This window comes from Acanthopagrus latus, chromosome 7 (assembly GCF_904848185.1).
Source record: "Acanthopagrus latus isolate v.2019 chromosome 7, fAcaLat1.1, whole genome shotgun sequence".
NCBI lineage: Eukaryota > Metazoa > Chordata > Actinopteri > Spariformes > Sparidae > Acanthopagrus > Acanthopagrus latus.
The window spans coordinates 27,079,865-27,151,953 of NC_051045.1; the positions used below are offsets into that span (position 1 = coordinate 27,079,865).

The 72,089-nt window shown below is 40.6% G+C and overlaps 1 protein-coding gene across 3 annotated transcripts; it reads left to right on the forward strand.

The window, feature by feature from the left end:
* Positions 1-3,219: 3,219 nt before the first annotated feature.
* ntsr1 (neurotensin receptor 1 (high affinity)) lies at positions 3,220-46,338 on the forward strand. 3 transcript variants are annotated; one of them, XM_037105470.1, is made up of 5 exons: positions 3,220-4,480; positions 29,885-30,086; positions 40,179-40,263; positions 44,283-44,368; positions 45,593-45,610. In XM_037105470.1, the coding sequence occupies exons 1-4, from the start codon at positions 3,827-3,829 to the stop codon at positions 44,320-44,322; spliced, it is 981 nt and encodes a 326-aa protein (XP_036961365.1). In that variant the 5' UTR covers positions 3,220-3,826; the 3' UTR covers positions 44,323-44,368; positions 45,593-45,610. The 3 variants fall into 3 exon arrangements, with proteins under 3 accessions (XP_036961365.1, XP_036961364.1, XP_036961363.1); XM_037105469.1 differs by lacking the exon at positions 45,593-45,610 and adding an exon at positions 45,838-45,973 and having other exon boundaries at positions 3,221-4,480; XM_037105468.1 differs by lacking the exons at positions 44,283-44,368; positions 45,593-45,610 and adding an exon at positions 45,838-46,338 and having other exon boundaries at positions 3,283-4,480.
* Positions 46,339-72,089: the final 25,751 nt, after the last annotated feature.

The window sequence follows — 72,089 nt, forward strand, 5'->3', positions numbered from 1 at the left end:
TATTGGCCTATGACAGATACATCATATATGTGTTGTATGTTGTCTGATATGCATAGATAGGAAACCTTACTACATTCCCAGTTAAGTTTGCTGTTTCAGTGCACTGATTTTTAGACAAAGTTTATTTCTAAAAATATGCAGTCCTCTTTGCTTCCAAGTTAAAAACCTTTGCTTGCAAATCAGTCCTCTTCGCTTGCAAGTTACAAAGTTTTGCTTGCGAATTCAACTGCACTTGATGGGCGGGGCCTACGCTGGTGGATGAGAGAAGAGTTTCTATTGGTTGGTTTGACCTGGCTCCAGCGCCAGCTACGTCTTCCGCATTACACCCACTTCTCCCTTGTGCTGTGCTGCTTGGAGGCAAGCCTGTTGCTCTTGAAATGTTTCCCATAAGTAATGAATTGCGCTATATATCGTTGGCTACAACCTGCCGTACATTCACAACAACAACAACACAAGTAATGAATTATAATGCCCTGCTGCTGCAAGCACATGAAGCAGCATAACAGACACATAACTCTGGTTTTGGTAATGTCGGTGAATTTGTTAAATTATTCGCCACGTGTGTTTGTAGACATTAGAACAGCTGTAGTGAGAATGGGAGCCGGGATGAGTAGCGGCAGCCCGCTAGACAGTGGAAACTGGCACCGCGTTCAGCGGTAGTTTAGTAATCCACGGTCAGAGTTCTCCCCAGACGGTGGAACAACGGCGATGCACCGCTATACTCATTTTCAATGTTAGCTGCTTCATAGCGGGTGTTTGTGGGCTGCCGCTGTCTTCTCTGTCCGTCCGTCCCCTGGCTGACAGTAATGTTGTGTAGGAACAGTGAAGTTTTGGCACCACGAGTACCATGCAACATGTAAGCAATAATGCCCTACGAGGTATCCATAAACAGAAGTTAATGGATTACGCGGAGGCCTAAGAACCGTCCGACGCGCAGCCTTTAGTCAGCCGTGACTAGCAGAGACAACCATGTTGCTGCTAATCAGTGTGCTTGCAGCAGCAGGGCATTGTAATTCATTACCTGTGTTGTTGTTGTTGTGAATGTACAGCAGGCTGTAGCAAACGATATATAGCACAATTCATTACTTATGGGAAACATTTCAAGAGTAACAGGCTTGCCTCCAAGCAGCACAGCACAAGGGAGAAGTGGGTGTAATGCGGAAGACGTAGCTGGCGCTGGAGCCAGGTCAAACCAACCAATAGAAACTCTTCTCTCATCCACCAGCGTAGGCCCCGCCCATCAAGTGCAGTTGAATTCGCAAGCAAAACTTTAGAACTTGCAAGCAAAGAGGACTGATTTGCAAACAAAACTTTGTAACTCACAAGCAAAGACGACTGATTTGCAAGCAAAATGGTCATATTACTTACAAACATTAGTTTTGATTAAAGTAGAAGAAATATGTTCTCTCATATTTTTTTTCAATTGCAACCTATTCTGTTTCAAACTAAAAAAATATAAATATGATTGCCACTTACTCTTTTTTGCTCTCAAATTTCTTTTTTGGTTTCAAATCTATTTTATTTGACTGAATAATAAAGGAACAAAATTCTCTCCATAGTTTTCTTGTTAATGTACGGATCATGTAACGTGCACTGTATGCTATTACTGACCCTGATATGACTCCATAACACGCAATCAAAAGAGAACCTTCAAACACTGAACAAAACTTGACAGTGAAAAAGAAAAAAGACTCCCAACACTCTGGATGCACACTTTACACTGTTTTGACAAACTGTTACGCATGAACTGACTTGAACATGAGTCCAGTGTGTGAGTTTGTCTTTGTCCTCTCACATCTAGGCAACCGTCCGCCAACCCACTGACCCCATAGGGAAGTGGACGAGATAAGGAAAATCCATTAGTAAAAAAAGATATCCTGTCCCACAGTAAACATCATATTTAAGGTACTGCAGAGATACAATATGTACTATACATCCAGTTTCATTACTGTATCAGGCTCAACTGTGACCAGCTGGCAGTTATTATAAGTAATGATAGGCTATATGTTTAATTTCCCATGACGGTCTGTCAGCAAAATACAATGAACTCTGGGCAGTCAGAGGCACTGCCCCCAGAGCCGGAAACACAAAGAGATTTCCTATTTAAGACAACGGACATTTCCTCATAGTCTGAAGGACATCACCCTAAGCTCCCTCATTATTAATGCAGCACATTAAAGCACACATGTTTTAATGTGTTACAATGTGTGCGTGTCTTTGCATTCAGGGCACATGATTAATATGAGCTCTGTGACTGAGACATGCCCACTAAAATAAGTGAAATCATAAAAAATAATTTGTTGTTTAGGTAAGTATAAAGGAACATCATCTTGTTTAGCTGCCGTACATGGCTATTAAAGGATAAGTTCACCCCAAAAATTAACATGGTGTTGTTATCTACTCACTCTCATTCTGATGGAAAGTTGGGTGAAGTTTCCACAAAGCATTTATGGAGCTTCACAGCAAAACAGCATTGCAGCTTGCTACTTAACAGCTAAAGTACGTGGGAACTTGTTTAAAGCATTGGCTCGTCTGATGTAGGGAAGCCCAGGGATCCCAGACTATTTTTAAAAGATGGCACTGACAAGCTCAAAATGCAGTTGAGCTCATACACACACAACTCTAGAGAAAGCAAATGTGCAGCAGTTACAGTGAGCTTTAAAAACAAATCTTTTCAGCTTTAGAAAAAGAAAAAAAAGTAAAAGAAACATCTTTAAAAGTCAATTTAGGATCTCGGGGCTTTTGGACAATTGGATTACGTTGAATAGAGCAATTTCTTTATTTCTTTTTATTATTTATAGTCCACATTTACTTCAGTTGTTTAGGAGAATGCTGCAATAATGTTCCAGAAACGTTCCGAGGTGTAAGAAACATATCCTGACATAAGGTTGAAGAGGCAATTACTGAATAACATGCTTGGGTGAACCGTTCATTTAACAGCAATGTCCTTCAGCTAAAATGAAGTGTTTGTCTTCACTTTTTCTTAAAAGTGACACTGCTTCATTTTAGAGAAGAAATTCAAATGTTAATATCTACAATATTAATGAGGTAATGATAAAAATAAAAACTGAATGTAACCGTTTGAAGCTAGAAAGGTGGGTGGGTCCACCAACTATAAACAAATTAAAATAGTATAAATTGTGTTGTTCTTTAAGGTTAGTTTGTTTATTCAGTCATGGACACAAATAGTTTATTTATTTAGTTAAATAACAATGAAGATCTTCGGATTAAAATGTCTTACCCACGCCCTGTATGTCTGTGTGTGTGTGTGTGTGTGTGTGTGTGTGTGTGTTCTCTATATTAGTCCCAGCAGTGTTAGCTCCTGTAGAGTTACCATTAGAGTAATATTTCCTCTCTGCCTGCCCAGTAATAATACTGATCCACACTGTCACAAGATCGTTAGAACTGAAGACACGGTCTAAACTGCAGCCTCCAACACGATCTGATATGTTGCGTAGGTGGTCTCCGCGACGCGAAAGAGAGATGTGGGGTTTGAGGCGATCATACATACAAAACCAAAGAAGAACATATAAGAAAGTGTTTCTAAAATGAAATTATGTTCTGTGCGATGGTCCTTGTCGTTATTTTTGGTTTCCAGGGTGAAAATGGCAAAAGGCTCAACTGACCGAATGGCTCTGCGTCATCGGAGCGCATCCAATAGCGAACACGCCTCTTGTCGTGCCAAATATAAACGCTGCTGTCCTCCGACATGCATACGGACGCTCAACCCGTTTTAATCCGGTGGATGAACAAGTTACAGTCAGCAGATGTCCACTGAGTTCGAACAATCTGACTTTGGGTCCATGTCTTCACACTCAGAGGCATAATGGATTTAAACTCCACGCACTCTGCAGTGCGCGACTTGGCGCAGAGGTTGTTTGGGAATAACTCTCTGTTGTCATTTGATAACGACACCGTTGCTTCCAAAACAGAGGAGGAAGATTTGGAAGTGAACACGGACGTTTACTCCAGGGTGATAGTCACTGTCATCTACGTGGCTCTGTTCGCTGCGGGCTCGCTGGGGAACGCCATCACCCTGTACACCCTGCTGACCAAAAAGACCCTCCAGAACCTGCAGAGCACCGTGCACTACCACCTGGCCAGCCTCGCCGTCTCCGACCTGCTCATTCTCGTGCTCTCCATGCCCATCGAGCTCTACAACTTCATCTGGTTCCACCACCCGTGGGTGTTTGGGGATGCGTTGTGCAGGGGTTACTACTTCCTCCGGGACAGCTGCTCCTACGCCACCGCGCTCAACATCGCCAGCCTGAGCGTGGAGCGCTACATGGCCATCTGCCACCCGTTCAAAGCCAAGAGCATCATGTCCCGCAGCCGCACCAAGAAACTCATCAGCGCCATGTGGATCGCGTCCTTCGCTCTCGCCACGCCGATGCTCTTCGTCATGGGCCAGAAGATGCGTAATGGCGAGAAGATATGCACCTCTATCGTCGCCCCTGTCACCATTAAGGCTGTGCTCCAGGTAGGTGTCGGAAAAATGTCCAAAATTCCTTTATTGCCGTACAGATGTTTGTTTATGTTCACTGGAAAACAGCAAACTAAAAGAAATCATTGCCCACGCACAGAAGACGCTGATTCTATTAAAGGGGCAATATGTAGTTTTGGAGAAGAAACTCAACCTCAAAATTGTAATATTTACAATATTAATGAGGTAATACTGCAACCTCAGTCTGCCAAATATACGCAAAGTAAAACAGACTGAAATTGTCTCGTCCTTTAAGGTCAGTTTGTTTAGACAGTCATGAAAACAAAGATAGTTTGTTTATTTAGCTTGTTTAGGCAGAGGACAACAAAATCAGTCCATGAAGATCTTCTTCCTCTCATTAGAATGTCTTCCCCAACACACATAGTGCACCTTCAAACTAATTAAGTTTTGATTAAGTATATTAAAATACAATTAGCCATGGGGTTGTTTGTGACACCACTTCACTTCACTGTCTCTTGTCAGGAAATGAACGAGGCAGACTCTCACCAACATCAACAATATGAAGCTTGTTTCCGCGATACTAATCCAACATGATGCTGAAGGCAGGAAATGATCAGATCTTCGGTTCTTAATAGCTGAACAAACAAGACTTGTTTCTGAGATTATCACTGAAATCTAAAGGGAACAGCCATTCAACAACCAAGCTTCTTTGCCGATGTGCAAACGTGTAGCAGCAGGCAGGGTGCTACAGGTGTGAAATGTGCTGAAGCTGAAGAAAGCTCTCTCGCATAGTGTTACGTTTTGTGCATATGCTTTAGAGCTATAATAATTGGTCCATTAATCCATTTGTCGATTGCAAATGACTCAATATTTACTATAACTGTTTTGACTCTTGGTCCATCATTGAAGATGTTTTTCAAGCCAAAATATTTGATGGTTCGAGCTTTTCAAGAATTGCTGATTTTTGTTTCTCACATAATAGCTGGATATTTTTGGTTCTTGGACCATTGATCTGGCTATATAAATGTTGATATGAAAGTTGTTGTTATGAATGTTTGAGTCTCTCACGTATTAGCATTAAATATGCAATATGTAAGAATTGGTTACTTTCACGAAATTCATACTCCAAAAAAATAGAGGGCAAAATAGTACCAGAGTAACGGCTAGCATTCCTATCAGCTGACTCAAGTCTTGAAGCTCCGGGTACTGAGGGAGTGTTGGTGTTTATACCACAAGCACAGGAGCTTTGGAGCACCAGGAGGAGGTTTTCAGACCGGGAGATGAATCTTTTGGTAATTTAAGTTCAAGTTTTTTAACTAAAATTCCTTTGTTTGATTTGTATGGCGCTTTTTAAGACATTCAAAGAGCACTGACGAGGTTCCAGGTTCCATTCATTCACACACAGTCATGCTGGTGGTGGTAAACTGGGGCAGACTGACAGAAGGGTGGCTGCCATTCAGCGCCTACAGCCACTTCAACCACCACCTCAAACATACAGCAGTCAGACACATTCACACAAGGCAAGGTGGGTAAAGTGTCTTGCCCAAGGACACAACAACCATGACAAAAGTGGCAAGGGCAGGGATCAAACCACCAACCCTCCAAACACTGGCCAACCCGCTCTACCACCTGAGCCACAGTCACTCCAGTTGGTGTCTTTATTGCTTAAAAAAACATTATTTACAGTGAAGCCTTAGCCATGTGTCTCAGGTTCACAGATGAGCTAATGTTTTACAGACAGGTAACATGTGAGTGTGTTTCATTTCATTTAGTTCCTCTGTGTAAACACACAGAGGAACTAAATAAAATGAAACACACTTTGGGTAAATTACAAATTTCTCTGGTTGGAACATTGTTAGAAACGTTTGCAATAATAAGTGCACAACTCAGCAAAATACATAAAAAATGTATCATCATTTTCATACATTTTAATGCATCAGTCTTACATGCTACACATTTAAGCTAGTGGTTGTTATAGTGGGGGGTGGGCCACTCTTGGGGAGTGAAACTAAGTTAAATTAGAATGATTTATGTTAGGAAATTAAACACAGAGCTTGTTGATGCTGTTGAACTGACTTTTATTTCACAAAAATTCAGCTTGGATCCTACAATAAGTTGCTTCCCCTATCATTGTCAATGACTTACACCAGAAAAAGTTAAACATTACTTTAATTACGGTTAGGCTGTGGCTGAGGAGGTAGAGCGGCTGTCCATTAATCAGTAGTGATGGCGAAATGAAGCCTCATGAACCAGTGAAGCCTTCAATCCAACTGTATCAAAAAATGATTCAATGCTCGAAGTTTCAGGCCAAAGGAGGCACTGTGTCATGAATTCACACCCATGTTGATTAGCTACCATATTCTATCTTTGGGTGTTCGGTATGAATTAAATAAATTACTGAATAAATTAGCGTACGTTGGACACTGCATTAATTGAAACAAGAAAATAATTTACTTCTTCACAAAATCCTAAAAATAATAATAAAGTTGGTGTTCTGCATGTGAACATTACTTGTGTTTGTTCGTTGGGGAGGTAGATGAATCTGAGATGAATTAAGGGATGGTATGAACATTTGCACACAATTTTATGATAATTGTGAATATCTTCTCACAGATTATGTGAAATAGGCAGCGCCGTATATTTCAACAATCTGCCACTGCCAGTGCAGAAATTATAGAAATGATAGTGACTTAAATGTAGTGGGAAGTGCTTTGACAGTTCATGTAGGACAAAGCCTATTCTGGGAGAGTGATTGTGGACAGGTACTTTGAAGTGTTAACAGGGAGGGGTGGTGCTTTTGGACAGGTACTTTGGAGTGTTGACAAGGAGGGGTGGTGCTTGTGGACAGGTCAGAAAGGGGGCATTATTGTGATTGGTGACTGTGTTCGATTTTTTACATTACAATTGATATTTATTCAGGAACAGAATTTGTTCCACTGTGCCCGGGCTGAGCCGGTTCCTCTTCTTGCAGTCCACTTCGCTGGCCATAGAAAAAACTCTCTCTCGCATGGCACAGAGGAAGCAGGTGTACATAGAGTGCCATGGGCCAATACATATAAATTGAAGTACACATGTTTGTTTTGTGCCCAAAAATGTATTGGATCTTCAGAGTGTGGGATATTGGGCTCGGTGAGGTAGCGCTGAACCTCTGCTTTGGCATTTGCTGTTGCAATCCTGCAACAGCCACAGATACTGTTGTTTCTTTTTATTTGTCAGAGTTTTCGAGTTGTTACACAAAATGCAACTCACCAGCTTTACCAACACTAGCTTCAGGTGACTGCAGGTGCACTGCAATGGTCCCGATGTTTTTGCGAAAACTGATATATGTTGCTTTGGGGGTCCCTGGCAGTCGACCTATTCAAACTGTTTAGGTATGAGGATGTGTTCAAAAAACATGTTACATAAGTATATGAAAGAAACAACCACAGTATGAAAAATAGGTTAAAAAAAAAGAGCCATTTAACTGCATAGCATTTTTACCTCCATATGTTTAAGGGGGTTGAGGTGAGGTGGCAGTTAGGGAATTGGATATGAACTGAATATAATGATAAGACACACAAACTTGGATTTTAGGAAATTGTGATGGACATTTTTTACAATTTCCTGATGTTTCACTGTTATTCTCTTACTTACTATCTTGATTAATGACGAGAATAATCCATTAAGAAAATAATCATTATTTGCAGCCCCATTTTACATGTTAATGGGGCATGTAGCTTAATGTAAACAGCTTGTGAGTCAGCAGCGAGTGTGTGGGTGCATGAGAAACAAAGAGAGAGACACACACACGCACACACACTTTTTGTCCATTCTCTGAGCACAGCAGGCTCCTCAGAAACAAAATGGCCATTCCTCAAGTGTGTCCCCTTTGCTTCTCAAGATAAATGGTGTTGCTCTGCGGGTCGTAGGTTGTATAAATGATTAGGCCAATCTCCCCTGCTCTGTTTACAATGCACATACTTGGCATTGACTCAGAAGCCTATGTTATGATCCGGGTAGTGAGAGAATTGGGAAAGAGGTAGGTGATGTGATTCACGTAGCTCTGCAGACACTTGGCTCGAGACAAAAGCAAAAGGAAATGTGTCATCAGCTGGTATTTGTCTTTCTTTAGCTTTTGTCTAATCATTTTTATAACCATCATTTGTCATCTGCTTTCCTCCACCACACTGTTTTTCCCATCTGTTGTCTCATCTTGAGTGTGTTCTTCTCTGTGTCTCATCTCTTTTTGATGTTTTCCGCCTCCTCTATTCATCACTCCCACATGACAATAATCATCTCAAGCAGTGCCAAGACTGATAATTCTCATCTTCCACTGCTGTCATTTAGAGTATTGGCATTTGTGAGCCAGGCTCATGCAATTTTTTTGTTTCAGTGAAGAAACATTTTCCCACACAAGAGGTCATAGCCTATAGAAATACCATAAGACCCACTTTTTTCCACTTGATGTAGAGAGCAGAAAAATAAATACATTGGGTCCTGCGAGTCTGGGGACATTATATAAAGTACGCGATGAGAGAAGAAAATCAAATTGCTCCCTTAACATTTTTCAAGTGTGTGTGTGTGTGTGTGTGTGTGTGTGTGTGTGTGTGTGTGTGTGTGTCTGTGTGAGTACACCGCATAGTGTATGTGCTTATGAACGATGCAGTATGGGCTCCTCCAGCAGGCGCCCTGCTGATATAGAGGGTCTCCGAACACTCTACCCATTTCGAAAACAGAGAGTGACACTGGGTGGGAAGAGGATGTATGTGTGTGTTTGTGTATGTGTGTGTTTGTGTGTGTGTGTGCTTGTGCTTCTGCTTGTGCTTGTGCTTGTGCTTGTACTTGTGTGAGAAAACTGAAGTGAAAGGGAAAGACGAAGAGGTCAGAGCACATGGTGCTAACATTGCCTGGGTCAGGAGTTCAGTTCGCCCTGCTGTAATTCAGCTGCAGGGCTGTGAGGAAAAATTTTGAATTTTAAATAACATATCTCAAAACCATTTTAACTGTTTAAAACCTTCAAAGGCTGTATTTGTTGGATTGCAAAAAACTTCCTCTTACCAAGTCATTGCTGTCTTCAGTCAACCTTGAAGAAAAGAAAAATGAATTAGCTGCGGTTCCTGTAATAAATGACTATGCAAAGCAAAGTTTGGTCAGAAGCATATGCACTGTTCAATTATTTGCCTTTAACCACTTACACCCACTATCAGAGTGATGATTATTTAACAAAACACCAATGGTCATCCTCACAATATAACCTCATGAGTAGTCAAATAAACAGGTAGTCAAATAAAATCTGGGTCTCCAATAAACTCCTAGTCCCTGTCTAATTTGCATGCTAACACAGCACAATGTATTAAATTTTGCAATTATATGTTCCTCATCATATAATTCCATCCATTCATCGTTATTAATTAGTATGTTCATTTTTATTGCTCAATCCGCCCAACCTGCAGATTAGCCGTAGATTATGCTGATATAACCGCCATCTCTAGTGTTATGTCTCAGAAACGAACATGCACCACAAGATAGCAGTAGCTACATCTAAAGTGCTATTTTGGAACCTCAGAAGTAAATGAGTTGCCCACAACAAGTTCCTATAAATGTTTAACCTTGTTAATAAATGAAGGGTTGGTGTCCAATGAAATACTGGAGGGCTTTTAATTTCAAATGAACACAGGAAATGTTGAGTTTGTATTAACAGCTTAATACTGTAACTTTCAAAGGGCAAATGGGAATAAATTAAAACGAGGTTACATACTAAAATATCAATTACAATTTATCTGATATTTTTTGATTTCTTGATGAATGAAAGAACACTCTCGAACACCAATTTTTGGCTACTACATTAAGGCCTGTTGTGAGGTATAACCACTTTTCCTAATATTCAAAGACAGTTTTGTGTCAAGTTGAAAGAATGCAGACAACAGGCTATATCATCATGTCTATTGTAAACAAAAATTGCTTTTTACAAACACCATTTTCAATTCACTGTATTTTACATTATATCCATATGCAAAGCTGTTGGTTCACTGGTCTGCATCGTCGAATGATAGTTTCATACTCAACTGATCAATGCACAAAAGAACAAGCACTGATTCTAGTGAGTGCCATGGGGCTTGTTAACATAAGTCCTTTTTACACAGACTGTTTAAGATGGGAATATTGTGTTTTGCCATTCTGTGTACACACACTACATATTGGGATTGTGTATCATAGAAAACCAGTTTGTGTGGAATTACTCCCCGACTGAATAAGAAACAGCCATAAGAAGAACCACCAACCCCAGGAAAAAGCTGAGGGGAACTTGGTTGCTTTTAACTGAGCCAAGCTCACCATCCTAACGTGAAAAAAGAAAACTCATGCAATACAACCAACATACCATCTTTAATCTTAAATGGTGACTTCTGTCACAGATTTTTATTGCAAAATCTACTGACATTTTTTACAGTGTGGGCTACATTATACATGGCTATAAGAGTAGAAGAGGTCGTGAACTTTCCCAACCACCAGTTGAACCATGAAGAAGTTACAAAGAAGGAAGATGAGGACAGCATGACCCACTTCTTCTTTTTCTTCATCTTCTTCTCTGGTCATCTGGTCAGTTCAATCAGAACACCAGTGATGAAGTAAAGAAGATGTTGATAATTGAGTCTCATCAGAAAGTCAGTGGTGCTTAGACTCTATAGGGAGATTTGTGATTGATGGGTGATTGCCCTGTGCAGCAATACAAAAAAAATCTGCCATGGAGTCTAGACACTGGTGGTGGTAGTGGCTGATGGCTCTTCTGAGACTGGAAGGTTGATGAAATGTCTACCTGTGATACCACCTTACACCTCAAGAGGCAAATATCTGATACACCCTGTAGTTTCAGGTTGGAGCTGTAAAAGCAACAAGTTCCCCATTTAGTCAAACAAGTAAATAAAATAAACTCACACAAGGTCAAGAAAGGTGTTATTTTCACACGTGTTTTTCCTAATAAAAAGTAAAAAATACAATCATAAAACCTCTGAATGTTTTTCTCTCTTTTTTAACTTAAATGTTTTATTTAAAACGCGACATTAATGAAATAAAACTGACCAAAACCATCTTGGATTGTCCTTTTACAGTCACCTCTGATATGGTCAAACAAATGCCTCTCTCGCACCTCTGCTGCTTCATTTTTCTCCTGTCCAAGTACACCTTGCCTTTTAAAGTTAACGCAAAGTTAACTCACTGCAGTCAACAGCCAGCTCAGATATTTCTAGTACATTACCATCTTACATGCTGTGTGTTTAGCTGTGACCACTCACCCTGGTCTGTATACCCATGAGCGTGTTTGCTGTCATTGCATTGAGTGGTCTCCTGCTGGGCAGGTCTTTCTGCTTGAGTTGTACAGGGTCGTGTGGTTTGTGCAGCAGCATGAGTAAAATAACCTATTCCTCCAGAGGAGAATCCTTTTTTTTGATAGGTTGGAATATTGCTTCCATCGTTGCAAATTTATGTTCCCGTCCCCTGTATGATCACTTAACATCTGTGTGATGGAAACATCTATTTTACAAACTGCATACTGGATCATTTTCTTTGCATGGTTCAACTAATCTCTGAAAAATAAAATAAAGCCAACATCTCTGATGCTGGGCTGCACAGTGGCCCCACACAGCTAGAAGATTGCCGGTTCGCGTCCCGGTTGGGACGCCTGGGATCTTTCTGTGTGGAGTTTGTATGTTCTCCCTGTGCAAGCGTGGGTTTTCACCGGGTACTCCGGCTTCCTCCCACAGTCCAAAAACATACTGAGGTTAATTGATCATCCTAAATTGTCCGTAGGTGTGATTGAGAGTGTGGTTGTTCGTCTCTATGTGTAGCCCTGCGATAGACTGGCGACCTGTCCAGGGTGTCCCCTGCCTTCGCCCTAAGTCAGCTGGGATAGGCTCCAGCCCCCCCGCGACCCTGCAGAGGATTAAGCGGTGTACATATAATGTGTACAGATGATGGATGGATGGATCTCTGATGCTGTTGGAGTTACTTTCAGTACTAGTACCTCCAATGTCGTCTTTGTATGTATTTTGGACACAGCCATGATTAGGGCTTACCATCTACTATCCCTATCCAAAGATTGTAAAGCAATGTCACTGAAAGAAAGTGATATCATTAATACAACAGAAGAAATTTGTCAGCTTCTAATGTCACTATAGCTGATGAAATCAACAGTCGCTGACTCTTTTACTTGCTCTTACAAGGTGTGATTAAAAGTGTGGCTCTTGAAATCGGTCTACATTCTGACTGTCCACCATGGCGCATACTGACTCCACTGTGCTGCATAACAAACATTAACACACAAGATATGTGCACTTTATACCAACAAGAAAATGTGTTGAAGTTGAATTGAATTGGATTTCAAAATAATTCTGCTTGGCCCAGCAGAACCATTCAAAACTTTACACAACCAAGATTGTGCTTATTTTGCCTTGAGATTCCTTCTTGGTTCACTATTAGATGCATTGTCCCCGTAGATGAAGGGAGTTGACCTGTAAGCTTCTCGGGGTTACTAGATTTGCATTTAGAAGTGGCAATTGTGTACCCAGATGGTTGACCCATAATAATGAAAATGATCAGCTACATGTCGAAGTGCCCTTGAGCAAGATACTGAACCCCACATTGCTCATCAGTGAGGGCCCTGCGATGAGCTGGCGACTTGTCCAGGGAGTACCCTGCCCTCGCCCTGAGACAAGGCTGGGATTGGCTCCAGCAGCAACACCCCATGGAAAGGGATAAGCGGTTACGGACAATGACATGACATGACATGACATCTGGACAAGCTCTTCATTAAACTACATTCTTGTAACCCCAAGGTTCAGGGTTTTGCATGTGATTAACACATTTATAAATGGAATTCTCTTAACTAATTCAGTTGTTGTACAAGCCACGTTCTATACCATTAACATGTGGCCATGGCCATTATTAACCTTTAACTCTATCTCAGGGAGGTTGAACTGTATTCCTCTTGTTGTGATTGCAAATTCTTGAGAACATGTCGGAAGGGATTTTCCATCAACCTAACAGTCATTTTAAAACCTGTGATTGTCAAAACAAATCTCAAAACTATTTCTCAAATTGAACTGGGAGAGAGGCACATTCTTCCTCTTTTGTGCCAAAACCAATCCCTCTTTTTTGCCGTGAGAATGTATAATTGCTACGTCGGTCCACAGGGCAGAATGTCTCTTAATTGTTTTGCTTAATTGTTTTTTTATTGCCTGCATTCACGTCAAGTGACCATCGACTTTCTGCCTGCGAAAACAAAAAAGAAGGCTGCGCTTCTTTTTATTTCCAGTGAAAATGCAAAATTTTAAGCTAAGTATTACATTTAAATGTTTTTTTTTATTTGTGTGCTTTTATGAAGCTGTGTGATGGTGCTCTCGCAATAAACACAGAGATTTTACAGCACCCCATAGATTTCTTTTTTTTTTTTTATTCTTCTGTGGATTTCCGACAGCTAGTGTAACAAGGGCATTAATCAATATTGTTCCGCAGAATTTAGATATATACATTTCAAACATCACCCACTACCATGTGACAGAGAAATGGGCACTTGGTAGATGTATAGATATATTTATAGTTTAATCAGTACAGTAAATGTTTCAGTCAGTCCTGTGGGTGGACCAGAGGACCCGCATTCCGGAAGTATACTCCTTACTGACTTATTAAATAATATTTAAACATTTCTCAAGAGAAAAACACAGTGTTCTTTTTTAAAAAAGAAATATTTTGGCCTTCATATGGCGTTATTGACAGGACAGATTAAGATATGACAGGAAACAGGATGAGAGAGAGGGGGAGTAACTTGCAGCCCCTGGACGTGACATCCCCTGAGGTGACTGACAGCTGCCAGTCCTCTGGAGTGTTGTTGCTGTTGAGGTCCCTTTCCAGTCTCTGCGGATGTCTTCTTATTGCCTACTTGATATCACCTTTCAGTCTGGCTTTGGCAGTGTTAAGTGCGTCCTTGTCACCTTACCAAAAGGCAGCTTCTTTGGCTCCTCAGGCCTCTTGTTTGGGGAGTGATCTCTCTCTCTCTTTGTGATTACCATATCAACATTTTTTGATAATATTTTGCTGATATATGATGTCAATGAAGACATTTAATCCTCAAGACTGATGTTGGTATCCTAAGTGGAAGCATCAGCCCTGTAGAGTTGTAGCTTCATATGTCCACACTTTAACAGTTTTGTACTGATGGTAGGACACTTTTTTATTAAGTAGGCAGAAGAGGCAGGGAAATGCGTTGTGATAGCCCCAAATTAGAACAGGGAAGCTTGTAGCTGCCAGGAATATTTGTATAGATATGAACCCCTGACTGCTCATTAGTCCAAAGGATGATGCTTCTTGATACCCTAATAAATTTGCCTAGTCAGTAAATAAACATCCTAAGTACTTAAAACAACAACTTTAGCTCTTGATAAAACTCACTGTTTTTTTACATAGAAATCTACAAAGTGACCTCTTTGAAAATATCTTTCCTGGCAACAGTGTATCTTGCCATTTTTTGTTTGTTGTTCCTCTTCAAAAGAAGCCAGTCCAGACCTCTTTGGATCACAGGCAGAACAGACCTCTGTTATGTTAACATCCTCACAGCAGCAGTAGCTGAGCTTAGAGTGACTAATGGAGCTTTGGCCTCACAGACAAAATTCAGTACATTTGTTTAAGTAATGGCCTGTCTTGAAGTTCTTGCATGTGTTATGCTATTTGATGACTTTTTTTCAGCTGTTTTTCTTAAATGACTGTGAGTCATGGCCATTCAACCAGATATAATCAACAAAGAGGTGTCCTTTAAATAACATATTGCAAGCTTGATACAGTGAGGCTGTGTTCAGGCTTTAGAATCTGGTGAAGCAGCAATTATCTGCAGTGTTCTGCGGCAGCTTGGGAGCGCATTTGATGGTCCATATGTATGACGTAATGTTGTGAATTTTAATCAGTACCAATCAAGGAAAAATGAGAAGCTGCTCTGTTGCTCTTCTACTTGGGGTATCACGGATCTCCACTGAAATCCTCAATTCAATTAGACTTGCAAATTTAAGGCCATCCATCTATCTATGGCAAACTCAACCCCAACAGGCAACAACAAATTGGTATTCAAACATTCCACATTAATACTAACATAATGTAGTATCTTGTAAAGGTTAACTAAACAATGTTAATCAGCCTGCAAGCTATAGCCACCCATTTACCTAGCACCGTTGAAAGTTTGTCACATGTAGAGTTGTCCAGGCACCTCCATTGCAAACTAGATAGCGTGGTCTGGTCAAGGGGGAGGAAGGCTCTCTGCATTAGCTGTGTGCATGGCCAGCAAGTGGTATTTGAGACACGACAAACTCCGGTAGTAACTCAGTAAAGATTAACAGTCAGTCAATGTAAATAACTGTTTTCTTGAGGAGAGAACTGGCAGGGCTTTGAAGCTGAAATTGCCATTCAAAAGACCTCTCAAAAGCACCTCATTATTGTATGGACTGAGTTAATAATATTGCAACAATGCTGTCAGGATGGCTATTGGTACTTTCACAAATATTAACACTATGAGAAAATCACTTGCTTTACAGTCATACAGCCTTTAGAACCAGGAAAAACAGCACTTATGTCACCTTATAGTTACAGTATATTCCAAATCTAAGATGATGTATAGTCTCATATCAGGATGATGATATATATGGTATATATTGTTCAGCCCTAATAACTGCTTCTGAAAACACTTCAAATTGTCTTTCTAAACTAAGATTTTACAATAATTTGCACTATTAAATTTGATGACATTAATTCACCAAAATTAATTCATTCAAACAATCTTTTGCACATTCTTGTTCATCTGGGAAAACACGTTAAATGCGACCTGCTTGGCACATTGTAGCCTAGCTCTCGTACTCTGATCAAATGCTTGAATCTTCTGCTGGTTGCTGAGCTGCTCCTGCTCACTCGTATGTTTGTGTTCACATAGGCAGTATGTTGCTGCTGCTGCAGCGCGGGTGTTTACATGGAGTTTGTCTGTAATAATTATCAATAAATATGATGATGCGATTTTCCTTTACGCTCATTGAAAAAGAGAGAGAAAGACAGAAAGAAAGAGAAAGCCCTCTGAAATAATAATGTCCATTTGACTGCTTGCAGGTCGTTTCAGGTCTGTTTCTAAAGAAAACTGCACACATGCTCAATGCTGGAGCAGTGAGATTTAAAAAAGGTAAAAGTTAGATTTAGTTTGAGTTGTAGGGGTGTAACAGTACACAGAAGTCACAGTTGTGTACGCATCTTGGTACGTTAGTCACAGTTCAGTACGAGTTCAGTAAAATAAGAAATAAAGAAAAGATAACAAAAAAATCCCAGTGAGTAAGGCTGAGTTTCATTTCTTTTATTTTCAACTGATAGAAATACAGTTACAGTCTGTTCCTTTTAGATAAAGCATTAGACATTTTTATGAAAGTTTTTTATATATATAGTAAATTTGAATTTGAAGAGGTTGTTTCTAACTTATTGTAAAGTAATGTGTTAATGTTGGGGGGAGCTTGAATGGAGACCCAAGTGCAGGACACAGCAGGTTTGGAGCAGTTAATGTGTTTATTGTAAGGTTAGGACCGAAGGCAGGCAGATGAGGCTGGAGTCGGTGTTGCAGCGCGGTAGGCAGGGAATGGCAGGTTGGCAGGCAGGTTGATGGGAGGGTGACGAGGAAACAACAATTTAGCACAAGAAACACACAAGGAGGTTAAACACTGAGGGAGCCGGAGAGTATCTACCACTGTAGTGAAGCAAAAATCTGGCGGTGAGTGGTTGGAAAGCCAGGGTAGAAGTGTTGCAGGTTGATGAGCTGATGAGAGGGAGGTGTGCAGACTGGGCGCAGCAAAGAACTAGTTGCAGGAAGCTCAGCTGGGCCAGGAGGGAGAGCCACACCCATGCCAGGACACAGACAAACACAACTGCAGAGAGACATACAGGGGGCACTGGAAACACAAGGATGGGAAACACAAAACACAAGAACACACTAGGAAACTTCAGAGGCCCCAGCTATGGCCGTAACAGTTAAGCCCTGATTTAAAAGACAGTCAGAGCAGACCTCAGGTATTCAGGATGCTATTCCACAGGTGGAACATAAAAACTAAATACTCCTCCACCTTGCTCAATTGGGTAATAAGTGGTTAACAGGGAACATACAGTCTATATACAGTTCTTTCCTTTCACATCCATAGGGTGCTCTGAAACAGCAGGGATACACTGTTCGGCTGTCTTTCATTTTCTTCTCTTTGTGACTGACACATCTGGGTGGTGCTGTCTTGTATGTATTAGCACGTTTGACTTATTTCCAGTCACATTCAAGTGTCGATCAGTGCAAATGCACCATCCTCCTCTGAGCCACCCCTCACCCCTCAAGTGTCCCACCGATGATTTGAAAGGTGGTTCCTCTAGCTCAGCTGATAATTAGCCAATGGGCATAGCAGTATCAGTGTCTTCATTGTCTTAATTAATCTCTTCTTCTTTATCTTCTTCTGTTGTTGTGTCATGGCAATTGGAAAACAGCTTTTAGGTGCGTTAGGATCAGTTACTTTATTGGAGTGTGGATCAGGGCCTTTATAGCTTGTGCACCAAACTGTCATGTCCGTACCGATTCAGTTCAGGATGTGTACCATTAGACTCCTAATTAAATGCAATGGAAATCATGAGACAGGAGTACACAAAAGTGTTTTCAAGAATAAAGTTACAGCTTTTACAGAATATAGTGTGAGAGTTATTTATGTGAGGGTAAGGGGAAGACTATAGATGTTCATTATTTTTGATTACTCATGTTGAAAGAATTACAGATTGCAGGCCTTCATTAGAGCATGTTTGAGCTCTGTGAACAGTAAAGAGGACACAAGAAAAGAGTCAGATGTGTTTACGTCAGTGTTTTTATGTGTGCAATTGTAAAAAAAACCCACATGACCCGTGGCATGGAGCCTGTGCAGAGACCTTTGTCTAAACAATGTCACCATGATGCAAATATTTGGATTATCCCCTGCTGAAAGTGAGAAAGATGTTTGTGTGGATAAGAGAGCCCAGGTCATGGCAACTGAAGGGGCCATGTGCCGGAGACACTAATTGTAAACAACAGGCAAACACTAATTTAATTAATAGATAGTTAAGGGTAATAATTCTAATATGTTGGAATTATTATAAATTACAATAGTTAGAGCAGTGGAGCACTGGAGCAGTGAGATTTAAAAATGGCCAAAGTCTTACTTGTTGTCTTGGTATGTTTGTCACAGCTCAGTACGAGTTCAGTAAAATAAGAAAGAAAGAAAAGATGTAACAAAAAATCCCAAATGAATAAGATTCATAAGAGTCTTTCTTTTCTTCCTCTTTCTTAACTGTAAATTTAGCCATTTTAAATACTGAGAAGACCAGGTCATACAAGCACTCTCTAGTGAGTAAAATGTGATTCAAAGCACAGAGAAAATGCATACTTTCAGCAATGAATGTGATAACAGCTTTCTATTGTCGCACATACATCACTCTACACTGTGAAACTCTAACATTAAACTGAAGAAACGATTTTTGTCTAGAGGTGGAATTAAATCAACAAAATTTTACATTTTACAGCTGTATTTGTTGTGGTGATTTGGTGTCACAGCAGGTAAAGCAGCAGCCATGTCTAATCACTGACAGATCACCGTAATATAGACTTGTGTTTTAGGCATGTCTCCTGTATCTCTCCTGTAGGTCACGGTGAGGAACAAGGACCGTGGCTTGATCAAATAGGGAAGATGGAATCAAGCCACACATTTGGTGTTTAACAAGATGAAATATGAGCATTAAGATGCACCATGTGGTGTTCTTGCCATACCTCACCTGCTTATTGATTGCCTTCTTGGTGACTATTAGTGAGATTGTAAATGACACTAGGTCCAAGAATATAGAAAACCCGGTGAGGGCAAGAGGCTACTCAGTTTGCAGTGTTTCCCAAGAAAAGGCCATGGAGGCATGGTTCTAAAAAATGTTGTTGTATCCACTTTAGACTTCAGTCTTTTAACACGACCCTCATATTTTCAGATGAAGGAGAGACACCATTTTCATATGTCAGCCCAACTGGGCTTAAGTCAGTGAGAACACAGGGATGTATTTTAAGGGAAGAATTCTGAGAAAAAGCTATTATTTGAGTGAGACAATGGTTTGAGTGAACATGTCAGTGGTAGTTAATCTAATTATGTTCTAAGCCATTTGGGAGTAAATTCGCTTTGTGCTCTTCCCTCTGTGTTCCCATTTGATTGAAAGGTGAGTAGCACAGCTGGTTCATTGCCTCACCACAGCCATTCCAGTAACTGAATGTGTACACTGGAAGGAAAATGGAGAGAAAGAGAGCGATGGCAAAGAAAGAAATAACAGACATCACATAATCACAGCAATCTTGTGTAAGAACGTCAAGGAAGAAGGCCGTGACGTCAGCAAAGAAGTAAAACATTTCTGAAGAAGGCACAGCATGTCCTTCTGGCCAAATGACTGACATATATGAAATTTTATTATTGTGCGATGGCATCATGTCCAGAACCCTGTGACACAATGACAAAATATGTGATTAGAGACTGAATGACATACAGTACAAGGTTCTTGTAAACAATATCATTCATTACAAGACGTGAAAATGACAGTAGTGGTCCAAAAAAATACTTTCAGACTTAATTTTCCATTTTTTTTTTCCAACAATGGCAGGTTGGGCTTGTGGGGGAGTGTGATTAAAGTTGTTGTGTTTACTTTGTCTCAGTGGTACAAACATGCTGCACTGCTGCACTGTGCTGCCAACAAAGTAGTCAGACACACAATACAGAATTGCCTCAAATTGCCTTTAATCTAATTAGAAAAGTTGGCCCACTTTCTCAGGAGGGCAACAATACTGTCATCTGCACTGTCACTACTGCCAACATGTTCCTGGAACGATCTTCAAGAACCTTTGCCTGTAATAGAATCTCAGTATCATTCAGCATTAATTTACAAAAAACTTGGTTTACCAGAACCAGAAACAGTTTTTCATCCAGGAGACACACCAAGACAGTAATTAATATGGTTATATGTATGTCCAACCAATGAATGCACATAAAATATCCATTCTTCTTTAAGATCTGATTTTAGTCTCCACCAACTCCTAGCAGAAGTAGATGGTCAGGGCTCAGTAGTTGATGCGGACCAACGCTGCTAATGTTTTGTACACCGAGCAAAACATCAGAGCATTTTTAATGGCTTCCTATTTGTGGTACATGTCGTTGAGTTAACTATTAGAAGTCTTTTTTCATTTCCAGTTACCATCCTTTAATGGATATTCCAGGTGAGCATTGTTGCCAGAAGGCACACAATGTAAGCTGCTCAACATGTGCGTCAGAAAAAGCATTAGCACTCTTGATTGTTGTGCACTGCTCCTTCACATCTGCCCTCTGTAATCAAATCACATTTGTCAGCCACACTCTCCTGTTTTACACCCACATACAATCTGAGCAGAGCATTGTACATCTGCTGCTGTGTAGACAACACATAATTGCACCCATTATGATCCGGGGCTGCAATACAGCATTATAAACATCAAAATGAAGTGGCAGTATTAACATCATATCAGTGGAATTGTGTGATAAATACATTGAATCAGAAGGAAATAAATGATATTAAACAAAACTGCACAGACCCTTTGAAACACTTGATGGATGTGGACTTGTGGATTTTGACATGTAATTTACACCACCGACAAAATGGTTTTGCAATTTGTCTCAAGTCAAGTAGGTTTTCAGTTGTTTTTTGGGATAGATGTGTTAACTACAGATAATAATGTCTGTGGTCTACACAAGCTTGATAGATTTTCATATTTTGTTTTATGTTGTAAAATATATCAGTTAATTCCCACACGTTTAAATTAAAAAGTATTCACGTGTGATTAAAAAGACGGTTGCTTACAAGTAGCTAACAATGAGATGACAGAGGTTACGGGGAACATTAAACATCTTTACTCATCTTTTCTGTTTTAAAACTATTCAAACCTTACATTTATATCTGATGGATTGATCACTTTATAGTAAAGTGTGTGTAGTATAATATAGGAGGAAGTTCAATGGTGTTGATGTGGAAGTCATGCACCCATGATGTGATTTGTATATAACGTTAGCTTTTTCATTCTGGCGATTTCCTTTATGCATCAAACATCATATTATTGATTTTTATCTCTGAAGTTTAGCTTGCAGAACAAAGCCTGAGTACCAAAAACTTGTGTTTGCCAAAGAGTTTATTTTATGCAATCATCCAACATCATATTGAAAAATCCCATAAGCTTTCTGACAAGGGGACCAGGCAAACAAACATACGTCATCCCTACACCATACTGAGGAAATGGAGAGCCCGAGAAAGTCTGGAACAGAAGGCTGTCCTATCTATTAATTTAACCCTTAAGTTGGCCCATGCCAGCCTAGTGACGCTATTCACTATTCACTATCACTAGTGTGGCTCTGCTTTATTTTGACCTCCTCCCACACATTACTCTTGACATATGCCCTGTTGCATGTATACAAGTACTTTCAGCATGCTCCACATCTCCCCGACTATCCCTTGAACAGACAGTTCCATACATCAGCAAGCCAGCTGCCTGTCATCAGATTGAATAAACCCCAGTAGGTCTCAGATAATCAATAAACCAAGAACAGCATGACCTTCACAAAGAAGCGCAGGGTTGACCTGGAGAATAGCCAGTGCGGATCTGACTGTACGAATCAGTTTTGCCAATGCTAAACCGACGTGCTTAACGTGAACGCAGACTGAGGCTGTCAGCAAAGCCGGAGAGCCAAAGCAGCATGTTAACTCTATGCATGCCACCAGATTTGTCGACTTCCTGACAAAATCACCTCAGCATTACACAAAATAACATGCTAATATCATACAAGAAGTCCGTTTCTACTACGAATAAATCAACATTGGAGCGCCAAAGCTACATCAGTGGATGTTCATGGACCCCAGCAAAAGCTAGAAAACATTCCTGATGCATTCATTAAGAAGTGTGCAGTTGATATGGCTGGAGAAGTTTTAAGTCATGATGAGAAAAACAACAGTTACTGGAGGATGACAGAAACAGACTGCCCAGTGGACATCTTGGACAGAGCCTTAGATAGATTCCCTCCCAGTCGCTCTCACCAGTCTCACTGATTTGTGAGTGAACATCCATTACATTTTTTGCCCATGTGTATCTAATTATGGTATAATAATAATTAGAAAAACAGTAACACTTTAATGTATATAGTTCTTTACAAAAATGCTACACAGCATGAAAAAAGAACAGAGGAATGAAATGAGACAAAAGAAACAGTGGATAAGGCAGTGCTTCTAATAACAGCAAACTAGTCAGTATGGATAACATTCACATTGGGCAGTGCTTTCTAAACAATAATAATGGCATAAGGTGGTAAATAGTCTTTTATCTGCTTTGGGTCCTATGTGTAACAGTTCATCATAGTGAATGAGATAGAGAAGGAAAGGTAAGGATATAATTACAGAGCCTGCCAAATGTTTTTGCGATAAAAATGATTATAACTTACCTGCGGGTTTAGATTGCCAGGAGGACACCGGGGAAACATCTTGAAAACACACACACGTCATCATCATGATATGTACCATCACATCTCTTTAGGAACCGCAGCGGCAGCTTTCTGTGTGAATTACACAGTGGTTCGTCTTTACTCCAGCGGTGCTTCACTATGTGTGAACAACCAATGGCGGAGAATTGGCGAACCACCGCTGTGGTGTTAATGCAGCATCTCTGTGTGAAAGGGGCTATGTATAGCTCATAGGGCTGGATCTGGACTGGAAGTTGTGTTGCGATTCTGCATTCTCACACCGCGAGACAGGTTCGTGGATCTGAGTGTAACAATTTCAGTTTCGATACTAACAGTCAAATGAGAAGATGAGTTCTTCAGGCATGGACTGAGTTTTTTGCCCAATTATGCTCTTTCATGAGTTTATTGTCTTTAGTGAAGGCATGCATCTGTTCAGTAATTACAGAACAGAGGTTTGTAATTCCTGGTTTTTGCAGTGGTCTGATGTTTTGATGGGTAAATTTTAGCCTAGTGCATATGTTTTTTTTGAACCAGAAGGTCCAGTATTTTGTTTATGCGGGTCAGCAGTTTACCCTCATTTCCATGGTCTGTGTTTTTCCTTTAGATTGGGTTTGTTGAATTTGGATCCATGTTTATTTGAAGATGAGACGATCCTCCAGTGTGAAGTTATCCTATTTTGGGTTGGTGGTAGTAGCTCCTTCATACATTATAATATCAAACATCATTCACTCTGTGAAACGCTCACAAAGATTAGGACTTTCTCATATGAATTCAGCTTTTTAACTGACAGGAACACTGACAACTGCCACATGACCACACTTACAGTGGCTTGCAAAAGTATTCACCCCCTTTGAACTTTTCTACATTTTGTGTATGTAAATGTAAATGTATTTTATTGGGATTTTATATGATAGACCAACACAAATTGGTGCATAATTGTGAAGTGGAAGGAATATGATAAGTGGTTTAAATGTTTTTATACATAAAAAACTGAAAAGTGTGGTCTGCAAAAGTATTCCCCCCCCCCCCCCCCCCCCCCCCGAGTCAACAGGACCACCTTTCACTGACAGCTGCAAGTCTTTCGGGGTAAGTCTCTACCAGCGATGCACATATAGAGACTGAAATATTTGCCCATTCTTACTTGCAAAATAGCTCAAGCTTAGTCGGACTGGATGGAGAGTGTCTGTGAACAGCAATGTTCAAGTCTTGCCAGAAATTCTCAAGTTGATTTAAGTCTGGGTCATTCTAACACATGAAAATATTTTGTTCTAAACCAATCCATTGTAGCTCTGGCTGTATGTTAAGGCTCATTGTCCTGCTGGAAGGTGAACCTCCACCCCAGTCTTTGCAGAACAGGTTTTCTTCCAAGATTGTCCTGTATTTGGCTCCATCCATCTTCCCATCAACTCAGACCAGTTTCCCTGTCCCTGCTGAAGAAAAGCATCCCCACAGCATGATGCTGCCACCACCATGTTTCACGGTGGGGATGGTGTGTTCAGGGTGATGTGCAGTGTTTTCTGCCACATGTAGCATTTTGCATTTGGGCCAAAAACTTCAATTTTGGTCTCATCTGACCAGAGCACCTTGCTCTACATGTTTGTTGTGCCCCCCACATGGCATGTGGCATTTCCTCTTGCCATTCTTCCATAAAGGCCCACTCTGTGGAGTTTATTACCAATAGTTGTCCTGTTGGCAGATTATCCCACCTGAGCTGTGGATCTCTGCAGCTCTGTCAGAGTTACCATGGGCCTCTTGGCCGCTTCTCTGATCAATGATCTCCTTGCCCAGCCTGTCAATTTAGATGGTAGTAGGGCTGTCAGGCGATTAAAAAAAATAATCTAATTAATTACAGGATTTGTAATTAATTAAACCAATTAATCGTATTTTGATCTCATATCTGCTAAAGGTACCCAAATAAAGAATTCGAGTTCTAGGATATTACAAAATTGTATTGCATGACTAATCAATTGAATACACTAAGAAGAGAAGATTTGAAATCCATCTTTTTTTGGGTGAAGTGCGTTTCGTAAATGAAATTTAAAAGAAAATGGTCAAGCACATCCCAGCAAACCAATTAGGCCAGGTGCATTATTCAAAAATGCAAGACAAATACACTTAAATAAATAAAAGTCAGAAATAAAATAAGGCTGAGTCTAAAATAGGCACATAAGCAGACTCTCAATTCAAAATGTGCACTAAAGCTGACTCAATACAGCTATTCAAAATGAATACCAAAGCTGACTAAATATGGCAATTCAAAATGAATAGTAGAAGTATAAGGCTGTGAACAGTGACATAGAATTTGTCTTCAAAATAAGAGCTTTACATTGTACCCCATTTAGAACTGGGTTCTTAGTGGGGGGCTTTTAATTTGAAAGTACCGACCATCCTTAGCTTGCCGACACAACAACAAGCTAACACAACCAAACAGCTACAGAGACCGAGGAGACACTGCATCTCCTGGATCTCTGCGGCTGTCCAGTTGTTCATCTTTATGTCCACCGATGAAGTGATGGACTGACTGCTGTGATCAGCTGTTTCTTGGTTTTAAAACTCCCCAGCTGTGGGTCACACAACAGTGCAGGTCATCGACACCTCCGCCCACCTCAAGCAGAGGCCGGCACATTTCTGCCTCGTTTCTGGATAGCAGGCGAGGCAGAAATAAGTGTACCCTCCGAGGCGGCTATTAATTGATATTAATATAATTGGCGGCTTGGTGCTCTGTCTAAAAACGGCTCATGTCTGTTGTCACCCTGCCTTGACTGGCGATGCAGGTGAGAAGTGACGAACACGTCCGGACATGTTCCTCGGTGCTAGTGCTACCGTGAGGAGCCACTGCCAAGTAGCCTACGGGTCATTCAGTGGGCCAAATTTAAAATGCTTGCGGATTGAATTGCCACTCAGAATCTAATAATTGCCGATAATTTTTAAAACGCGCTAATTTGCAGTGTAAATAATTAATCTAATTAACGCGTTAAACTGACAGCCCTACTTGGTAGGTTTGCAGTTGTGCAACATTTCAGTTCTCAACATTTTAAGGTGATGGATTGAACAATGTTCCATGCATTGCAGTTTGGCTCAAAGCTTATGTTTAATGTTTCACTCTCACCCAACTATTAGGAAGCTTCATTCTCTTCAGATGAGACTTCAGATAAATTAAAGCCACCAATTCAATTTGGCATTAGCTTTTCAACAAACCCTACATTACTTCACAGTTTTTAGATATTGTGGACATTATTCAAAGTTTTCACAGGCAGCAATGCGTATTTGACCTCAGCTTCTCAACAGGGAGCATTCACAACCACAGGTTCACAGAACTTGCCTTCTCTAGTATCTCAATGTTCTTGCACTTCAGTCTCAATTATCTACATCAGCTCTGTCAGTTTTTTGGACTACTTATTACCTTTTTCTTTCCACCTAAGCAGGAGTTTTGTCTCAGATGTCAAGTTTGCCTTGTTGCTTTTCTTCTGTTTTCCTTTTCAGCCTTAATCATTCTTGAACGACTTGGAGGCAGGGAACCCTCAGAAGTCAGCCGGCCTGTTCATTATCACAATTAACATTTTTCCTCCCTGATTATCCCCTGGAAAACACAACAGCACTACATCTATGCGAGTGTCTGTTTGAGCGTAGTGGGACAGCTGTAGGGAAGTACTGAAGTAAAGTTACAGTTAGATTAATCAAGTAAATATCTACACAGACCAACTTCTCATATAGCCATGAACGTCTTCGCCCTTCACCAGCCTCTCATACAGGCTCCACACAGTAGCTCCTGTAGTCAGCTGTCATAACCGATGTCTAGCAGCACCTCCTCTCTATTTCTTGTGTTTTACTTTTGCTTTATTGGCCCATTCTTCTCTCTAATTAATCTTAATGGCTCACTTTCATCTCCCTCTCTTATGTTCCATCAGCAGACAGGGAGGAAAGTGTTAAGAAAATGATTTGTGAAAAACTCTCTGTTTTGATTTTGATCAAAGTTGGCTTTCAGAGTGTAAAAATGTATTTCACAGGGTGTCTTTGATTGTTTCTCAGTGGAACTTTTGAATTGCAGGGGAAGTCGGTACGTTTTCATGATTCATTTGCCAAGGAAAACAAAGAAAGAGTGGGATACTATTGATTCATATTGCTGCTAAATTAATTTAGTGAGAGGAGGACTGCATTAAACTGGATGCAAAAAGGTTCTGAAGAGCAGAGAAAGTGGCTCAATCAATTTGTTTGGCTGCAGTCCTAATTTTCTCTCACAGGCTTGTGTCTGTGAGTCATCCAACTGTCACCAAGTTCACCTTCACCTCTTTGGTCCTGCTTGTTTTCCTCCATTACTTTTTATACCCTGTGCATCATCTATCTCTCTCTCATTAGGCATCTGTTTGACATTTTTTCCAATGGGTTTTCAGTGATTTGGCACATTGGTTGCTTTCTAGTAACGATCATCAATATTTGCATATAAATACAGTACATGTTTCTTTTGGCATGACAATATTCATTCCACTCATTTTAAGAGCGATAGAAAAAAATTATGAAAGTGATGACAGGCAACCAAGTTTTTACTTTAATTTACGTTGAATGATTTCTGAACGAGCCACCAGGACAAACTCATATTTTCTGTTGTTGTGTTGAAGCTATAATCAGTCAGTCAACAGAAAATACGCTGCGACTTTTATCTCAGTGATTAAAGTTTTGTTTCTAGTCTAGTCCTACTTTTGTTTAGTTAAAGTGATTTGCTATTTTAGTTGTGCCACAAAGCAATTGGAAATTAGAATTTATTTATTTATTTATTTTTAATATTTCTAGGTACGAGATTTGGAATTGCAAACATACAAATCATTTTTATCACACCAATCTATACAGATACAAGCGTCACTTCACTTTTTACAAGGAGTAGAGCAAGTAATTGTTACCTTCAGAACTACTTTTCACTCCTCGTCACAGGACACATTACTATGGGTCATTACTGCAGTTCCACAGTTCCATGTTGAGATTCCATATGAGACTTATTTTACATTTTTACGTAATGAAACCTGGGGAAGAGTCGAAATACAGGACGTTCAAACCAAAAACGTCAAAATAATACAAAAAGTCCTAATGCTTGCCATTAAGGTACAAAAGTTAGTGTATCAGCAAAAACAATTAATAAATTATCATGCACTTGAATGTCACTAAAGGCTCCACTCACACAGGAGTCAAAAAATGTGAGACAAAAACAAAAGTTTGTTGTCACTCAGCTGGCACAGCTTGTGCCCCATATACAGAGGTTGATAGATACATACAATTAAAACACTACTAATACTTCTAACTACTTCTACTACAAAACCAAACAAAAAAGAAGCCACCAGGTTTTCATTGGGGTTGATGACAGGGCTCTGTACAGGGCAAGAAAGTTCCTCCCCATGAAACTTGTCTTTATGGACCATGCTTTGCGCACAGGGGCAGTCATGCTGGAAGTTGGAAGCACCCACTCAGCTAAAATGTCTAATGTTTCTTCATTGTAACTAAGGGTCTTTACTACTTTATAGTAGTCTCAGTTCAGTAGCATTCTCTTGGCATCTGCCAAACTCAGATTCATTTATCAGACTGCCTGGTAGTAAAGTATGATTCATCACTACACAGGTTTCCCAACCAACATGTGTCCCCTGCTACAGAGTCAAATTGCTGTGTGCTCTACGACTCTAGCTGATGCTTGGATTTGCACATGGTGATATGAGGCTTTCTTGCAGCTATCCAGTCATGGAAACTCATTTCAGTGTCAGACTCGGGCAGAAAAAGAGGACTCAGATGCAGATAGGCAGCAGTAATGACTTAGGCTTTATTTTCGGAATAGCAAATCTTCAGACAGAATGATAAATGAACAGGCTATGAAAATCTTTGAGTACAACGGACAAGATGAGGAGAGACAAACAACACAAATAAATAACGAAAGGTGCTCCCGAAGGAGGAAAAGGCTGCACTAATCTTAAGAATATGAACTATGAAAATTGAACAGACATAAATACACTCCGAAGGGGAAAGCGCTCAGGCTATGAAAATTAACAACTCTATATATACAAAAATTACAACAGAAAACACTCCAGAAGTGGAGGGAAAAGCTATGAAAATCTCAAACTGAAACAAAATCTCTAACCAAAAAACATATGAAATCAAAATCACTCTTCTCAAGAAGAACCTAGACAGAAAATAAAACTTGACAATACTTAATGAAGGCGATGAACAAGGCTGTGAACAGGGCTGGATGTACTCGACAAGATGAACGAACTCTAGCAATGCGGACGGGCGAAGACAAAGACTTTACACATGAGGGAGGGGAGCACAGGTGGAAACAATCAAGGATTAGGGGTGACGCCTGACCAGTGACACAGGAGGAAGGGCAAGTGACCTGAAACAAGAGGAGAGTTACTTTTCAAAATAAAACACAAAATTCACAAGACACAAAACCCAAGACAGGACATCCCTCACTGCAGTGTGACATTCATAAAGCTTGCAACACACAGTTTGTGCGCTGACGCTGCTGCAGGGGCAGTTTGGACCACTGCAGTGAGTAATGCAACAGATGAAAGGTGATTTTTTTCCACTTCAGCAGCCGTTGGCCTCTTTCTGTGAGTTTACCTGTTCTACCACATGGCTAAGCTGTCTTTGCTCCAAGGTGCTTCCAGCTCACAATAACAGCACTAACAGATCTTGTAGAGCCAATTTTGGGTTCAGTGTCTTGCCCAAGACATTTCAACAGTAGTAGGGGATCAGTTCCTGATTAGTGTGATTTGTGGACAAACCACTTTACCTGTATTCCACAGGAACAAAAGGATTATTTTTTATAGAAACTTAATGTTGAGAAGAGATCTTGCATGTGATATTTTAAACCAGTGAATTAGCTCTTAACAGTCTTTTGTGTTTCCGTCCTGAACAGGTAAATGCATTTCTGTCCTTTGTGGTACCCATGGTGGCCATCTCTGCACTGAATGGGGTCATAGCCAATCAGCTGCTGCGAATGTTCCGTGAGGCAGAGCAAGACAACCGTGTGTGCATCATTGGGGGAAATCCCACCACTTTGAATGTGACCATGGAGCCCAACCGCGCTCAGTCTCTTCGCCATGGAGTTCTTGTTCTTAGTAAGTGAATACTAATATAATAATATTTTAGAAAGCTATGTGTTGAATTTTATATGAAATGTTATTGTTTCTATGGGTCTTTTCAATTGAAAGAGTTTATGCAAATGAGTATTTCTTTGTATTCTAGCTTGTTTTTCTGTGATTTCCAATCTCATTGGTCTCACCCAGGACATCATTTAACAGATTTAATTTAAAGCATAAGTGAATGTAGTGGCCAAATGTGTCCAGCTTCATCTGTAAGAGTCCAAGTTACATCAGTCATTGTCAATGCCAAGGCAACTTGAATTACAGAAAAGGGATTTTAAGGTGATTTCTTACACTACTCTGACTGTGATAGCCTTTTTTTAATCACAGAGATGTCATATAGAGACTGACTAATCTTCACTGTGATGTGCTTCATATTCTGTTCTAATCAATTATGGAAGTTGAATGGGACATAGATTAATTCCTCCATTCTCTCTCTCTCCCTGTCCTTAATTAGACCTCCTCACGTGTGTGTGTGTGTGTGTGTGTGTGTGTGTGTGTGTGTGTGTGTGTGTGTATGCGTGTGTGCGCACTTCAGATTTTAATGGATGCCAATTCAAAATGTAGTAGTTTGTAATTTTTTTTTCTTTTGTTGTATTGCAGTGGTCTCCTATACTATGATTGGGGTCATTTAAACACCAACTGTTGCCGGAGAGTCTGTTCAAGTGGAGCATTTGCTCTGACATCTGATTGATTCTCATGCAGTTATTGACACACCACAACCTTTGGATGCCAAAAGAAATGGCATTTCATTAATCATAGCATTTCATTAATCATGCAAGCCCTGCATACACAGATCAGTTCAGGGTAAATACTTCTATTCTGCTTACTTGGCCCTTAAAAATAGTTGAAATGAGTTTGAATGTCTCTTATCTTAAAGGTGAGAGCAGTTATGCAATTTATCACATACCAGATTGAAGCAGCAGTTAGTTGTTGTAGACCCCTAACTTGACCTAAAAAAAACTCAATATCATATTTGACGTTAGTTGCATTTTGAAGTAGTACTATGGTGGCAAAACTTTCACTAATCTGAATCTAAATCTCAAAATGCACCAGTGAAGTGCATCCCATCCCACCTGACTGAAACCCTGTATGTTGTCTTGCTTTGAACATATGAAATAATTTCAGACATTGAGACATTTTTCTGAATCTTTTCATCAGCAGCAACCCTAAAAGCCACTGAGATGATGTTTGTTTCATCACTTCATATGCAGTGATGCCAGTAATGTGTTACTTAGTAATGCGTTACTTAGAACTGAGGCCACTTTTTTCAGTAGCGAGTAATCTAATGCGTTAATATTTCCAAACCAGTAATCAGACTAAAGTTAATTATTCAAATCTGCCCGTTACTATTATTTTGACATTTTCCTTAGTAAGAACATATATTTTTGCTTTCTTCTTGTATCTCAGGGAGTGATGTCACGTACGCAACAAGTCACATTTTTCAGCATGAGAACAACTCGTGTAACACCACGCAGCGACACAAACACAAGCAACAAAGGAGGGAGGAGAGAGATGCACGTTTTGCTGGAAGTCACAGTCATTATTTTGAGTTCGTGTCAGCTAAAGATGAGAATATTAAGGTTTGTTGTACATTCTGTGCTGGCGACAAAGTAAAATTCAGCACCTACTGAATGTAACGAATGTAGCGTTATACTAGTGTCTCAAAAACCTTGCTCGATGCTTGAACCAACCGCCAGAATCCTTAAAGGACCCATATCATAAATACACGTTTTAACTGGTCTCTACATATATAAGCTGGTCCTCCCTGTGCCTGCCAACTCCCAGAATGAGGATTGATACACACTTCATTTCTCGGCAGGCGTGACGTATATTTCAAGTTTGGTGAGTTTTGGGGTATGTTCAGGCAGTGAAAAATGCGATCATTTAGGACAAAAAAAATCTTTGCTACAAAAACAATAGGGACATCACAGGTCGAGACCTGCTCGGGCCCTAATAATAATAAATATAATAGCTTGGTTTGTTGGCACAACTTCACTTTATTTTGACATACCAATCATTTATAATTCTCAGGCCCAAGACCTTGAAATCTTTGTGAATGCAGAAAGAATTTATAATGATATTTGATGGAAGTGTTCTATTCTATTCAAACGGAATTGTGCAGAATCACATTATTGTTGTGTGACTCTGAGCGGAATATTGCTTGAAATGGCAGGATTGAACATTGTGTGCTAGTGTTATTCTGATATCAACACAGACCAGAGAGCCATGTGTTCCAAATATCTGACTTTCCAACACAAGGACACAGTTCAGGTGAACATATATTTAATCAGATCGTATCTCAGTTGCATATTTAAACACAACGTATTTTTTTAAAAACCTTGTAGCTAATATAATAAATATTTCAAGTAAGTAATTAACTAGGAAAGTGTCATGGTGATATCTGTTGATTAAAAGTTTTACCCTGTTCACCTGTAGTGTCTCCTCTTGATTAGTGTTTGAAAGTGATTTGAGTTGAAGTTGTAGTTAAGTCAGGCTCAGCTATCACTAAATGTCAGTGGTTAAAATGTAGGAAGTTATATATGTATTTAAAGAGCTGTGAAACCAGAGGGTAGGTTAACATGGTTATAGAATTAGCTGTGTGTGTATGTGTGCGTGTGTGCGTGTGTGCGTGCGTGTGTGCATGTGTGCGTGCGTGCTTGCGTGTGTGACCGACTACACAAACAGCTTCAGGCAAAAAGCTGAGGATTGAGCTGCCACACTTGAACAGACTCCTGATAAATGAGATCCCTGTCTGCTGCTGACTTATTGATGCACTACACTGACGTATATCCACACGCACACGCAAACACACAGGTGCACACACACACATACACACAGCTGGTGCCCATGCTGGCTCCGTCCTCTCCTGCAGTTTTTGCTGCCTGCCTGTGTGCGTTTAAGCATTCCTGTGTTGTATTGATGTTCTTTGATAGTTTAAGGTAACCAATTTGAAGGCAATCGACCTTTAAAGATGTGTTGACATTTCAGCAAAATGAAAGCCCCAGCTGTACCGCCTATAGAGAATCTCGCCACAGAGCCATGAAAGCCAAGAAGAAGAAGAAGTATATTAGACCCTGATGCAATGCCTCTGGCAGGCATACAAATTGTCTCTTTGGAATATCTGTTAGATCTCTCCTGTATAGCTGCCTTATCATGCAGTGATAAGTGCCCCTTAAAGACTTGCACCGGATGAGTTTCCTGTAATATCTGAGACTGACAAGGCCCCAAAATAGCAACATCCAACCCAACCAAGATGTTGTTCTTACAGTAGTGTCTCAGAAAAGCCCAGTCATTACATTTTGCCTGTCTTTTGCTGTAGTGTACTTTAAAAAAAAAGACACAGGCATCTGTGTTTCCTTCTAACCAAGGTTACTGTTTTGAATTCTGGGGATGGCATCAGGGTTCTTTCAAGAAGCTGCTAGGAACCTTGCAGCTACAAACTACAGCAGTGATGTTTCCACCGTCGACTGCATTTCACTATTAAAGAAACACATGTGGCTGAGAGGCAATTACATGCTCTGGTACCACAGCACTGTTTTGCTGTAAAACAAATGTTTTGTGGCATGTGAAAATTCACGTCGACCTTCCATCTGTATGGGGGTACGTACATAATGAAGGATTTTACATTTTTTGGTGAACTTATCTTTTGAGACCATAGTCCTAACCAGTGGCATAAGTATCAGTGGTGCACCGGGGCCCAGACGCTGTCAGGGGCCAAGAAAAAAAAAAAAAAAAAAACTGTCCAGAATTGCCACAGCCCCCTGTTTTTGTGAATGAAATAGCTGGGGGCGGGTCGGTAAGGTAACGCTGAGTAGCCTTGATGCCTGTCAGTCATGCCATTTGTTCCACCATCGCCCTGATCATTTTGCGGGTCACTCACTCGTGGCGTGCCCGTTTGCTGATCACCCATACCTGCATGTTTATCTCAAGCTAGTCTTTATCTCTTGCTAACCTTCTTCCTACTTCCATCAGGCAGCCTGGCATTATCGCTGTCCTCCTCAGACAGATGTTGAAGCTCAGTTTTATTTTTTTGCCAATCTTTCACGTTCTTGACTCCATCGACAGAGAAACGTCTAGGCGCAGCAAACAAATAAATAAATTAATTAATTAATTAATAAAACAGCCGTTCATCGGCCCATTATTGATCAGCCCACCAGGAAAAATCCCAGTACGCCCGATGGCCAGTCCACTCGTGCAATAGCAGTTCTCTCAAGTGGTTGGGACATCTGGGATATTTAGGTTTGTTGTGAAATCCATATATATATATATATATATATATATATATATATATATATATATATATATATATATATATGCCAAGGTATAATTGGCCGTTTTTTGACTATTTTTGATTTTGCCATTATATTTCACCTTAAAAACTATTTACTTGGTGTCATTATTTTCAGCACAACCTCACATGTGACTGTACAGTTATTTTTATTTTGACATACTGTATTAGCACAATGGACCTAAAAACAAAAACAAAAAACATAAAATACGAGTAGAAAATTTTTTTTTACTGTAACAAACCACTTTTTATTACTTATAATGCAAATATAAATTGTTGTTTGCCAAATTTGTGCATACATTTTAAACATTTACAAAGTTATCTGTAAATATTTACATTTAAATGCAGGCAATGCTCAGGTCTGTCTGAGCTCCTTCCAGCTGAATGAAGAGCTGCACTGCCAGCTCCACATTTGATATACACTCGTATCGGGACCTTCATTTAGCTACTAGAGCTACGGCAGTTAGCTGGCTAGCAAAATATGAGATGATTCAGACTGGGTTTGGATATATTAGCACTTGCGTGTTCTGCTGGGCATAACAGTAAACATACGCTAAAGGAATGGGTAACTTTGCTAACTCTCTTATCGAGAGCCTAAGTTAGCCACTGCACTACAGCACTTGCAATTAGCTAGCTAGTTAGCTAGTGGCGTCCTAACACTCATCAAAACGTTGTAACGCTGCAGCTCTCTACATGCCCCGATTTATATTGATGTTCGCCTCTTCCTGGGCTGTTATCCTCCCCTTGGAAAAAAGTGGTGAAGTAGTGCAGAGAGATCGCCTCAGAGCGGGTGGTGACCTACATCATTTGCTTCGAGAGCAGCGAAGGGCTGTAGTTCACAAAGCGGCCTCACATAAAACATAACATTATCACGCTAAATTTTAGTCATCTTTGCATGGAAAATTATCTTTAAAAACCACAAACAACATATGTGAAATTCATAGCAGAATTCAAACAGGACCAGAAAATGTTTTTTATCTCTTCATTGACTGCCATTCATAATAATTCGCGTTGGAGGTCCCATGTACCGGAAACTGAAGGGCGTGACTTCGCCACTCTATAGCTGCTGCCTACTACAAACATAACACCCGAATTCCCACAAATGCAATAACTATAACTATTACGTTTGTGGGGACGTGAACATCTTTATTACAATAACTTCCCACAAATGTAATAATACAATGAATAAGGGTCGTAGTGGTTGTTGTTTGTTTGCCTGTACATCAACTAATACTACTGACCCTGGGTGCAAAATCCAGCTGCTGACTCTGCTCCGCTGTCACACAACAGATCCCCCATCCGCCCTCTCTCTTGTAATTGCCATGTGTCATGTCATTGTCCGTAACCACTTATCCCTTTCCATGGGGTCGCGGGGTGTTGCTGCTGGAGCCAATCCCAGCCTTGTCTCAGGGCGAGGGCAGGGTACTCCCTGGATAAGTCGCCAGCTCATCGCAGGGCCCTCACTGATGAGCAATGTGGGGTTCAGTATCTCGCTCAAGGACACTTCGATATGCAGCTCAGCCCTGCCCGGAGCTGGGATTTTAACCAGCGACCTTCCGATCACTAGTCGACCTCCTCTACTGGCTGAGCTACAGCTGCCCCTCTCTTATAATTGTTTGCCCGCAAAATTATTTCCGTGAGGAAAACATCACCTGACATTTAAATTTGAATTCCCATTGACAATAAAAAATCAGTCTATAGGCAAGAACCTAAAGGTTCATTAATTCAATTCAACTTCGCTTTATTGGCATGAATGTCACAACAACAATAAAGCTGTGTGTGTGTGTTTATGTGAAATAATACTACTACTACTACTACTACTAATAATAATAATAATAATAATAATAATAATAATAATAATAATAATAATAACGATAATGATAATGATAATGATAATGATAATAATAATAATTATTATTATTATTATTATTATAACTTTGAACATTATCACAATCAATTTGTGATGTGAAATAAATAACAAAGTGCAAACAAGACTCCTTCTAACCCTTTTTCTAAAAGTGTATTTTAATTTAGAATCGTTTTCACATAAATTACACAAAACACAAAGAACATACGATAAGTTTGACCTATTTAGGCCACATGGTCATACTGACCACATATCATTTCACGGGGTTGCTGCTTTCTTTGTCTCTCTCGTCTCTAACTATGTCAGTGGTCGCCAGCTGCGCTTCTTTGTGAATTTACTTGTAAGTTGATAATTATATAGGTGCATTATATAGCCTGGTTGGCATCATGGGCAAACAAACACGGGAGTTCCCCCTCCGTTAAACTGCGAGCTGTTCAGCACTGTAGTGTGGTGAAGTGGTGATGCGACTCTGACTGTGTAGCAGGGAAGTCCGAGGATCAATGTCTGCATCCTGAGCACCTGCACACAGGTGTAGGCACCTTTAGTGGTGCGAAGACAAAACCAGAGTCTGTGATGTACTGTAGCAACACAAAGTAGGGCGAGGACGTCCCGGACCAGATGGCGAGGGTGTACTCCATCAAAGACGGTACAGAAGATGGCCAGTGTCTTCTATAACATCTTCGACCTGGCTGGGATCAATGTCGGCATCTTATTTAAGGAGCACCAGCAGCAGGAGAGCCCAGAGGAAAGTCCTGCAGCAGCTGACAGAGGAGCTGAGGGCAGAATACATGGAGGGCAAAGAGGCCGTGGCAGGCGGCACAAGGTGGGCAATGGCGGAACCAACCACCGCTGCAGCAGCAGACACGGACATGGAGTCAGTGCCGGTCCGAAAGAGCTGCAAACGGAACCAAACTTCGGACATTTGAAATGCCACAAGCCCGTGTGTGGTAACTGTGCGAGGAGGCGGGGGTAATCTGACTGTGACCAGTGATAACAGCTCTTTGTTTTTGTTTTAGATCAGCTCGTTTCCAGCTTTTTTGATTATTATTATATTTTCTTAATTTATAGCTATTATTAACTCTTAAAATAAAATGTTTCATAATCAAATAAGTTACTTTTAAATGTTAATTTCCTTGTTCTGCGTTTTCTCTATTAAAACCGTGTGTAAATATGCAATAAGTGCGATTTACTCTGTGCAACGATGAATATTGATAAATGTATAATTAAACTTATTAAAATATACATGTAGGTGTTATTTTGTTTTTTAAAAAATCATCATGACACAATGAATGTGTCAGACTTGGACGAAAGAAGAGGACTCAGATGCAGTATGGCAGAAGTACAATCAAGTTTTATTAATCTGATTCTTTGACTCTCAGGAATGAATGATAACAAAAAGCTATGAAAATTCTGAGACAGACACAAGACAAACAACATAGAACACAGAAAACGAAAAGCGCTCCCGCAGGAGGATAACTACACTGAACTAGGATCAAAATCAAAGTATGAAAATTACAACAAAAATACACTCCGAAGAGGAAGCACAAGGGCTATTAAACTTATCTATTCTATCTTATGAAAATTAACCAACAAAAATTCACTCTCGAGGAGGAAAACCAAAAGGGCTAGAAAATCTCAAATTACAAACAAAACCTTAACCAGAAAATTACAACAAAAAATCACTCTTCAAGAGAGGGCAAAAAATACAGATAAATAAACCAAGAATAATACTTATCACAAGGACGATCAAGACTGTGGATTCAAAGGGCTTAGGCATACGACATGAAGACGAAATACTTTGGCACGGAGACAGGGGAAGACAAAGACTTTATACACATGAGGGAGGGGAGCACAGGTGGAAACAATCAGGAATCAGGGATGACGTCAGACCAGGGACACAAGAGGAAGGGCAAGTGACCTGAAACGAGAGGAGAATTAATTTCAAAATAAAACAGGAAGTTCACAAGACAGACCCCAAGACAAGACAACCTCACCGCGCTGTGACAGAATGCATTCATCACTCAATTGGTACAGAGTTTAAATCTAGCGGTCAAAATGACCACTTATGGCCTTTCTAATAGTGTTGGAGCTCCGGCTCTTCTGAAGCTATATATTTAGTGACCGCCTGTTTTGAGATTAAATTTCACATTAACAACGGATGATAGGCGATAGAAACATGAAATAACAAATAATGCTCAGAACAGCACCAAACTTCAGCAACATCACAGATAGGGTCCCAGCACATATTTCAAGGCATCAAACATTTGATAGCTTTGCCGGCTTTGTCGGAAAAGATAAACAAAACTCACCTGTCTAGCTGCAGGCTCGTTGTGGGGAAGTCCTGTGAGTCGATTACCGAGTACAGAAGAGTTCTGCAGCTCAGTGAATATCATTACTGCTGGACTCTACTGCACTTGGTAATCAACTCGCAGGGCTTCCCCACAACAAGGAGGCTTCTCAGGTGGTGAGTTTTGTTTATCTTTTTCAGATGCAGAGAGGGGGGACAGTTTTGCTGCAGCTCTGTGTCACATCGTGGTGAGGTTGTCTCGTCTTGGTATCTGTTTTGTGAACTTCCTGTTTTATTTTGAAAATAACTCTCCTTTCGTTTCAGGTCACTTACCCTTCCTCCTGTGTCCATGGTCTGACGTCATCCCTAATCCCTGATTGTTTCCACCTGTGAACCCCTTCCTCATGTGTATAAAGTCTGCGTCTTCCCCTGTCTCTGTGCCAAAGTATTTCGTCTTTATGTCGTCTACCGAAGCCATTGATCACAGCCTTGTTCCACGCCTTGTTGAGAGTTTGATTCATAGTTGGTTAAGTATTGTTCATGTTTTATTTCTTCTGAATTTTGTATCCTCGAGAAGAGTGATTTTGATTTGTATTTTCTGGTCAGGATTTTGAATTGAAGTTTGAAGTTTTACAGCCTTTTGTTTTCCTCGTCACGAGTGAATTTTTGTTGATAACTTTATTAAGAAAGAGTAGTTAATTTTCATAGCCTCTGAGCTTTCTCTTCGGAGAGTTTTTATTTTGTAATTTTGATATCTATGTATATATTCAAGAACAGTGTAGGTTTTCCTCCTGCGGGAGCGTTTTCAGTTTTTCTGTGTTTCATGTTGTTTGTCATGTTTGTCTCGCAGAGTTTCATAGAGTTTTATTTGTCATACTTGCTGGAGAGTTACAAATTCAGAATAATAAAACTTGACACTACTGCTGCCATTTCCGCATCTGAGTTCTCTTTTCTGCCCGAGTCTGACACTCTGGTCCCCCTCTGGAGGTAGTATCAAAATCCCAGCAGAGGCGAGACAGCATCTGTGTGAATCCACAGTTGAATAGTGGTGATGATGTGACACACTTTTAGGCAAAAAACTTTTAACTCACCATGTCATTGTCTCCTTCCGTTACTGTGTTGTAGTTACTGTTTCTGGCAACTTGTATAGAAAGAAAAACTTTTTTTTCACCAAAAACACAGCCGTAGATGTCCCAGAGTCTCATTAAAAAAACCTGGTTTTGTCACCACAAACATTTTATTCCGATTCCTTTTCTGCTCTCTGCTCACTGTTCTTCAAGCTCGCTGACAAAACCTTTGACTCACTTATGTCAATAAATTCAATTTTGAGCCTTTTTTTAAAAAAAGAGACAGAATTTGCACAATTTTAGAAAACATGTAATACAAAAAATAATTGTCTTAATGTCATTATGCTGTCATAATGCCGGGAAAGTCTGATGTCTGGTGATCTCTATTAGATAGATATTTTATCCATAAATTTACATTGTTATCATTTGAACATTATAAACAAACTGGAAATAAGCCTTTTCTTTTCTTTGTTATGAATATTGTCTCTCATCTGTCTCTTAATATTTTTTTACTTCTATTCGGCATCTGAATGCTTTCTCTCTCCCTTGTGTCCAGGAGTGGTGGTCATAGCCTTTGTGGTCTGCTGGCTGCCCTATCACGCTCGGCGCCTCATGTTTTGCTACATCTCTGACTGGTCTGAGTGAGTAATGATTCTTTTCAGAATATCATGCGAGAGAAGCTCCAATGGCTTGTTTGCTCATTTGAATTCTGCAGAAGCACACCAATGCTGCACACATTCTACACACACATAGACCTCCACATGCATGATCATCTACACACACGCACACACATTGGCTATAGCAGTCATTTAGATGGTCATCAGTTAAGAGCGTCTGACAAAAAGGAGGACAGATACATCTTTCTGATTAGATGGCCTACATTTAACATTCTTATCCTCTCTCTCTCTCTCTCTCTCTCTCTCTCTCTCTCTCTCTCTCTCTCTCTCTCTCTCTCTCTCTCTCTCTCTCTCTCTCTCTCTCTCTCTCTCTCTCTCTCTCTTTCTCTCTAGAGATGAGCCCTTTCAAACTACATATTGTTTCTCAAATTAAATCAAAACAGACACAGTTTCAGTAAATGGAACTTATAAAGTTAAACGTTAGCTACTACTGCTCTCGCAGAGCGAGGCACTGAGACAAGCTCCTCCAGAATGTGCATAAAGTTTCAAACCCTTGGACTGGTGTGGACAATCTACCCAAGTCCTTCACAAAGAAATCCAAAGTCCAGCAGCATTAAATAGCTGAAACATATCATCCACAGGCATGTATGGTCAACCAAGGGAGATGGAGAAGGTCTCATTTTTCACGTCACTAACAATGCGCTCACATATGGTGTATGTTTTAAATACATGTAAATTGTTACAAAGTTACACAGACTCCCTTTAATAATTCCCAGATTACACTAATTTGCATCTGACATGTAAAACCCGAAGAACGCTGTCCTGTCATACTGCAGAGGAGTTGACCTGTTTAAGATGGCCATATTAATTCCACTCTTTTGCGGGTCTGTAGAAAAAAAAACTTCTGAGAGCATAACAACTTTCTCAATAATGTGTCCACTGCAGGCATGACTCAGAAGATACACATCAACAAACAGACACAGTATTAGCATATTCCACTTATTAAAACTGCTATTTGTTCAAGCAGTGTGTAGTTGCACAGTGGTGTGATACACTCAATAGATTTATGAATTTCTGTTCTGTTACCTCCCAGGTCCATCACAAACTGGAGCTCATAAACGTTCTCACAGTGCAATTTAAAGGAAACAAAGACTGCTTGCTCCTTCCTTGTAAAAATGATTAAATTGCTGGTTTTCAGCTGAGCACAAACAGAAGCCCATATTAGACTGAGAATAGCTGGAGAAGCTCTGATCTTCAGAAGCAGGCAGATAAGCAATATGTTTGAGGGAGTCCTAGGAATATGAAACGGTCATATTCAAGGTACATTCTGATTATGAAACAACATTACAGCCTGTCTGTTGCTTCTATTCATTCATGCATATCAAAAGCATTCAAATTAAATTCTGTCTTTACAAAGATTATTACTATGAATGTTTGAAACAGCTATGGATAATTTTTTTCCAAAGAGTTCTCTTATCTGACTTTCATGCAATTGAGTAAAGCTGAAATTTTCTATGATGATATACAGCAGCTGTTGTGCACATTGTTCCATTTTTCAAAAGAGGATAAAGTACTTATTATATTTGTGGGAACAGTGTCTGGGCCTCAGGCAGGACACTTGTAGAGAGTGACTGACATTTGGAGACACTCCTAACCATCAATGTGTCATAAGAACTGGATACTGGACTGCAAAGATGGTGCCCGCTGACTTGCATGAGAAATTGCTCAGTCAGTGGAAAAGCCAAAAGGTTTTCCAGCTTATTGGTTTGCTTACATGTTGTGTGTCTTATTCATGTGATGTAGTGTGGACATTAGCAGAGCAGCAGCGGTGTGTAGGTCGCAACATTCGGGTAACGCTTAGAGCTTAAAGAGGTCATATTCCGTTTTTTTTCTTTTCTTTTATTGTGTTCCATAGAATGTTTGTTCATGTAAAAGTTCTGCAAAATGAAAAAGCCTGGGGTGGCTGCAGTTGGTCAGGTCTAGCTTCAGCAACATTATGTGCCCAAAGAATGAGGTCAGCTGACTACCTGAATATACTGAATGACCACTTTCTTCCACCAATGGATTTTTTCTTCCCTGATGGCACGGGTATATTCCAAGATGACAATGCCAGGATTTACCGGGCTCAAATTGTGAAAAAGTGGTTCAGAGAGCACAAGACATCATTTTCACACATGGATTGGCCACCACAGAGTCCAGACCTTCACCCCATTGAGAATCTTTGGGATGTGCTGGAGAAAGCTTTGCACAGTGGTCCAACTCTCCCATCATCAATACAAGATCTTCGCGAAAAATGAATGCAACACTGGACGGAAAGAAATCGTGTGACATTGCAGAAGCTTATCGAAACAATGCCACAGCGAACGTGTGCTGTAATCAAAGCTAAAGGCATGGTGTGTGACCTTTTTTTTGGGTGGCCATATCTCAACTTGAAAGAGAGACAAAGACAATAATTTAATCAAATCAAATCAAATTGTGGTCGAGGCTTTGGCAGTCCTCCACCTGGTGATTGGGACATAGTACTCCAATTTAAATTGTTAAGATTATTTCCAAATATCTGTCCACTGTAGTGGACACCCTGCTTGAAAGGTCAGTGGTGTTGAAATACAAATATAATAATACAGAAATATAATTATAGCAAGAATGTGTTTCACATTACATTCAGGGCATGTTCACTGAAGTTCTTTTTCAGTTTAATTCCAAGAAGTACCCTGCTGATATGTATGTGGATTAAGGGGCATCAGTCTGTTAGTGGTCACAACCAGTCAAATAGCAGTCCTCTTTGATTAATTCATGAAAGTGATACTGTCAGGCGTGTTTGTTTGTTTGAGATTTAAGAGAAGACAGACTACGATGTACTGTTAACTATTTGTTAAGAGTAACAATTGTATCATTAAGAAAAAGGCTTGATATCAAGGACTTTCTCTGTTTGAAAATCGCAGGCAGCAGAGCCTTAAGCAGCAACACTGTTAGCTGTAACCAATCGCCCAGAAAGAGATGCAAAATTTCAGCATGTAATGCATTATATATTGCTGTTACAGTGTATGTGTTGAATTGTCATTGGTCAATCATATAGATAGGATGAATACTATTATTGGACAATCAATTAAAGAAGGTGGAGAGAATCCGTGGCTTAGACTTTAGCCCTCCCATGGTGCACAAACTGGTCCCAGGTTCTTGGCACACGAACCATGATTCCTGGAGATGTCGCCCTGTTGAAGAAAACAAAATGTCCCTGGCCTCATCTGCCTGGCCTCCATATCTGCCTTTGTTCATGGCGCCTTCACTGTCGCATACGCACAACGGATTTGGGAGGTGATATCGCTGGCCTTGGAGGCCTCTTCATGTGTGAAAGGGATAAGTGAAAGGTGAATGTGTTCTCTCCCATACCCTGGCTTTGCTCTCCATGTATTAGCCCCTCATAAAAGAGACTAATGCTTAATAGGAAATAGGACTAATAGGAAAAGATGGAAAAAGACAATCTATATGTATTGTGCAATATTATAGCATCTAAGTGTGGCAGACATCATAATGTAATGAGCAATGAACAATGTGCGTGTAGGTTCATGAGCAGTGTGTTTGTTAAGTGGAGTCACGGGCAGTCATGGGCAGCGCGAGGACCCTGCTGGTGCATGGCAGTGTTAGTATTTAGTAGGCAGGGGTCATAGGGAGACATACTAAGTGGTCGGTGGTGCATAAAGGGGTCTAATGTAAATGTGTAAATCCTAACAATACCCTCCTCTGTTAATCTAACACACGAGGAAACAGATCAATTTGCATGACACACAGATTCACCAGATTTGAAATGCTGCACCTGTGGACCACAATGTCCTGTGTTATCAGAATAAAAAAAAAATCAGTACTGGAGTGATTTCAATCAAATTTCTACCAGAGCAAAGACGAGCTCAGGGCTCATGTGTCACCCTCCATTACCTAAACACAGCTCACAGAGTATATATAATGAAAAGGTCATGCTCAATACAATGTCTGTTGTCCCTTTCAATCTTCCACTCATTCATCTCTAATGGTGTCCCTGTATGCAGACAGACACACAGATCATTTACTTTCTACACCCTTCAGTGACCCTTGCCCGCTACAAGAAAGGAACAGATCAATACACAAAATTCAGGTAACTGAGAGGACACTGGAGAGTATCTACCCTATGTGTTAGGACATATTGATGTGTTAAGACTTTTAACCTTTTAGTTTGCCTGTCTGTGTTTGCTTGTGTGAAGTTGTCTTATTCTCTCTGCTTGTTTCTATGTTACATAGCCTCCTATATAGTAGAAGTAAAATACTGTATGATCTTGACTTGTATGTATATACAGTATGTTCACTTGGAAACAATTTGCTCTGGTGCTCCACCAATATAACACAAGTCAAACTAAACATAAAACTGTTTTGATAAGAATTCAGCATACTGTTTATAATTGTTTTTATAATTAGATTTCCCGCACACTATTGTTCTCAAGGCTTTGTTTTTGACTTATGGCAGTGTGATTTGATTGATGCATTACCTGTATTAGCAGAATTAAGAATAACTTCATAAATGTACAACATGTGAAGTTAGAGTTATAATAGTCTGTAATTACAGTCAGCATGTAAAGACAGACTCATGAGTAGATGAGTCTCTGTGTTCGGTGTGATGACGTTTAATGCGCCTGACAACCTAGACAATTGGCAGCAACCACCTTTTTTGAGACATATAATTGCTTGATAATTAATGTGCAGGATATACAAAGATGTATTTTTTTTAGAGCAAAACATGAAAACATCTTAAGCTTGTGTTAACCACAGACCTTATTTCATGCATTTAACCAAAACTCCATTCAGAAAAACCCACTGCCTTACAGATGGTATGTGGGCTTTTTGAAAAGCAGGGCGTGTAATGCTGTCAGTATTCATAGGTAATACAATTTATGACATGCTCCAGTCAGTGGCGCACCATGGAAGTTTACTGTGTGACCCCTGGTGCCAGCTTTCAAATGCCAATCAACTGCTGAAATGGGAAACATCCACCGTTATGTTCACAGCTTACATACTGTTTCATCAAATGTATCCAAAATGCATTTATATACTCTTGAAAAATGGAAATATACATCAGCTGCAAACTTGAAGTAGGTGTTTTCTGAAGCATTGTCCCATTTTAGTATCTGCATTACGTTGACTTGCATGATTTCGTAAGCACTTATACTGTTTCTTTGTTTCTCTCCTTATCCTCAACTTTTTTCTTTCCTTACCATCTCTTTACCCCTACCATCTCATATCCTATTTTATGTAATCTTTATATTCTTAATGGCCCTCCTCTCCTGCTGTGTGGTTTAATCTCCCTCTTCCTTCTCCTCTACGACAGCAACCAGAGGGACAGAACCAAATAGGTTTAAGGCACGTGTGTAATGCAGAGCGTACGCTAACAAGTGTATATAATAACTTCTGAAAGATTAAAGGATTTAATTGTTTATGCTAATTGTATGCATACATATGTCACAATTCAACATACACAAAAACATGCTGATGCAGTACAATGGAATCAATATGCTACATCTCTATATTTAACAAATAGGTTAACATATAACAATGTCTTCTGTTTTCTCGCAGTAACTTGTATGACTTCTACCACTATTTCTACATGCTGACGAACGTCCTGTTCTACGTTAGCTCGGCCATCAATCCAATCCTCTACAACCTGGTGTCAGCCACCTACCGCCAGATCTTCTTCTCCACGCTACGCTACTTCTGCATGCCCTGCCATCATACACCCAGGAGGCATCCCCACCCCCTGACCCGCCACTCCATCAGCATCTCCAGCAACCACACGCTCTCCACCAACATCATCAAAGAGACAGCGTACTGATGGACTGCTATGAATTACACTCTCTCATACTATTAAGCTACCACCTTGTGAATACCAGCCCAACTTTGTCAAGGGAACTCTGATAGCAGTTACATCATCATCATTTCCAAATGCACATTTTATGATGTGATATTGTGTGATATGTCTTGATTCACTACATATGTGTTTGTGAAATAAAAAAACTAAAGATGAAAAAAGGAGGAATGATGGGCATAAACAGATTAAAATGTTAACTGAAATTTAAATGGTTTATACATTATATGTCTATTTTCTGTTCCAGTGTTCGTAAGCATCAACTTGTAAAACCCCTTTCTCTATAAAAAAAAAAAATCCCTCTTGATGTTATTTTGAATGAGCATCTGTGGATAAACCAGGCTTTGTAGGTTGAAAAGAAGAGGTGCAAAGCATAGGTGATTCTCTTCTTTCTCTTCTCTTTCTTGCATCATTACCTCTTAGTTCTGACATCATTCATGACTTTGTTACAAGAAGCTGCAAAACATTTGATGTACAAAGGATGAGTTTAAATGAAAGCGGGTTCTTGTCACACTGCTTACTCACATAACACACTGTTAAAATGTGAGGCAACTGTGTAGACAGTATTGCAAATGATTATTTGAATTATTTGTACATGACAGTAGTGACCATATGCAGCCTAAAACACATGTTGGAAATGAGTTGATACATAAACACACGTTAAATGTAACATTGAGCCTGTGGGAGCACTTCAACAGATAAAGACGCTTTCTGATGCCTCTCCACCACTTGCTGTTGAGGGATCAGAGGAAGACAGGTATCTGTATCATGTTTAATTTAGGAGCAGTACAGAGATATGAAACAATCTGGACTCTGCTAGGAGTCGAACCCAGGTCCGCTGCAGAGCCTCGGCACATGGGTCACGCATGCTACCAACCGAGCTAAGCAGCATTGCTCTAAGTCAGCACTTTTAATAAGTGAGAGGAGGTGGGGCTATGTGGGCACTGCAGCAGCGTGTGCATCAGCTGGCTGTCAGAGATGAGAGAAAACTAGAAAATGCAGCTGATATTGGTCGATCGATGCTGCAGAGAATGTTTATTGTATATTGTATATAAATCAGTTCAAATATTTAGAAACAAAATGTAATGATAATCTGATATCAATCTAACTACATTGGGTTTGTTGTGGGAAGTGAGTCTCTCATTTGCTTTGATATAAACAATTGGGATCATTGATCTGCAACAAGTTCACAGCATCTGAGACAGTCCGTGTTTCTGCTTATGTTGCTAAATTCCTACTCATTGATTTTGAGCTTGGAACTTGTTATGTTTGCCACAGTGGATGTACCAAACCTAAATACAGTCAGTTTAACCACCTTAAATATTAAGTATTCTTAAGCACTACTAGTGGCTCTGTGAAGCTGTGCTTAGGCACAGTGATGCTTCGAGCGAAATCCTCTTCCTATCATCATCAGAGGAATGTTCTTGTTAGACCTCTAGGGGCCATAGTAATTATTTCAACAGCAAAGGAGGAAGTCAGGTAAAGCACTACAAAGAATGATAGTCAATATAGAAAGAAGGGCGAAGATGGTCGTATCAAACAGTCATCATCAAGAGGACCAATCTCTGTGAAACTAAAAGCCAACGGTGGGTTATTTTAACTTACCAATGTTGTAAACAAAAATGTTGTAAAAAAAAAAATGGTGTATACATAATGCCACTGCAGTCACCAATGTAATGTAGGTACTTTGGTAAATGAAATTACATACCTATCATAGTTATTTTAAGCCATTTTTATCCCATTCCATTCCATTTCTTGAATCTAACCAAGTAGTTTTCTTGCCTAAACCAAGCTAACTAAACTGCATATGATTAAGGTCCTAACGCTGGTGCACTGCAACAGTCATGTCGTATCAGGAATGGAGATATACACTACCAGGCAAAAGTTTGGACACACCTTGTCATTCAATGGTTTTTCTTTATGTTTAATTATTTTCTACATTGTAGAACAATACTGAAGACATCAAAACAAAAAGTGCTTTGATGACACCTTTGCACACTCTTGGCATTCTCTCAATCAGATCAGGGCCCTAATCTGAGGTGCTGTTAATTTGAGTCTGGTAATTCTAATGAATTTATCCTCTGCAGCAGAGGTAACTATTGGCCTTCCTTTCCTGAAGCGGTGCTCATGAGAGCCAGTTTTTCATCATGTGTTTGATGGTTTTCATGACTGCACTTGAAGATACAAGTTCTTGAAATTGTTCATATTGGTTAACCTTCATGTCTGAAAGTAATGATGGACTGTTGTTTCTCTTCACTTAGCTGAGTGGTTCTTGTCATAATATGGATTAGAACAGTTACAGCTACAGCTGTATTGAACGTTGTACCAACTCTAGCTCTGCACAACAAAACTGATGGTATCAAACACATTAAGAAGGCAATAAATTGCACAAATTAACTCTCGACAAGGCTCACCGGTTAACTAAAAAACCATTCTAGGTGTCTACCTCATGAATGGGATTGAGAGAATGCCACAAGTGAGCAGAGCTGTCAACAAAAAAAGCAAAAGGTTTTTTATTCACTACATAGTTCCATATGTGTGCTTTCTTACATTGGATGTCCTCAGTATGGATCTACAATGTAGAAAATAGTACAAATAAAGAAATTCCATGAATGAGAAGGTGTGTCGAAACTTTTGACTGGTAGTGTATATAAGGACTTCTGTTACAAATGCCAGTTGTGCAGAATGATCATCAGCATTTTCACTTTTGGTTTCAGTGTTCATCACCTTGACACATCACACTTACAATGTGCCTCAGCACTGTCACTGTACTGTAAAAACACTTGACACTACTACCGCCTTCTATACCATATTGGTTTATTATACCACGACTTGTCATTTTTAATATAGTGCACTTAGTTCTTCATGGTGACAGTTACTACCTGTTTGTGTTGGTTGATATGGCTCAGTGTTCTTGTTATGTAGTTTGTGTAGTTGTTGAATCTGTAGAGGCATTAGTTGCCATCAGTCCTTAGTTCAACGTCACAGATCCACCAGACAGCCATACTGAATGAAGTATGTGAAAAAAAACCTGTATATCCCTTTAATGTTGCAAACTGAACATGCAGTTAGAAACCTGTTTTCTGTACTGCTCTGTAAAGAACTGCCCATGGATATTTTACCCTGAATGTGTCACAGCCCCGTGTTCATTTTATTTATATCAAAGAAATATTTTGCTTATTTCTACTCATGATTCAGATGAGCAATGTTTAACTGTATATCACATTTCTCTAACAGAATGTTATTTCATTTCACAACAAAAAAGAAGTAATAAAAGAATGGATATATAACACACTGACATCATGACTTTGCTGTTTACACTCTGTCTTACTGCTGTCATACAAGGTCTGCCACGGGTATGCAAGGACATCCAGACAATGAGAAGTACCCACATTTGTGCACACACACACACACTACACACACACGCAGACCAATTAGCAGAACGGTGTTTGACCTTTGCTTAAATACACTCATGACAATTACCATGTAGGTGCTTGAAAAAAAGAAATGTCATTCACAGAGCACATGCAGGCAGACACAGCAGGCTTTTACCATATGCCTGACTTAGCATGTCAGCTGAGTATAACATGGAACATTACTATGTCCTATGTTTATGCTGGATATGAGATGGCCAACACAAGGTTTGTTAGATTCAATGTGTACAGTATTAAGGCATTTTCTTTTCTAGTTCTATTAATCAGTTTTTCTGATCCTCCTTCCGATAGGCCCATTGACTTTACATTGTGATGATGTCTCCAACTTTTAAATCACCTTAAGGGAAGTTTTACAAATATAAAACCTCCGTAGATCAAAGACTCATAATAGGAAGAGTCATAATCACCGTGTTTGCAGTTCTTGATGTCCCGTCAACAGTTTACAGATGTCTCTTTTATAATGGCTGCCTATGGGGAAAATGCTTTTTGGGCCGAGGGGAATTTTCCCCTGCAATACTGCAAGTGGGCACAGGTCCAGTTTGGAAACGAGGCTGAGCAGCTCCATCCAGGAGCCTGGCTCAGCCACTGCTGCTCTCTCTCTTTCTCTCACTAAGCCATCCACACTAGATGCTGTCCTCTTTTTAAGGAGCCATGCTACTCTCATAACCCAAATTAACTAAGCTTGTTGGATGATGCATAACTGCCAGATTCCACATTTGTCATGTCATTGCTCAATCTTAGTAATTTTAGTAGGTTTAGGTTTTTTAAGTATCCCAGTTAAATCTCCTAACTAAATCCCTGTGGTGCTTGAATAATCATTAGAAAGTAAAATAAGAAGGTGAAGGACTTTTGTAATGAAGCAGATGAGGAAGATATGGGAGATGAAATACATTTAAAGAGAATGTTGATGCTTATTGTGAATCTGTATTTTTAGTCCTGTGTCCTGTGTAAAAAAAAAAACCTTTTTGACAAACAGCTTGGCTAATAACCCTTAACAGGAAATAACTCAGAAAAATAAGAAATATGAAAATGGCTAAATACACTGAAGTGTCCCCCGATCACGGTTAAAATTTGGAATGTCAGCTGTTTCCATTAGTGCCCCAAACTCTTGTAATGAGTTTGGAACAAATCAGTACATCCATCCATCCATCCATCCATCCATCCATCCATCCATCCATCCATCCATCTTCTCCCACTTATCCAGGGCCAGGTTGCGGGGGCAGCTGCCTGAGCAGGGACACCCAGACTTCCTTCTCCCCGGACATTTCTTCCAGCTCTTCCGGGAGGATCCCAAGACATTCCCAGGCCAGCTGAGCAACATAGTCTCTCCAGCATGGTCGGTACAACATGGTCACAAAATTTCTGCTTCAAATTCTACCTGTTAACTGATTTAATTTGTGTTTTGACCCATTTTAAACTTGTTTTTTTTTTTTTTTTTTTAACTCAGCAGCATTGTAATTTGAATTGAATTCAACTGATTGATTTTAGCCAAGAAAGAAGAAGTAGTTTGAAGAAGAAGAAGTTTGGTCATTATTTCAAAATATACAAGGCGACCATCTACATTCAACAACGCATTTTATAATAATAATCATTTTATAATTATAATTGTAATACATCCAGGGAGAGTGTACATAAGTTTTTCCTTGAATGGGCAGTCTTCAAAGGAACTCTTTCAACCTCCTGCAAAGAGAGAAAGAGGGAAGACAGCAGGCAAGGAAATGTGCAATAAGGTTCAGGCTAGCTATTACTTACTTCATAAGCATACTATGTTCTCAGGCAAGACCAGAGCTGAAACTTGGACATGAATGAGGTGTTACACCTAACAATGATTTCTGTATATTATCTAAACAATATACCTGAGGTAAACCTTAGATTTGCTAAAAATGTCAGATCATTTAAATCAGAAAAATCAATTAAATCATAAAATGCCACTATTCAGTGCTGCTTAAATGACACTGCAGCTTGTTCTCTGCTGTCCACAGAACAGCGGCAGGCTTGGCCAATAAAACTAAAGGCTAATGGAAATAAAGCAAAGCTTATCAAGTTTAGGATGCTATTAAGATGTTGGTTGCCTGACTAAGCTGCTATTGATAGTTATCATGTGTGTCAAGCAGCTTGCAAGTGACAGCTGAGCTTGTTTCCAAACAGCAAAACACCTTCCACTGCAAAAAAAAAAAAAAAAAAGCCTCAGTGTAATCAGGATCCAAGTTGCAGAGGAGGCAAGCATCACTGTAGGTGTTCAATGTCACCTACGTCACAATCTCTGTCACACATGAAGAAATAAATATTTCTCTCAAACACGCTCCATTGCTGTAATGCTGCACACCTAACCTGCCTTGGGTGAGGTTATGTTCAGAGTTTTACATTTAAATCAGAAATGCCACTCTTTCACTTTTTCTTTTCCTGATGACACTCAGAGCAAGAGATTCTCAGCTGAGGGAATACATTTTGCAAACTTACTGAATGGTACACGAGTACATCACCACTCAAAACTATGTAATTACAGCTGAACATACTGTATGCATAGTGTTGTGGTTTTTTTGCCATGGGGACCTACATGCATCAGTCAGTGATCACACTCCTCCTAACATGTGGAGAATTCCAAAGCTCCTAACACTCCTCCTAACATGCAGAGACATTCAAAGCTTGACAGGCCTGTGGTACCTGGACACGGTTGCTAAGGCTATGATCACAAGCAAATGACAGCAAGTTAAAAAAAGCACTAACCTTTTGCCTTTGTTGTGCAGTTGAGCACCATCCACTTCATTATGATAATGGTCTTGTGGGTGCTTGAAGAGACTGAATAAGACAGGCATGTATTTAAACTTGTATGTGACAGGTGTTTTTTGAGATCTATCTGTTTTTCAAATTGCACCAATTTTATCTTGATCGACCCAGTTTGCCATGAGGAGCTGGTTATGGGTATGAAATTACAATTCTCTCTCTTGTCTCCCACTGTCCACTCTATTGCCTTCTACCAAATGAGAAATTGAGCACATGGCAAAAAAAAACCTGTTATCAGTCTGTTATCACTTCCGAGAGGGAAAATGCTTTAATGATCAACTGTGGAACAAGAGGCATGATTTGAATTGGTTTATCACAGCATGCAGACATTCATCCACACACACTGAACTTGATGCTTGGAGACATCAGGAGAAGAGCTGTGTGTTATGTCGAGCATTGCTAATGAAACCATTTGGCCCAAAATGAAAAACAGCTTCCCACTCTCCATGATCCATTTTTTTCGTGCAGTGCCTGTTCAAATATATAACATGTATAAGGGTGTCACGATTCTCCAAATTCTCGATTCGATTAAATTTTCAATTCTAAGCTAACGGTTCAATTCGATTCTCGATTTTTACGTTTATTTTTTTTTAAAGCACAGGTTGCTATGCCAATTTTTGGAATAGACTTTTATGCAATATAATATCTGACCTTTGTTCACAATGTACCTCACTATATTGTTAAATTTAAAACATTTATTAACAAGATAATGTAACAATAACTTATATCTTCAGTCAGTTGGAAACTTAAACAAAATAACCTGCCATCTAGTTTCTGCAGAGCTTACAAACTGTGACTTTTTTGTCAACATAACTCACAGAAAATCCAAAATACTTCCACAAACGACTTCCCCTGTGCTTCCCGACCACGGTCCGGGAGCCGAACAGGAATGGTGTAACACCATGCTATCGTTTGGCTGGCTGTAGCTAATAGCTACTGGCTTAGCTAGTAGCTAAGTTAGAGGAAGTCGACTCGCAGCACTGTCCAGAATTGCCACAGGCCCCTGTTTTTGTAAATGAAATAGTTGGGGGCGGGTCGGTAAGGTAACGCTGAGTGGCCTTGATGCCTGTCAGTCATGATGAGTAGCGTCTCATCACCTCTCTGCTGTGTCTGCAGCTTAGCACTGTGGGCCGAGCCAAGGCATGTCTCTCTCCTTGGACCGGGACAGTTATCATACCGTAACATACCAAATAATAGCCGAGGCGATTATTTGTTTCAATCACTTAACAGACCAGGTGTTTATTTGGGACCAGGCGGCAATTTGAGACAGGTGTGTCCCCCCCACTTGTTGCTTCCCCATGAGCTCACATGACAGGACCACATGTGAGCCCAGATTCATTCTGCAGAGCCCTGAATCTACTCCCCTGCTGCTGCTCAGAGCACTGTTTGCTGTTTATTCAAAATGTATTGATATTAGAGTTCTCAAGGGGCCTGAAAATTACAACCCAACCCGACCCGGCCCACAGGTTTTTTTTTTTTTTTTTCAAGCATATGTTCATTGTTTTTTCACAAAAGGGGTAAACAAACATTTCCAGCGAGGTACACAGTCATACGGTTGGTCATGTAGTTTGTAGTTCAAAAATAATATTATTTGACCAATCAATTTTATACTTAACTTACACAATTATATATACATTAAGCAAAAATTGTGCTTGCTGGATCCCCCCCATCGTTCCATAACTGTATAGACAAACTTCTCAACCTGTCAACTGAATATAAGAGGCTGCCAAGAAAAAAGGTAGTTACAGGCAAACAAAAGGCTCAACAAATCCTCCTTGTCCCTCTATTCCTATACATATTTCCTCTGATACTGTTATGAGTTAACACAGAAAACACACACACACATACACACACACACACACACACACACACACACACACACACACACACACACACACACACACACACAAACATGAGGGCCACAGATGTCAAAGTTCTAAAAATAGATAAAAAATAAATGAATAAATAAATGAATAGATAAAAAAAAGGTATTGGATGTCAGACAAAACAAAATAGTAATGCTGACAAAACAAAGGCACTTAGGCATTTAGGCACCAGGGGCAAAGGCAAACACGAGGCCCATACCGATGGTATTATAATATATTATATCATATTATATTATATTAGGAAAACAGAACATCTGGTGCAATGTAAGATTATCAGACACTGCTAGTCATTAAAGTTTTGATTGGATTCCAAATTTTCGTAAATAGCTCAGGCTTCTTATTTAAATGATGTCTAAGCTCTTCTAGATGTAACACACTGCTCAGTTCCCTGAGCCACACAGTGGGCGCCGACTCCTCTTTCCACATCATAAGAATAGAATTTTGGCCAATATCGAAATAAATGAAACTGCTTGAGACTGAAATTTATCAGTTTTGTTAAGAGTGGCCCCCAAAATACTTATTAGCGGATCTTGCTTCAAGTTGATGCCATACGCTCTGGACAGAAAGTTGAATATTTTTTCCCATAATGGTTGGATTTTTGGGCATGACCACAATGAATGGAGCAGCGTACCTTCATATATCTTACATTTACCACAAATAGGAGATACAGCTGGAAACATCTTATGCAATCTTGATTTTGAATAGTGTAGTCTGTGAATGAGCTTGAATTGGATTAATATATGTCTGACATTTACAGAACACCTACTAGCATTGCAAAGATATTCCCCCCAGGTCTCCCCAGTTATCCGGGCAGACATCTCCCTTTCCCATTCATCCTTGATTTTGTCTGTGTCTAATCTGTCTGCACCAGACAAAGACTTATAATAGAAGGAGATCACCCCCCGGTCCACCGGGTTATGTTTTATTATGCTTTCATTAACTGGATGGAGTTTTATTCTTTCAAAATTAGGGAAATGTTTCCTAATAAAATCTCTGACCTGTAAATATCTAAAAAAAAGTCACTGGATGGAAGGTCATATTTGTGCTTAATTTGTGTAAATGACCCAAAACAACTGGTGACATATAAATCCCTAATGGTTGCAAGACCCTTCTGTTTCCACCTAGTAAATGCTCTATCTTGTGTACCAGGTATGAATGTGTGATTATTACATATTGGGATGTTCAGATAAGTATCAGGTATATTGAGCTATGACCTAATCTGTTTCCATATCTTCAAGGTATTAAGAATAACAATATTACCACTATACAGAGCCGTCTCAGTTTTGATTGGGCTATTGATCAGTGGGCACAGAGATGTCCCTTTACAGGAGGCCTGTTCAATACAGATCCACTCTGGGGTCTCAATATCTTTTCTTGACAGTGTTTCTCTCCAGCAGTCTATGTTATGAAGATGGGCAGCCCAATAGTATCTTCTAAAATTAGGAAGACCAAAACCCCCCTCTAGTTTAGACTTGGTTAGGTGTTTCTTGGTTATTCTTACTGATTTATAGTTCTACAAAAAAGGAATGTTTTTTGAGTCTAATTTGTCAAATAGTTTAAAATGTATAAAAGACAGAATTGCTTGAAATAAATAAAGAAAACGTGGAAGTGTTACCATCTTGATGGCATTAATTTTCCCTACCATGGACAAGGGCAGTGTTTTCCAAAAAGTAATGTTCGCCTTAAGTTCGATCATCTTCTTATGCCAATTTGCTTGTAGCAAATCCTCAGGTTTCCTCGTAATGATGATTCCCAGGTACTTAATATGGTTATAGGCTATTTTAAATTGTATCTAAAAAATGCTACTCTATTTTGGTAGTAAGGGGCAATAGTTAGCTTTTATTCCAATTTATTGTAAACCCGGAGAGCACCCCAAAGATTTCCAAAAGGTCCAACAGAGGGGTAACTGAGGTCTCTGGATCGGCTACAAACAAAAGTAAATCGTCCGCATATAGCGAAATATGTTGTTGTCGACCCTCAATGGTGATAGGAGCTATGTCAGTACTTTGTCGGATGGTGATGGCAAGCAGCTCCATAGTTATTGCGAATAAGTACAGGGACAGGGCATCCCTGCCTTGTCCCGTGATGTAACTTAAAAGGATGTGATAGGGTCTGATTAGTAATTACTGAAGCCTCTGGCTTCGCATATAAAATTTTCACCCAATTCAAAAAATTACCTCCAAATCCAAACTTCTCAAGGGTTGAAAACACCACTCAATTTGATCAAATGCTCTTTGAGCATCGAGCGATATCAGACATGCCTCTGTGTCCTGTTTGTTATAAATAATATTGAAAAGACGTCTTAAGTTAGATTGCATTTGGCATGAATCCGATTTGATCATTGTGTATGATTGAACATATATGTTTTTTAAGTCTATTTGCCAAAATCTTACTCACTATTTTAGCTTCAATGGGAATAAGGGATACTGGACGATAGGAACTGGCCTCTAGCCCCTTCCTGGCTTTGGTATTAAAGCTATATTTGCCTTATATAGTGTTGGAGGAAGTTCTGCTTGAAGAACAGAATGGTTGATCATGCAAAACAATATGGGACTAAGTGTCTCACGGAATGCCTTATAAAATTCAGCACTAAAACCATCCAGTCCCGCACATTTGTTATTAGGCAGTTGAGTGATCACTTCATTTATCTCCTCCAATTTAATGTCCCCCTCTAATAAATTCCTAGCCTCCTCATTCAGCTTAGGGAGATCAGCATTTGTTAGAAACCTATCTTATTTAGCAGCATTTATCTCTCCTTCCGATTTATATACCTCATTATAAAATTCAACAAAACAATTATTTAAGGCTTTGGCATCGGTTAAAATAGAACCGTCCTTTGACCGGATCTTATGTATAGCCGGGCAAGTAATTTGTGGTGTTTGTCTGTCAATTCAAAATGTTTTTGCTTAACCTGATTTAGGATTTTGATTGTGTTTTTAGAAAGTATTGAATTATATTCTGTTTTAAGTGAAATCATTTTCTTTAGAGTTTCTGCGTCTAATTTGGCTGATAGTCTGTCTCCAAATCTGTAATTAGACATTCAATTTCCACTAGGCTTCTTTTCTCTTCCTTTTTTTTCCTTATCTGGAAGGATATGATATCCCCTCTGATGACAGCTTTAAATGATTCCCATAGGACTGAGTCTGTCACATTGCCTACATCATTTTCTGTGAAAAAAAGACATTTTATCTTTAATATACTGTATGTGTGAAATGAATCATCATTCAGTGGTGAATTATCAAATCGGCAACTGTATGAGCCCCTGTCTACGTTTAAATTAAGGTCCAGTGATAAGGGAGAGAGGTCAGAAATCAGTCTATTGTGGTATTCGACAGGCTTTACTGACTGCAATAGTCTGGAGTCAATAACAAATAAATCACTTCTGGAGTATGAATTGTGTACTGCTGAATAGAAGGAGTATTCTTTATCTAGCGGGTGTAGGCTTCTCCATGCATCGACCAGGTTAAGATTCTTAAGGTAATTATTCAACATCACTGCTGATTTACTTCTAACTTGGATGTGCATCTTTTGATGAATTCAGGACACAATTATAGTCCCCAGTTATAGACAGAGTCAAGTCAGAAATACTCTCTATTATTTCTTTGAAAAACAGAGTATCATCATAATTCGGACCATACACATTGATCAAAGTGACGTCAACCGAATTTATTTCCCCAATAACAATAATGTATCTTCCACTGGGATCTGATATAGTTTGTTTATGAATAAATGGAACTTGCTTCTTAATTATAATGGCCACTCCTCTTGTCTTTGTACTGAAATTTGCTTGATATACCTGGGCTGCCCACACTGGTCTTATAAGTGCTCTAGCCATATGTTTAATATGGGTCTCTTGAAGGAAAAATAATTTCAGCTTGTAAACTCTTTGCACGGGTAAAAACTTTATGTCTTTCGACTGGGTTATTTGGACCCCGTACATTCCAGCTGAGCAGGCGTATTGTGCCATCCCCGTGTGCCTTATTCATATCACTCATTTAATTTTCTCTGTAACATCTGTAGCACCGTCTGTGACATCCAAAACCTCTCTGTTAAGATTAAGCCCCACAAGAACATCTGTAACAAAGAAATGTGCTCCCTGAACCCCCTCAACAAAAAACATGAGCATGAACATGAACCACCTATTGTCCCCATCACTCCTTTCCCTCCCTCCCGCCCCACTCCCTCCAAAGGTGAAAACGTCACCATCTACGTTCACGTCGGTTTACTTACGCCCGATGAAACGTCGTTGTTCCTCGTCCCGTTTGTGCAACACAGTACACCACCCACTCACCCCGTTCGTCCAAAAGTGCTTCCTATACTTAAGTTTCAACAATGTGATTAAAGTGTCCCAAAACGTTGTGCCTTTGAGACCGACATGATTGCGGCGCCCGTTCTGCTTTCCTCCTTAATGTCATACAGGGTCACTCTATTGTCCAGTCAGCCAGTTGTAAACTGTAGCAGACAGGTAACTTTCTGCAGCTTCAGGTGTCTCAAACATCTTGGCTTCTCCTCCCTCCTTCGTTGTCACAATAAATGTTGCAGGATGTCGAAAACCATACCTGACGCCTTTGGATTTGCAATTAGCCTTAATGCTGTCAAAGCGATGTCGCTGCTTCAGTATGTCCTCAGCCAGGTCGGGAAATATGTAGACTCTTCTCCCATTATACTCCAGTGTCGATTGTCTTGCTACGCTCAGGATGCGCTCCATTACTTGGTAGTGATGAATGCGCACAACAAATGCTCTTGGTCTCTCATTATTTGGCTTCTGTAGTGTTCGGTGTGCTCTGTCTATTTTTATGTTCTCTGCAAAGTTATTCTTTCCCAAGAGTGTTGGGAGCAGCTCTGTTACAAAGTCTGCCAACTATACGTATATTATTACGTCTTGACCGAGCCTCCAAATCTCACATCTTCTCCCGTAGCCTCTTGCATTCTGCTGCTAGCTCCATGTAGCGTGACTCCAGGCTAGCAATTTGGGTCTCATGTGTACCCAAAGCCTGCTCCGATTCAGTGAGTCTGTCTGTGATGTCTGTCAGAGATACCTTCACCTCTGTTAAGGTCTGAGCAATAGGGTCCAATTTCAGACCAAATGTCATCGTCAGGCTTGACATAGCGTCCATGACGTCTTGTATGTTAGGTGGACTGGTACTAGCTTCGCCGTCTCCCACGCTAGCATCATGGTCCTCTATTCCATGTTGTTTGGCGCTCTCCGTCACCATTTTCTCACTGTTCCTTCGGTTTATTCAGCATCGTCGTTGTATTGGCTGTCTGCTATGTGGTTTCGGATGCCTCCAGTGCAAAGGCATGGGACTCTGTTCAAACAGTTATTGGTAAAATTATTTTGGGGTGAGTGGGGCTCTACGGACACCAGTTACTCCATGCCTGCCGGAACCGTGGCCTGCGGGTTTTTAAGCCCGAACCCGACGCAGCCCAACACAACAGCATGAATTGTCTGCCCGAACCTGGCCGGACCCGACCCACTTGTTATCATGATCAGACAGATAGCAGATGGTAATTCAATAGGCATGAGTATGTCACACTGCTGCGTCAGGTCTGCGTTTGCCCCTCCCCATGAAGCCAGCATCCAGACTTAGGGGAGACCGGGTATGGTTGTAACACCATTTTTTTTAAATGGACCATTTTTTTAAAAGCTACATTTCTGAAAGTACCCACATCTGTCTACTACAAGTTAAATCTCCTCAACTATATCACAGAATTGGTGAGATTATGAAAAATACAGAGTGTACCTTTGTTACCCCACTACTGGAGTAGGTTGTAGCACCTACCGTGGTAGGTTGTAACAGGTAGACAAAATGCAGAAAAAAACAATGAAACTCCATTTAACAATTTATTGCATAAACATAACATAAACATAATGTTTCAGACATAAACATAATGTTTAAAAAAAAAAAAACAAGTCAAAATGGTGACGAATAAAATTGGGCAAACCAGGATTGCAGTGTACCACAGAAGATGTTTTTTTTTTTTTTTTTTTAGAGAACATGGCATTTGGTATCACCAAACAAAGTAAATCCATCCTTATATCAATTCCTGAACATCCAGTCATGGATATGTATTTATTTATCATGCTGCAGAACTGTGAGCACTTTACCTGAGAACTCTGTGTATTTTTATAGTAGGTATTTATATTTAATATTTGTGTATGCACTGAAAGGAGATGCTTTTAATCTCATTGCTTTTAATGTCATTGTAATACAAATTAAGGCATTCTATTCTATTCTGTTCTAGGCATTCTGCAAAATTATTAAAATCACAAAAAAAATCGTATTTTTATGTAAAGGGATGGTTGTAACATGTTCAAAAAACTTGTTACAACCTACCCCACCCCTGTCATCCATTGTTTAGCTAGCTGTATTAGCATGGTGCTTTGACATTAGCAAGAAAGAGCTACATCATTCTTTACTAGAGAAACTGTAGTTTGACCTGATATAACTCATACAATGTGATCTACAAGGGGAAAAGCACTAGAAAAAAATACGCCCCCCCCCCAAAAAAAGTTACTTTCTTACCTCAGAACTTGATTTTTTCTCCTAAGTCTGGGGAAAATGGCGCCAACGTGTTGAAAATCACTGTGTGTGTGATCATAAAGGACCTCTGTGGAGAATGAAAGTGATACATGGCTCGTATCTTATCCCTGATTGGTGGAATTGGTGATGTTACAACCACCCCCATGTTTCAACCATACCCAGTCTCCCCTACTCTTCACCACAGCGATGATTCACAACAAACAATATATAATTTACAACCTGCAAGAAATGTGTTTTATGAAATGTGTTTTATAAAAAAAAAGAAGCCGAAGGCCCGACCCGGCTCATTTGCGTATTTTTTCGGCCCGACCCTGCGGGTCCAGTGGGGTTTGTCGGACCGGATACTAAACATGTTGAATGTCCAATTTACAACAAATTTGACACTTCACCCCTTAGGGTCCCCAACGACACACCAGACAAGCGTGAAGGATATCAGCTGAACAGTTTTCTCAGTTTATTGTTAAATTCAATGTCTGGGGGAGCTGGCATTGTGCTTTATATTCAACATTCATCTGCAGAGATGTGGAGAGTCCACTGCTTCCAAAATGAACCATCTTCTCACATCTGATCTCCAACATAAATTCCACCTGGCTCTCTGGAAATTATCTGTACTGGGGAAATTTGGAAAATCCCACACTGAAGGAATGTGGATCAGAGCTTTTTTTCCCCATTCTGTCATTGATTGAATCTTTGGTTGTTGATTTCCTTGGGTGTTTTTTGTGTAATCATGTATTATTTGAAATAAAATTATGTATTGTTGTTGCAAATATATATTTTCAAAAGCAACATTTTATTCATAAATTGCTTGCTTGCACAGGTTAATGTTATTTCTCTGCATGATAAAACATTGCACACATGTTGAAGCACTTCAACGACTTAAGGTGTCAGTTGAACTGCAGGGCTGAAATGTGCTGCATCTTGCCTTTCAGTTCCTTCCCTCACTTGCCCTTTTCCCACCTCACTCCATCTGTTCCTTATCCTTTCATTAGTGTGTGTGTGTGTCTAATCTTTGCTCTACCTCATGTTTTTCTCAGTTCGTTCCTTGTTTCTCCTGTGATGCCACCCTGTTTTTCCCTCCCACATCATCTCCAGTGTCTCCTCATGTCTCCCTGTGGGAGACCTCCACTGGCTTCCTGTTGCGGCCTGCATCCGATTCAAGACAATGGTGCTGTCCTTCAAGGCCATCAACGGAACTGCACCCATCTACCTCGAAACGCTGGTCAGGCCACATGTCCCAGCATGAGCACTTCACACTACTACATCAGCTGAGAGCAAACAGAGGTCGCTCAGCAAAGTCGGATCTCTTCTCTGTCTTCTTTGCGCCTCAGTGATGAAATAAACTCCCGACCAATGTCAGGACATCGCTTGTCACTCGCTATTTTCTGCAAAAGACTCACTTGGTGAGACTTCACCTCAGCTCTGCATAGCATGACTCCTCCCACCATGACAACAACAACAACAACAACAACAATAATAATAACAACAAAAAAAATGATAATAATAAGTATAAGTAAGTATTTCTGATTCTGATTAAATCATAGCACTTACGTATTTAAGGTATCCTTGATAAATAGCAACTAGTATGCTCAGACAAGGGCTTGAAAATTGTTTCTACTTTTTCTTTCTTACTTACTTTATTGGCGGTGATATGTTGTGTTTTTTCCTCGTGATAAATGTACTTATTTTAAGTTTTGGAAAAAAAGCTAAATGCCCTAAATATAAATGTTCCTTGTGTTTTTATTGATTTGTACATTGCTTTGGTTTGCACTTGTTTCTGCCCCTTTTGTTGCTACTTTGTCTTTCGTCCTGGTGACTAGTTTTTGTAAGCGCTGAAACCAGTTGTAATGCCAGTTGAATTTTAAACAATTACATTATTTAATACGAGTGAAATTTGTTGTGTCACTTGAAACTTATGAGAGCAGCTAAATTTTCATTTAAAAAGTAGAAACTGAAAGCAATGGAAGTGTGTCAGTATCAGCTAAAATATAAAACAATTCCGTATTAAACTGAAGCCCCAGAGACGGTGTCATGGTTCAAATCTATTTTTTGGTCGATCCCCGTTTTATTTTGTAGTGTACATCCTCTTTGTTTTCCAGTGCTTTTTGCTGCTCACCCATGTTTCGTTTATCAGTCCTGTGTTTTTAAGCCTGTTCTCCCCTTACTCTTTAGTTGCTTTTATCCTGTTTTCATCGTGTGTCATCTGTTCCCCAATTGTGTGTTCTCCTTGTGCGTTACCTGTGTTGCTGCCCGTGTTCCTGATGTCTCCTTGGTTTGTTCTGCTTTGTTTAATTTTTGTGCAGTGCTCTTTTGTTTTTTGTGTGACTGTATCCCAATTTTGATTGTGGACTTAAGCTATATTTTATTAAAACTTGCTGTTAGTTTTTGTCTCCCTACATCTTTGTTCTTTTTTATATAGATCCTGAAAGATAGTTTAAGTGTCAGCTGTCCATAATCCATTGCTGGATTTGAAATCTCACTGGCTCACACTGAGGCTAGTGTGTAAGAGGCAGAGGAGAGAGGAGAAGGAAGAGCTAGTGGGTCACTGGTCTACATGATCACTCATTGACTCCTGTAGGTTCTGGGGCAGGCATACATGCTCACAATCCAGCTGGTGTGGAGGGATAATGGCATTTTGATGCACTGAATGTCAAGGTTGGGTTAAAAGGGAAAACTATGGAAGGGGAAGGTGGACCCAAACGCAGTTACACACGGGAGGCAAAGATAAAGAGGAACAAAAGGCGAGCTTTAATATAGCAAAAGCCGAATGCAAAAAAACCAAGGCAGACAAAACGGGACAAAAAGCAAAGTAACAACCGAAACAGCCAGGCAAAGTAACAACTTAAAGGCAAGACAAAGTACAAAAAAAAAAATCAAAGTTCAACTCAAACATGGAAAAAATGCTAAATAAATCCAAAACCTACCAAACAGAACAGGAGCATGAACAGGAGCATGGAACAGGAGCAAGGAACAGGAGCAAGGAACAGGAGCAAGGAACAGGAGCAAAGTCAAAGAGTCAAAGCTGGAAGGGTGGAGGGGGTCAGGGGGAGGGCCAAGGTCCAAACAAACAAGAGGATGGAGGCGAGGACTGGGGCCCACTGGGAACCAGGGACGTGGACTGTGGCCCACTAGAGTCCAACAACGAACATGAAGGCGTTCTAGAGGCCGGCGACGAAGACAAAGACATATGCGTTCTGGGGGCCGAAGACGAAGGCGCTCAGGAGGTCTGTGGTGAGGACGAAGACGAAAGGGCTCTGGAAACTGGCAGAAGGGGCATGGTCTGAAATGCACTGAATACCGGGGACGTGGGCTGAGGCGCACTGGAGACTGGCGACGAAGGCGTAGTCGCAGGCTGGAACCCACGGGAGGCCGGCGACAAAGGCAAAGGCGCAGGCTGGAACCTGCTGGAGGCCGGCGACCAAGGCATAGGCGTGGCCTCGGACTCGCTGGAGGCCGGCGACCAAGGCGTAGGCGAAGGCGAAGGTGCGGGCTGGAACCCCCTGGAGGCTGGCAACGTAGACGAAGGCGTAGGTGCGGGCTTGAACCCGCTGGAGGCTGGGCATGGGCTGAGACCCGCAGGCAGCCGGTGACGAAGGCGTGGGCTGGGACCCACAGGCGACCAGACCACTGGCTGGGAAACCCTCCAGGGTCTTGGCCGGACCACCGACGGAGTTTTGCCGGGAGCTGGTGGCCTGGGAGCCGATGAAGGGTCTCTGGCAATAAACAACCTTGGCTGGGCCCCCGACTGAGGAGCAGGCACTGGACCTGGCATGGGACTCGGCCGGACCTCCGACCGAGGAGCAAGGACTCTACTCAGCCGGGCCTCCGACCGAGAACCAGACACTGGACTTGGCATGGGACTCGGCCGGGGCTCCGACCATGGTGCAGGAACTGGACTTGGCGTGGGACTCAGCCGGGCCTCCGACCGAGGTGCAGGCACAGGACTTGGCGTGGGACGCGTCCGGGCCTCTGACCGAGGAGCAGGAACAGGCCTCGGCCGGGCCTCCGACCGAGGTGCAGGCACAGGACTTGGCATGGGACTCGGCCGGGCCTCCGACTGAGGAGCAGGAACAGGCACTGGACTTGGCATGGGCCTCGGCCGGTCCTCCGACCGAGGTGCAGGAACTAGACTTGGCGTGGGCCTCGGCCGGTCCTCCGGCCTCAGTGCATCAAAACAAAAGGTCCTCCGGCCGAGGTGCAGGAACTAGACTTGGCGTGAGCCTCGGCCGAACCTCCGACTGAGGAGAAGAAACATGCCTCGGCCTAACCTCCGACTGAGGAGAAGAAACAGGCCTCGGCCAGACCACTGGCCGAGGTGCAGGAACTGGCGCCATCTGGACCGCTGATTGAAGACCACTGGCAGGTGTCAACCAGACCGCCTACTGGGGGCCACTGGCAGGTGTCGACCGGAATGCCGACTGAGGGCCACTGGCAGGTGTCGTCCGGAACACCGACTGAGGGCCACTGGCAGGTGTCGACAGGGTTGAGACTGAGGCCTGGACTGGGAGCTTGGCTGTGGCTGAGGCCTGGGCTGGGAGCACGGCTGTGGCTGAGGCAGGCAAACAGCCAGGCAAAGTAACAACTCAAAGGCAAGACAAAGTACAAAGAAAAAATCAAAGTTCAACTCAAACATGGAAAAAATGCTAAATAAATCCAAAACCTACCAAACAGAACAGGAGCATGAACAGGAGCAGAACAGAAAACTGAAAACAATGACCGGACAAGGAGTGTGGGGAACACAGAGACTAAATACACAGACACTAATGACATGACGAGGAACAGGTGAGGAGAGAGAGGAGGAAGGAAGCCAGGTGTGATAACGAGGGGGAGGAGCACAGAGGAACAGACCAGGAGGGAACAAGACAACAGACAGAGGGAGCCAGAGGGGAGAACATAGGAGACACAAGAGGACATGGAAAATCAAAACATGAGACACAAGACATGGAAAAACAAAACATAACACAAGACATGATACAATGATGTAAATCAAATACAAGAAACCAAAAAACAGATACAAGAACAAACAAAAACAGGAGTCATGACGCTGAAACACTTTTGGTGAGTTGGCAATACTTTATACAGGCTAGTTTTCTTAGCGTTTTTATCGATGTTGTTTCATCCTGAAATGAAATTTGCTAAACTGTGTTAGTTTGGGACTAAACGGACAGCCCTGGGATGTTACAATCCAAGCCAAGAGGCCAGTTTGGGGAAATGTAGCACAGCAGATTAATATGTCAATTCCTCGAGTTGTGTGTACCAGTGACTAAAACTACTTTGATAGGTACAGACACTTAGGCTACTTCTAAGGGTTAGGCACTAAAACTAGGTTTAGGGACACACCATACATTGGATTAAAATAATTACAGTAACTTAATTACATAACATGAAAAAAAATAACATCACTTTTGACTCTTGGATGCAAAGTGCAGTCTCCAAAAGTCCTGTGAATGAACCACTTTTTTCTTTACCAGTGGAAACTTTAATGGAAGATTGTTGGAAAATTTCTTATATAGTCTGCAGTAATTACTTGACATTTCAAAAATGTCATACTTTCTAATTTTGTAATCTGTTAGTATATTTATTTATTTAATCATATGCAAGACTTGGAACACAGTTGAGGTTGGTCAACTAATGAGCCTAATGATATAATTATGGATCCAGTCCAGCTTAGCTTTACATGCCGGGGGTCTGGTCTAGTGACTGGGCAGTAACTGCATGTTACTGCCCAGTCACTGGAGGTAGGTAAACCAACACAGGAGGTATCAAAATCCAACCTTGGGAATTTGCACACCAAATTGTTTTTCCAGCTAATACGGGAGCTTAGAGATGGCTTTCCCACAGGTTTTCATGAGGGAGCTGTCGCCCTCATTAGCTGCAGGTGGAAAGAGGAGGGAGAACATTCCTTACTGTGCTTTCTTTCTTTCTTTCTTTCTTTCTTTCTTTCTTTCTTTCTTTCTTTCTTTCTCTTATATTGAATATTGGATATACACAGAATAATGTTACAAAATGACAAACAACATACAAGAAGTCAGACTGGGGGAGACCAGGAAGTCAACATTTCCCTCTGGAGGTCAATGGCAATCGTGGAAACCCAGTGGAAGCCGGCAGCAAAGGCAGCAGGACCGCCGACAAGGGAGCGCAGATGTAGGAACATACACCTCGAACTAGCTGACGTTATTGCTAATGTTAACAAACTCAGTTATGTTATAACTTAGCTGCAAGCTAAATTGAGATTTTACTGTTAACATTATCTATGCATTTTTCAAGTAACTGACGCCAGCTAGCTGTTACCTTACATTAGATATTGAGCACTAGTTTATCGTATATTTTGACGTGAGAGTGGTCAGTACTTTCTCAGTAACAGTTAGCAGTCAGTGCACAAGGTAGACTAACAACTCCTCTTGCTTCAGACCATTTGTTACCATGTAGCATGCAATTAATAGTCTTTAGCCAGGCAAAGTTTACCTAGCATAGTGTCATTTGATAACCCATATTTTGTTGTTTTGAGCGCATAATAAACCCACCACCATATTTATTTGCATTGTGAAGGCCCTGGTTGTTTACAGAGTTAAGTGTGCATTCTTTTTACCATATAATCTTTGGGCTGACTTCCTTCCGGAGCATCAGCTGTGTTTTTCAGGGCTTAAAATTACAACCATTTTAGTCATATATGTGCCCAAAGTATAATCTGTGCAACTTCAAAATATTTGGGAGCAAACAATTATTGTATTGTGAGGCTCACAACACAATAAAGCTGTAAACATACTGTTACTGTGCAAACCTGTTTGTTCTTGTACTGTATAAAAAAAAAAACAGACTGAAATTATAATGATAAATAATTTCTCAGTCTTTGTGATCTGTTTGTGAAATTTTGTGCTCACGTGCTACGTTTGTGCTCATTCTGTGCATTTCTTCGGGCTAAGCCTCCCCTGTCCATAAAACCTAGTGACGCCCCTGCGTAAGATTTAAATTGTTTCGTCTCAATTTTAGATTCATTATATTTTCAGCTTTTACCTGCTCTGGAGTCGACATAGTCCACCTGTTCTTTTATATTTCAAATTAGTCATTATCCTCTCTTTGATTGCGTCTGAATATTTGCAGCATTTCCTTGTATCCCAGTATTGCACTGGTCGGTATCGTGCGCTGTGGTCTCGCTGGCTGCTATAACCCCCGCTGGATCCTCTCAAGGAGGGACACCAGCTGTGCAATAACTTTTACAGGCAATCACCAGTTCGCCAGGTCCAACATTGCCTCCTCCACCGTTTTGAAGGTTTTTGTCCCATCCTCATGGTAGACTCTCAGCCATGCCGGATACAGGGTCCGGAACTTTGAACATTTTTCTTTCAGTAGCTGCCCTGCCTCAGCGTATTCCAGCGGTCCTCAATAGGCGGCCACATCCGGCCAGCCTCCTGTTTGTGGCCCCCTGAATGATTATTCCTTCACCATGTGTTTTGGTTGGGTTGGCACATATATACTGGCACCGGTCTCCATGCCAACGATACACAGACAGAACTCACTGCACTCACTCACTGCTGCAAGCGCAGTTTTTAACTTTCATTTTCGTTTTTGGAGCAGTTTGCATGTTTACATTTTGCCGGCTGTAGGAGCAACTTCATTGCTAAAAGAAAAGCGGACAGTGAAAATTGGCAATTTGTGGAAGAATGGAATTAAACAGTTGCATTCATTCTCCCTCCAACCATCACCGATGTGCTTAATATGCCAGGAGACTATAGCTGTGATGAAGATTTCCAATTTGAAACGGCAATATGAGACGAAGCATAGGAATAGGACATTTCCTCAAAATTCCATGGAAGGGTATTAGGGCCACATGTGAATTTTTTTTTGTAGTTCTGACTTTAAAGTCAGAATTCTGAGAATAAAGTAAGAATTCTGTGATAAAAGTCAGAATTCTGTGATAAAAGTCAGAATTCTCGGAATAAAGTCAGAATTCTGAGTTTAAAGTCAGAATTTTGAGAATAAAGTCAATTCTAGCGACCAATAGGGATTTTTTGGCCCGATAACGTTAGCCGATATGCATATTATTAATTATACGGGAGATCTTGGCCCGGGACACTTTTGAAAGGGTCAATGAAATGTGGCCTATAATTGTTGTTCCATGATGTTTTCATGTTTACAGTTTATTTCATGAACTAACTTACTGTGGCTTGTGGAAAAGGGGGAAAGGACCGCTGGTTGATCAGCTGACTGGTCAGGTGGTCGAGAGGTTTCGAGGTGTAGAGTGGGGAAGGGACTTCACTGAAATGTGAGCTAAGCCAAAATCTCTGGCTGAGCTCAGCATGCCCCACTGGACAAAATAAATCAGTACATCACCGCGTGCTTTTGTCATTGTCACACTTTTTTCTATCGGCGCAACATTTCACCAATACGATAGAACCCCCGATAGAAAGTGGGCCGTTCTATCAGGCCCCGATATATCGGTGGCCGATAATCGGTTGGTCACAACAACAGACGACGGTGGAATCTAACATGTTCGAGCCGGAGTCCAACCCAGAACAAGAAGAGGCTCCAGAAGATAGTCAGCAGCCGAGAATGAACATGGATGTTTCTCAGCGGTTAGTGGTTAATTTGTTACCTCAACATTACTTTTATGTTACTGCATAGACTAACGAAAGTTTTACGGGCTTAATGGCCACCTGTCCCATGTTGTTACAGATAACAGCCCCCTTCTCCTGCCTCCAGTGTTTACATCATAAAGCTTAGCCAAACCTCAGCTGTCGTTTACTGCTGTTCAGTTGCAGTAACGCAGATGCAATTTACCAACTGCCATTACTAGAGAAAAGCGTAACCCCATATTATTTATTTGTTTTAAATTTACCTTCATGTAGCCAGGAAAGTCAATTGAGAACCTGCTCATATTTGCAATGATGACCTGCAATTAGCTACTGCCAGCGATTTTCAACAACTGTAGTTTTCAGTAAGCCACAGTTGGCTCCCATCACCTCTCTACCAGCAGCATTGTTTTTTAACCAGTTACAATGGTTTATAAACTTTAAATATATTACGAAAGAAACAAACGAAAGAAGTGATTGCTTAGCCATCATAGTGTTCAATGAAAAATACAATTTGAAGTCTCTTTTCTCTAATCTATTGTCACTCACTTACCTTTCATAATTTCTGGGTTTTCTGGGTAGACTACTGCAGCTTCCTGAGCCACCATGATGCATGGTGGACCGTCCTGGCCTAAAACCTGTCTTCCTGAATGTATTTGCTCTGCATTTATCGCAGAAGTGTTATGATGAAAGGTACATAACTGATTCCTCTATCTTACATTGCTTATAGTTTATTATATTTTACTTGTTAACATGAAAATTACATATCAAACAATGAAAACACACAGAACAGTTAGTAAAGATGTTTTATTGTAAGAAACATTTGTAAATGTGTTGATATGTATAAAATAAATCATGATGATGATGATGATGATAAAAATAAGAAAATAAACATCTGAAGTGGAATAGTTGAACTTTATGTGTTTTTTAAAGTGAGATCATAAATTACATATCTATAGTCGATCTGTTCCCTAACGCAATCAGCGATCAGCACAGTCTCAGTTTGGAGAAGTAGAGAGCCGCTCCAGCCCAGACGCTCAGCTTTGTACTGCAGTGAACGGGGTCCAGAGAAAAAGCTAAATTTAACCACCTAAAACAAGGCTGACCTAAAAAATCTATAACAGTTCACGTTGTATAGGGAAAATTCACATCGCTTTACATCGCCGTCAGACTGCCCTTTCTTTTGGTACTACATTTTCTCAACCGTAGAACTTCCGTTTCCCTACGCATTAGTGCAACTGGGCAACAGGTGATCTGCGAGCAGCAAAATACAGTGCGAGGCCTGGTTGCCGGACGAAAGGCTTACCTTCGATAAAAACGAAACTTAACGGAGTGTCGAACCACCGTATCCCTACGCATTAGCGCAACTTCATGTTTCAGATCAAACAAATTTAAATATTAGTCAAAGATAACACAAGTAAACACAAAATGCAGTTTTTAAATTAAGGTTTTTTATTATTAAGGGTGAAAAAAATCCAAACCTACATGGTCCTTTGTGAAAACGTGTCACAGCTGAGTTCAGTTTCTCCAGCCACACCCAGGCCAGATTACTGCCACACCTGTTCCCAATCAAGAACTCATTTAAATAGGACCTGCCTGACAATGTGAAGTAGACCAAAAGATCCTAGACAAGCTAGACAACATGCCAAGATCCAAAGAAGTTCAGGAACAAATGAGAAAGAAAGTGATTGAGATCTGTCAGTCTGGAAAAGGTTGTAAAGCCATTTCTAAAGCTTTAAGACTCCAGTAAACCACAGTGAGAGCCACAACAGTGGTGAACTTTCCAGGAGTGGCCGGCCGACCGATATTACCCCAAGAGCGCAGCAACGACTCATCCAACAGGTCACAAGAGACCCCACAACAGCATCCAAAGAACTGCAGGCCTCACTTGACTCAGTTAAGGTCATTGTTCATGACACACCATAAGAAAGACACAAACCTCAACCTGAGGGACGGGGTAGTGGTATTGCTGTTTTTTTACAGAAAGGACATTAAAACATTCACAGTCTCCATGTCAAGCCATGTCCCCTCGCATGGCCCAATTGTTGAAAAATGCACAATAAAGTACCCCCTTGGGAGCCAAAACTAAAACTGCCCTAAACGTGCCCTCTTCACTGGCGAGAATGCGCTGTATTTTCCCCTGCCCTTCAAAAAGTCTGTGCACACCACTGTCCACAGTGCTCTGGTCAAACAGAGGAGCACCTTCAGCGAGAGACTAATTGCTCCCACATGCATCACTGAGCATCATCACAGGAAGTCATTCCTACCTGTGGCCATTAAACTTTACAAGAGGTCATATGAGCTGCTAAAAAGGAAAGTTTTAAGTCCTTGTTTAAAACACTCAACGTGGGGGTGGAGACAGTGAGAGTTAGTGGAGTGGAGGGATCGAAATGAGGTTTTTATTTTACTGTCTACTTTTACTATTTTATGTATATGTTTATCTCGTTTCCATTCATGTTGTATTTCTATTTCTACTTTGCACAGAGCATCTGGAACAAAAACAATTTCCCCCCAGGAATTAAAGTATTCTGATGATTCTTATCTGATAAACCCATCGACAACACCATCAACTCCTTCACAACTGATAAATGCCATTCCATAACCAACCATTCCATTCTTCTCTCTTGCCTTTAAATCTCTGTCAACATCACTGGCAGTGCCCTCTCCTGGTTCACATCTTACCTCACAAACAGGCAACAGTTCATCCACATGAACAATATCACCTACTCCACTGTTCCTCTGTCCTG

Bases quoted from the DNA above. Each gene is read 5' to 3' on its own strand.
- ntsr1 (XM_037105468.1), top strand. From the start codon at position 3,827: ATGGATTTAAACTCCACGCACTCTGCAGTGCGCGACTTGGCGCAGAGG. The intron at 4,481-29,884 runs GTAGGTGTCGGA...CGTCCTGAACAG, and splicing joins CCATTAAGGCTGTGCTCCAG to GTAAATGCATTTCTGTCCTT. The intron at 40,264-45,837 runs GTGAGTAATGAT...GTTTTCTCGCAG, and splicing joins TACATCTCTGACTGGTCTGA to TAACTTGTATGACTTCTACC.